The sequence below is a fragment of the Osmerus eperlanus genome, chromosome 7 (assembly GCF_963692335.1).
Source record: "Osmerus eperlanus chromosome 7, fOsmEpe2.1, whole genome shotgun sequence".
NCBI lineage: Eukaryota > Metazoa > Chordata > Actinopteri > Osmeriformes > Osmeridae > Osmerus > Osmerus eperlanus.
The window spans coordinates 20,157,612-20,228,097 of record NC_085024.1 but is presented as its reverse complement, the minus strand read 5'-3'; the positions used below and the strand labels follow the sequence as shown (position 1 = coordinate 20,228,097).

At 48.4% G+C, this 70,486-nt stretch overlaps 4 protein-coding genes across 14 annotated transcripts in view; 3 read left to right on the top strand and 1 right to left on the bottom strand.

Moving 5' to 3' along the window:
* The first annotated feature begins 25,075 nt into the window (after window positions 1-25,075).
* Window positions 25,076-43,360, top strand: atp1a3b (ATPase Na+/K+ transporting subunit alpha 3b). The gene is given in 24 exon segments (XM_062465705.1): window positions 25,076-25,328; window positions 25,457-25,546; window positions 33,766-33,876; window positions 34,366-34,425; window positions 34,813-35,016; window positions 35,199-35,312; window positions 35,462-35,596; window positions 35,704-35,821; window positions 35,988-36,256; window positions 36,496-36,694; window positions 36,936-37,180; window positions 37,422-37,614; window positions 37,757-37,932; window positions 38,061-38,197; window positions 38,329-38,387; window positions 38,390-38,478; window positions 38,684-38,852; window positions 39,627-39,781; window positions 40,139-40,262; window positions 40,848-40,993; window positions 41,074-41,204; window positions 41,316-41,417; window positions 41,500-41,591; window positions 41,765-43,360. Coding segments are annotated over 23 exon segments (3,063 nt in total). The 5' UTR covers window positions 25,076-25,328; window positions 25,457-25,540; the 3' UTR covers window positions 41,794-43,360.
* Window positions 43,361-44,695: 1,335 nt separating this feature from the next.
* rabac1 (Rab acceptor 1 (prenylated)) lies at window positions 44,696-47,687 on the bottom strand. 7 transcript variants are annotated; one of them, XM_062465704.1, is made up of 6 exons: window positions 47,554-47,687; window positions 46,805-46,930; window positions 46,080-46,292; window positions 45,807-45,904; window positions 45,507-45,608; window positions 44,696-45,350 (listed from the first exon to the last, which is right to left on the bottom strand). In XM_062465704.1, exons 2-6 carry the CDS (start codon window positions 46,918-46,920, stop codon window positions 45,262-45,264), a joined length of 618 nt encoding a protein of 205 aa, XP_062321688.1. In that variant the 5' UTR covers window positions 46,921-46,930; window positions 47,554-47,687; the 3' UTR covers window positions 44,696-45,261. The 7 variants fall into 7 exon arrangements, with proteins under 7 accessions (XP_062321688.1, XP_062321687.1, XP_062321682.1 ...); XM_062465703.1 differs by having other exon boundaries at window positions 47,535-47,671; XM_062465698.1 differs by having other exon boundaries at window positions 46,080-46,319; window positions 47,535-47,668.
* dedd1 (death effector domain-containing 1) lies at window positions 47,670-59,413 on the top strand. Of its 5 annotated transcripts, XM_062465693.1 has the most exons (8): window positions 47,673-47,799; window positions 47,927-47,979; window positions 48,272-48,473; window positions 48,633-49,185; window positions 49,347-49,475; window positions 49,798-49,953; window positions 57,182-57,566; window positions 57,883-59,413. In XM_062465693.1, the coding sequence occupies exons 4-8, from the start codon at window positions 48,711-48,713 to the stop codon at window positions 57,887-57,889; spliced, it is 1,152 nt and encodes a 383-aa protein (XP_062321677.1). In that variant the 5' UTR covers window positions 47,673-47,799; window positions 47,927-47,979; window positions 48,272-48,473; window positions 48,633-48,710; the 3' UTR covers window positions 57,890-59,413. The 5 variants fall into 5 exon arrangements, with proteins under 5 accessions (XP_062321679.1, XP_062321677.1, XP_062321678.1 ...); XM_062465695.1 differs by lacking the exon at window positions 48,272-48,473 and having other exon boundaries at window positions 47,670-47,799; window positions 48,647-49,185; XM_062465694.1 differs by lacking the exons at window positions 47,673-47,799; window positions 47,927-47,979 and having other exon boundaries at window positions 47,986-48,473; window positions 48,647-49,185.
* A 4,166-nt stretch (window positions 59,414-63,579) lies between these two features.
* Window positions 63,580-70,486, top strand: part of pou2f2b (POU class 2 homeobox 2b) — a 39,784-nt gene continuing 32,877 nt past the window's right edge. The window contains exon 1 of the mRNA XM_062465690.1: window positions 63,580-63,691. Within this exon, the coding sequence (XP_062321674.1) occupies window positions 63,655-63,691 (37 nt within the window). The 5' untranslated portion in view covers window positions 63,580-63,654. The remainder of the gene's footprint in view (window positions 63,692-70,486) is intronic.

Here is a 70,486-nt window from a genome sequence, read left to right as displayed (position 1 = left end):
GGTGGATAAGCTCCCTTGCCAGAGGTTTGCAAGGCAGGTAAACAAACTGGTGACTGGGTCCCCCTAGGCTAGCCGGACAGCAACGTGGGGACGGGGGGGGGGGATGGGGGGGTTGAGAGCTTGGGGAGTATTAATGGTGAAGAGTGTTTTTGTGTGTGTTGAGGGGGCTATGAGAGGAATCCCTCGAGGAACTTATTTGACCTTTGACCTCTTGAGTTGCTGAGTGACCTCACCGCCCCAACCTCACCGCCCTGACCTCACCGCCCTGACCTCCTGCCCCGACCTCACCGCCCTGACCTCACCGCCCTGACCTCACCGTCCTGACCTCACCGCCCTGACCTCCTGCCCCGACCTCACCGCCCTGACCTCACCACCCTGACCTCCTGCCCCGACCTCACCGCCCTGACCTCCTGCCCTGACCTCACCGCCCTGACCTCCTGCCCCGACCTCACCGCCCTGACCTCCCGCCCTGACCTCACCGCCCTGACCTCACCGCCCTGACCTCCTGCCCTGACCTCAACGCCCTGACCTCACCGCCCTGACCTCACCGCCCTGACCTCACCGCCCTGACCTCACCACCCTGACCTCCTGCCCTGACCTCACCGCCCTGACCTCAACGCCCTGACCTCACCGCCCTGACCTCACCGCCCTGACCTCAACGCCCTGACCTCACCGCCCTGACCTCAACGCCCTGACCTCACCGCCCTGACCTCACCGCCCTGACTTCACCGCCCTGACTTCACCGCCCTGACCTCACCGCCCTGACCTCCTGCCCTGACCTCACCGCCCTGACCTCACCGCCCTGACCTCCTGCCCTGACCTCACCGCCCTGACCTCACCGTCCTGACCTCCTGCCCCGACCTCACCGCCCTGACCTCACCGCCCTGACCTCCTGCCCTGACCTCACCACCCTGACCTCCTGCCCTGACCTCCTGCCCTGACCTCCTGCCCTGACCTCCCGCCCTGACCTCCTGCCCTGACCTCCTGCCCTGACCTCACCGCCCTGACCTCCTGCCCTGACCTCAACGCCCTGACCTCCTGCCCTGGCTGAAACCGACACGCCAAGCTAATGGGAAGGTATTGGAAAATCCACATGTCTCTGACCTGCAGGAAAAGAGCCGTGTGTCTGTGTACACGCTTAAAAAACAACGTTTGGCTAATGCAGCTTTCGTTTGTGTCGGCTGGGTCCAGCCACCTCAGTGCCGGTGTAAAGTGGCTTGTAAATATTGACCGAGAGGCAGTGAGAGGCAAGCTGCGACCTTCAGAGAGGGGAGAGGGAGAGGAGGGAGGAAGTGAGAGAGGAGTAGAGGCAGGGAGGGAAAGGGAGAGGGCGAGAGAGAGCGAATGGGTGAGGGGTGAAGAGAGAGAGAGACCCAGCCCCTCACAGGCAGACTGACTGAGTGTTAATGTAGGATGGCAGGAAGCACACTGTCACCCTGGAGAGGGAAACCATCACACACACAATCACACACACACAATCACACAATACAATATGTCACACACATACAGAAACATAAACTCATACACGGTCGGTCACTGACATGTATTTAATCCCCAGACAGTGTAAACGTATGGGCCAATGCCTGGAAACACAGCCGATTACTACACTCGCACTGCAACGGGGTTCGTGGCAGTAGTTGGACTAGATGTGCAGGACTGAGAGTGTTTAAGTAACAGCTATGGCAGTCACCTGTGCGTGTGGTGTATGGTATTCCTTTTGAAGTTGCAGCTCACGTAAGGAACAGTAGCTAGCACTGTTAGGTCTGTCAGCGGAAGGAAAGCTTTGATCTGTCCATTCTCTTACACTCTGCACTCTACCCCCCCCTCTCTCTCTCTCTCTCTCTCTCTTTCTCTCCCTCTCTCTCTGTCCCTTCCTCTGCCCCACACCTCCACTCTGTGATAATGTATGCAGCTGGTTACCGGGATACCACGTCGCTAGGGAGATGTGGTGTGTGTGTAGCCCACATAGAGTGGATAGGAGGAAATGTAAACCCTGCAGTATGTAACGCTGTTAAGACCAGGATCTGAGGAATGGGATTACCTCCTCCCACTCCTAATCTTCATCCTAGTCTCAATCACCTCAGATCAATCTCCCCATCGCAGATGATCACGTGTGTGTGTTTGTGTGTGCGTGCGATTGTGATGGCGCTTTCAATGCCAACTCTTAAGACTGTAAACGGACATATACAAATAAGGGCACAGATGTATGCTTTTTTTTCATCCGGACAGTAATGGAATTGTTTTGCTTTGTGATCGCTGCCCTTGTTAATCTCGTTGGCCAAGGTTTAGTCATTTAGTCATATAGCAGACGCTCTTATCCAGAGCGACTTACAGTAAGTACAGGGACATTCCCCCGAGGCAAGTAGGGTGAAGTGCCTTGCCCAAGGACACAACGTCAGTTGGCATGACCGGGAATCGAACTGGCAACCTTCGGATTACTAGCCCGATTCCCTCACCGCTCAGCCACCTGACTCCCTGGTTAGCCATGTTTACAGAGTTTTTAAGTTACATTTACATTTAGTCATTTAGCAGATGCTCTTATCCAGAGCGACTTACAGTAAGTACAGGGACATTCCCCCCGAGGCAAGTAGGGTGAAGTGCCTTGCCCAAGGACACAACGTCAGTTGGCATGACCGGGAATCGAACTGGCAACCTTCGGATTACTAGCCCGACTCCCTCACCGCTCAGCCACCTGACTCCGTTAGAGTCCTGGAGCTGTGTACCTGGAGGGTGATGGTCAGAAAAACACAATAAGGATTTGTTTGTTTGTGTATTCCAAGGGGTAGGGATTACTGGATGGACTTGTCTGGAAAAATACCTCTAAAAGAATCAGAATCAGAATTCGGTTTATTCGCCATGTATGTTATACAAACACGGAATTTACTGTGGCAGGGAGGTGCAAAACACTAAACATATACAGATCTTAAATTAAAGATGTGTGTGTGTGTGTGGGGGGGGGGGGGGAGGGGGTGGGGGAGGAGGGGGGGGAGGGAGGGGTCAGGAGGGGTTAATAAAAACAGGCTTATCTGTTTTTGCCGGTTACACAAAGCAGATAAGAGCGACAGAGACACTGGAGATTTGCTCTGCTGTATGACCGGGTCGGACAAGCCAATCCCACATTACAGCAGAGTAAGAAGGGGGGGAGGGGGCGAGGGAGGGAGGGGGGGAGGGAGGGAGGGATGGGAGTGAGATAGGGGAGGGAGAATGGAATATGCGGAAGCCCGGATGAGTGCGGGATGGCGGTCGGACGGGCCGATCAGCGATCAGAGCCCAGATGAGCAGGCTATGGATGGGAGAGCATATTAACCTTAATCCCCTTAGGGAGAGACGGCAATACACAGAGGAGGAGGGGAGAGGTAGAGAGAGAGAGAGAAAGTCAGCGAGAGGCAGAGAAGAGGACAAAGAGAGGGAACCGGAGGAAGACAAAGAGAAAGGAAGTGTGAGGCAAAGAGAGATAGAGTACGTATCTGTTTCCCCCTGTGTGAACTGACAGACTCATCCAGAGGGAGTTCTAATGCTGTCCTGTGAAGACGAGGAGGTGAGCTGTGTGGGGCTCTGATCTGGTCCTGTTCTCTGGTCTGCGAGGGAGGGGGAGGGAAGAGGGGGTGGTGGGGGGTGGGGGGGACGATCTGAACCATCTAAACTGATCCTATCCTCCTCTATTCTCACATTCCAGTCCATTCTTCCTCCTCCATCTTCTCCTGAAGATGAGATTCGACTGTTCTTTAGTATACCTAGAGCACAGAATCTGCCGCCAATAGGGGTGTGTGTGTGTGTGTCTATATGAGTGTTCCGTGGTTCCATGGACTGGGTGACTGACTGGCTGGGTGACTGACTGACTGACTGGCTGACTGGGTGACTGGCTGACTGACTGGCTGGGTGACTGACTGACTAACTGGGTGACTGACTGACTGACTGACTGACTGGGTGACTGACTGGCTGGCTGGGTGACTGGCTGGCTGGCTGGGTGACTGGCTGACTGACTGACTGGGTGACTGGCTGACTGACTGGGTGACTGACTGACTGGCTGGGTGACTGGCTGACTGACTGACTGACTGGCTGACTGGCTGGGTGACTGACTGACTGACTGACTGGCTGGGTGACTGACTGACTGACTGGCTGGGTGACTGACTGACTGACTGACTGACTGACTGACTGGCTGGGTGACTGACTGACTGGGTGACTGACTGACTGACTGACTGGCTGGGTGACTGGCTGACTGACTAGCTGGGTGACTGACTGACTGACTGACTGGCTGGGTGACTGACTGACTGACTGACTGACTGGCTGGGTGACTGGCTCTGTGGTTGGAGTGCAGAGGACAGGGCAGGCTAGGAGAGGAGAGGCCTGTGTATCAGTCATCTAAACTGAATGCTTGTGCACTGATCGTGACGGACCTCTGCTTCAGTCAACCCGTCACAAGGCTGTTTCCTGTCTGTCCAAGGCACAAGTGAATAGATTGTGTCTATTGTACCGTGTGTGTGTGTGTGCTTGTGTGTACAGTGAGGAAATGTGTGTAAATATTTCAGTGTGAGTGACAAGGATAAGCATACAGCTACCATCCTCCCCTGTGTGTGTGTGTGTGTGTGTGTGTGTGTGTGTGTGTGTGTGTGTGTGTGTGTGTGTGTGTGTGTGTGTGTGTGTGTGTGTGTGTGTGTGTGTGTGTGTGTGTGTGTGTGTGTGTGTGTGTGTGTTATTACGGAGCTCGTCCTTGTGTGGCCGGCTGCGGCAGCCAACAGTGACGAGGTGGGACACACACACACACTCACACACACACACACGCACACCGTCTGGGAGATTTCATTAGTACAAGACATGGCTGACGTCCATGGCAACACAGAGGGCAGTCTGTGTCCAGTCACTCACACTGACTTTGACTGGCTGTGTCTTCAATCTCCCCCCCCCCCCCCTCCTCTCCTGTCCTGTCTTTTGTCTTAACTCTTAGTCTTAGTCTGAGGAGATGGAGTGTAAAGAGGAAGTTAGGTGGTGAGGTGACTCTACAAGCTTCCTTAGAGACTCAAGACTTTTCATATATAAAGCTGGAGGGCTTGGAAATGCTAATTTGAAAATGTGTTTTTTTAAATGTATTCTGGGGACAGAGAACGATGAAGGGAGGTTGAGAAATATCAGGTGAAGTACCGACACGTTGGTAGGTGGGGGGAAAAAAGCAATGGAAATGCATAGAAACAGGAGAAAGCAGGCGTTAGAATTGGGAGGTGGTTCCTGGTTGTTGCTGCTGATCGGCATCTGTTGAATGGAGACATAGTGTCATCATGTGGTGGAAGGGTGGTACTGCACCATGGTCTGTTATTTTGTTCTTAACTGTACAACCGGACACGTTCATATGTTTGGCCTGGGTTTCGACGTAAATCATCTGCCTCTATTCCCCAGACCTGTTAAACTCGCACATGAAACGTGACAAGCGCAGAAGGATTATCAACGTAGACTGCAAATGTCAGGGCTAAACGCTCCGAGATCGTTTTACGAGAGGCCTTGAGAAAATGCAGTCAGTATGCCAGTGATTTATTATTGGTCGTTTAAAATTAATAGTACTAATAATCCTGAATCCGGAGATAAAAATGTCCATATCGTTTTTACATGAAGTAAGGCATGAGTCTTTACAAGTTTGTAGTTTTGAAAATTTGCAAGACAAAAGTTATGACGTTCACTTTCCCCAGCATCTTCTTTGGTCATTTGTCAGTTATATTTTCAAAATGTCAGAATAGATTAAGTAGGTTCTTTTCCTTGTCAGTTTTGGAAGAGAAGAAAATAAGGAACGTAGCTGATTATTAGGACTCGGTTGTAATTAGACTAACAACATTCAATCATAGGCCAACCAATTACTTGGACTGGAATTCTCTTCCTCAAATGAGCTCGCTGCGACGTTGCCCTTTACCACCCTCTCATTAGCATAATCCCCTGGGAAACGTAGTTAGAATAATGAGCTGGTCGCACCTCCGGTTAGTCAGTGCGTGTGTGTGTTTGATTATTCTACTGTTCGACTTGGTCATGCTTTATCCATTGCACCACATCCTGACTCTCAACAACCCGTGTGGGGAACACTGATAGAGACCTTCCTGAATAACAACACACATTACACACGTCTCCTCAACTGTCTTTCATTAAGCCAAAGACCCACTCATAGACCCTGGACTATGCACACCCATCATTGGTAATGATTCATCCTTCACGCCTGGTTCAGCTCTTAGTCCCAGGCCCCCTCATTAAATCCCATAGTCTAGCATCGCTACTTTAATCATGAATTATTCCCCTCAATTTTACAGTGTAGATTCCCGTGATATTAAGGCTGCTATTTAAGGATGGTGACAGAACCCTACTACCACAATAGACCACAAATTAAGATCCTCTGTCTGTCTCTCTCTCTCTCTCTCTCTCTCTCTCTCTCAGGTACTCGTCTACCTGAGAAAGGGCCTGCGACAGGCAGCATCATCGGGGCGATCATCGGGGTCATCATCCTCCTGGCCATCATCGGCACTGCCGTGGCCTTCTACCGCAAACGCCGCGAACAAATGCTGAACGGAGAGTACGTCTGCCTGCTTCCTGTCTGTCTGTCTGCTTCCTGTCTGTCTGCTTCCTGTCTGTCTGCCTGCTTCCTGTCTGTCCACAGAGACCAGGCAGTGTCCTATCCAATGACTTGTTCACTGACATGATTACATCTGGCTCTCTCTTTCCCCAGTGGCCCCCCCAAGTACAAACCCCCTCCCCCAAAGAAGACCAACAGCTCTACTGACAGGGTGAGTGTGTGTGAGGGACGTGGCACGATGTGTAGGACTGAGCCGTAGCTCTCCAGAGATCAAGGCTTCCCCTTCAGAACCGGTCTCAGATTAGTGGCCTGAGGATCTGAATACCGGCCCTTAGACAGGAAGGAACTGGAGATGCGTGTGATGAGATGGTATGTGGTTGTGTCCCTGCAGCTGAACACCAGCCGCGATCCGGTCTCAGAGGACAGGCCTCTGCAGAATCTGTACCACACTTCCCAGGATGCCGAGCCAGTCACGGTATGACGTCATCTGCGTGTTGTATGTGTTTAGTACGGGTGCACTGGGATGCTGTAGCTTTTACACTGTATCTTATCACGTTATTGATCGCAAATCAATTCGTAATAATGAAATCTCATGAAATGGTGTGAAACTGTGATGTATATGATTTGGTTGAAGTGTTATTACGCCTGTCCTACTTTCGAGTCATTCTTTAACGCGGTACTGAGTTTGTCATCCTTGTGTCTGTGCCTCTGTTTGTTGCTGCCAGGATCTGGATGCGTACTACGATGATGCCGATGACGAGGGTAATGACAGCGAGCATTACCACGCTGGCGCCCCCTCTGGTTGGGATGACCCCAGCCACAACGAGGTCCCACCCCCCTACGCTCACCTGGCCAATGAGTATCAGGAGCCTCCCGCTAGCGTGAACCGTGGAGACAGTTTTGTGTCGCCTGCCATGTTTGTTTGAGCGTGTGCTCATGTGTGTGTGTGTGTGTGTGAATGAGTGACTGACTGATCATATTGTTGAAGTACAATCATCAACTCGAATCCTTAAAAAAAAAAACAAGATCACATATCTACATGATGATGCTATTGAGAACAATGAGATAGTAACGTTTTTTTTACAGATACAGCTTGGAAAATACCACTATGCTTGACGACAAATCAGCCAAACTAGCTCCCATAACTTAATCTCCCCTGGAATAGCATGACAGAACGTGCGTGCCTGTAGCTCCTGTGTCTGAAGAGTGTTTCGGTTCCTAGAACACACAGTTACGTTACACTGCAACCACAGTGCATGTTGTGGTTAACTGAACACAAGCAACTCTTACCGCCTGTTGCGTGCGTAAAACATGTGTTTGTCTATTCATGCTTGCGTGCACTTGTTAATGTGTGTATGTGTGAGCGTGTGTGTGTGTCTGCCAGACAGCCAGTGTGTTGACAGGAACACGCAGCGTAGTCTTGGCTCCCTGTGGAGACGCCATTATCTGCTGTTGCTGGGCCTGTCTCCGCTAAAAACAACCTGAGCTGAGGCTAGCAGATATCCCCTCCCTCTCAGCTTGGAAGAAGACCACTGATAGACCAGGTCCAGTAACCTCCTTTACGTCCTGTTGACCTTCGACCTGTGACTTGGCCCAGTTCCATGGAGCCAGATCTCCCCTCCTCCCCCCCCCCCCTGGTCCTCACCCTGCAGGTGTGAAACTGATCCTTAAGCCAGTGGGTGTTGTACTCTGGTTCTAGTAAACCCTAGGCCTGGTCATTAGGTCAGTGGGTGTTGTACTCTGGTTCTAGTAAACCCTAGGCCTGGTCATTAGGTCAGTGGGTGTTGTACTCTGGGTTCTAGTAAACCCTAGGCCTGGTCATTAGGTCAGTGGGTGTTGTACTCTGGGTTCTAGTAAACCCTAGGCCTGGTCATTAGGTGAGTTTAGCCTTTCTCCTAGCCATAGTTTATACAGATTTAGAATACAGGGAACATATAGTTGTCTTCAGGTACTGTAGAACTTACTAAAGCCATAGCTGCTGGAAAGAGAGTTTTTCCCCGGACTTGGTGTCAAGCAATGCGTCGATTTTATGTTAAAAAGGGAAAATCTGTTACTATTTAAACGTTAAGACAGTTGGTCCAGTGCTACTTGTGCCTGCTGGTTAAGGTGTGGATCTGATCCCATGTTGTTCTGCTAGAGTGTTCAAATTAGGTTTGTGTGTCCAGATAAGGTCTGTCCAGTTCTTTACCAAACTACTCTTTTGAGTGGATGGAATTCAAATGGAACTGATACCAAACCTGTTACAATATGATTGAGACAATCCATTTTCATGGTCGGCTTTTTTCATACACACATCAGGGTTATTTTAGGCAAATCATTCCATTGTTACTGAGCCTTTGAAAAATAATGTCCTGACATGGTATGAGTTTCTGCTTTAGAAATTATGAATCAAAATAATGGTTTAAATTGAATGTTTTTTTTTATTTTTATGAATCCTGTCTCTATTTTTCTTTTGTCTACTGTGATGTTTGGGTGCGTGTTATTTTCATAATCATGAAGTTACATACTGTGATTCAATAAACTGAAACATTTGAATTGGTCGAGTCATTCAAGGTGATAATTGTATCGGGAGGGTAAATGTATTGGTCTTGCAGTACCACTAGGTTGCCAGCAAGGATTGTTACAGCAATGCCTCCCCCTCTGCAGACAGACAGAATGTTCTTGAACATTATTGAACCCATAGAAATAAAATAAAAATGTGTACATTCTCAGAAATGATCATTGAGCATAGCATAACACTTTTTAGATTATTATAATCCTTTGTTAACCGTCAAGATTATATATAGTTGGTTACTCAAATAAATAGTAATATCATGCTGCAGTCTTTTGTGGACTGCACCAGACAGTTCCCTCAAGGGCCACTAGAGGGCGCTGGAAACTGCATTCTGAGAGGATTCAGCTGTACGAAGACTCAGGCCTCACAATGCAGTAGTAGGCCTCTCTTCAGTTTTAAATCATCTTGTCTTTCGCAACACACATTGTACTCTTTCAAAACACACGCACACACACTTTGCCATCCTTGAAACGCAGACCCTACACCCCATCCTCGACCCACGTGACAGGAAAACTTTCTGCGGCTCATCCAGGCCCCCCGACCCACACGCCCGACAGGATGTGTTGGTTGAGATGAAACGCTCCCTGAGTTACAGGTAATCCCGTGACACACCGAGACGACCCGAAGCCGCAGCCTGCCTGTGGGGGAGACGCACAGCATCGTTGTGGTTTCAGCCTCTCCCTCGTGTCCTGCGGGGTCTGAGACGGCGCCACGGAGGAGGAGCCTCTTGGCGTGGGGCGCCGCGTCCCTGAGCAGAGGCGTACACAGGAGCTCCCAGCCCCAGCATGACTCTGAAATCTCTCCTGGCCGCTGAGGAGCTGCAGATCTCCTCGAACAGCATTCTGCTCGTTCACACACACAGAAGGACACAGCGGGGGGCGGGGGGGGGGGCGGAGAAGGAGGGGGGGGGGGGGGCGGAGAAGGAGGGAGGAGGGGGGAGGGGGGAGGGGGGGGCGGCAGCACCTGAGGAGTCCGCTCAATGATATTACTGATCCACCGTTCCCCAACGCCAGAGAACCTGTGTCCCTGTTCTAAGCCCAGGGAGAGGTTAGACAGTCGCTCTGGATAAGAGCGTCTGCTAAATGACTAAATGTAGACAGAACCTGTGTCCCTGTTCTACGCCCAGGGACAGGTTAGACACAACCTGTGTCCCTGTTCTAAGCAGAGGGACAGGTTAGACACAACCTGTGTCCCTGTTCTAAGCAGAGGGACAGGTTAGACACAACCTGTGTCCCTGTTCTAAGCAGAGGGACAGGTTAGACACAACCTGTGTCCCTGTTCTAAGCACAGGGAGAGGTTAGACAGAACCTGTGTCTCTGTTCTAAGCACAGGGAGAGGTTAGACAGAACCTGTGTCCCTGTTCTAAGAACAGGGAGAAGTTAGAGGGAAGCTGTGGCGTTAGGCGATTGAGCAGGTCAGGCTGAACAAAGGCTGGATTCCATGAGAACATTTACGGTTGTGGAAGAAATCAGGAACGAGCCCACAACTGGTTACTGTTTTTACCGGGTTGTTACACTGTGGTTACGTCAAAGACCCGAACGCTTCCATGTGTGTCACGCTGGTTTGATCAGTCCCGGATGGCCCCTGCAGCATTCAAACACAGCGGGAATCAAAGCCTAACATGTAGTAGACTGGTAGATTACATTTTACATTTACGTTTAGTCATTTAGCAGACGCTCTTATCCAGAGCGACTTACAGTAAGTACAGGGACATTCCCCCGAGGCAAGTAGGGTGAAGTGCCTTGCCCAAGGACACAACGTCAGTTGGCATGACCTGGGAATCGAACTGGCAACCTTCGGATTACTAGCCCGACTCCCTCACCGCTCAGCCAACTGACTCCCCCAACTCCCCCAGATTACCAACATGAAGCATACCATCATTAAAGGGATTCGTAGTATACTTCAAGCCTTTCCTTGCACTGAAGTAGTTAATGCCTGCTAAATAAAACACAAGAATAATATTTATGACCTGGGAGAACATGAAGAATATTGTAAAGTTTGATCTGTATTGATTGGCAGAGAGCACAGAGTACCAGCCAGCGGACTGAGTTCATGATTCTTGTGTTTGATGTGCAGTGATACAAGAGGGAGAACCTAAGAAAGCACGATCAATGAATCGAAGCCACTGCATTTCCTGTTTCCTGTCTCTGCATCATGCTCTTTACCATCTCACGTTTCCCAACTCTGCAAGGAGTAATACAAGACTTCAAATAGTTTTATTTCTTTTATAGCTACTAATGCAGTGTTTACTTATTGAATAATCAGACTAATAGTAGCAAGCACATGTCAGCAGCGTGAAATTATATCCGTTTGCTAAAAGTAGAGTTACGAATTTGATTGCTCATTGACAACCAGCAGAGGTTCAGCTACTAACAAGCACCGCTTAGTATAGTAGGAGACTAGCCCTTAGCCTCTCTCACTACGGATAAGCTGTTTAAAAATAGATAAGCAAAAGAGGGCTATTGGACGGAGAGGAGATGACGATGTCGAGAGACAGGAAGAGTAGGGGGCTGGAGAGACTCATGGTGCAGAGATAAGGAGGGATTTGTCTTCGCCTCTCCAGGTGCCCTTGGCTGCCAATCACGGAAAAGGCCACAATAATAGCACACACACACACACACAGTGAGTGAGTGAACACAAACCCACTGGGAGTCGCCTGCTGCTTGATGGACAACACACACTTTTTCAAACCTCATCATGTGTCTAACTATGATGAGCATGTTTGCCTGTGTGGTTCTTACTTGGTTGGTGAGTATGCGCACGCACACATACACACACCAGCAGGCCTAGTAGTTTGGTCAGAACAACCTTCTTTTATCACATAATGTAACATGTGGTTGATGAACTGGTTAAACGACTATAAAAACCTCACATTTCTAGAGTTGAGTAAGAGTACGACAGTACAGGAACGTGACATAGATGCCACAGAGAAGAATGTTCAGTCAAGCCAAGCTTATCGTCTCTTGTTACATTAGTATGTGCCTGAAGAGAGAGGGGGACAGGTTTGGCCTGGGACTTAATCAGCACCACTCCACCTTATGGGCCCCTTAAGAGGATGAAGTTAACACAAGACTGGCCCCCCTGTAGTGTGTGTGTGTGTGTGTGTGTGTGTGTCTGTGTGTGTGTATGCATGTACGTGTACATAATTGTAAAGAACAGTGACTGAGATTAGGGAAATTGAATCAGAAGATTAATATGTGTCCAGTGCAGGAAAGTGGCCTTATCTTGATACCAGCCTTTTCTAAAGACAAACAGGTGACCCGCAGCACTGTGGGGCCTCTAAACCCAAACCCTTATTTCGGTATCTCTCTCTCTTCCATCCCTTCCCCTCATCTCCCCTTTTGGGTGTCCGGCGACCCCAGACTGGACGGACGCGCTGTGTGAGAGGAGAGCCGGGGGCCGAGGGGGAGTCCGAGGGGGAGGCCGGTCCAGACAGCATGGTGAGTGACCCCTGCTCCAGACCATGGAGATAAGATAGGCATGAGCCTCGTCTCTGACAGCGCCATAGAGACACCGAGAGAGAGGGGGAGAGGGGGAGGAGAGAGAGAGAGAGAGAGAGAGAGAGAGAGAGAGAGAGAGAGGGAAATATCTGTCTGAGTATTGGCAAGGTTTCATACAAAGAGAGAGAGAGAGAGAGAGAGAGAGAGAGAGAGAGAGAGAGAGAGGGAAATATCTGTCTGAGTATTGGCAAGGTTTCATACAAAGAGAGAGAGAGAGAGAGAGTGAGTGAGAGAGAGATAGAGAAAGAGAGAGACACCAAGAGAGAGAGGAAAGAGAGCGGGGTTGGGGGATAAATTGGCTTTGGGGATTAAGACCGAGCCTGTAGGTCATACAAGGCCGGTGGACAGCTGGAGCCACACACCACGTCGCATTAGCCAGGCCCTCACTACGGCTCCACCAACGAGCCCGATTGGTAGTGCTTGAAATAGAATGTAGCGCATCACTATGCCAAACCTTGCCGTTAGGCTTGGTTAGACAATAAGGACATTCACACTTCAAACTATTCATGAGAAAAATATATTTCTTCACGTCGGCCGCTGGGGCTTGGAATAGCGGAATGTCACTTAGGAGACATTCCAGAACCACGCACCAGAGGGATGCCACGCCCGGCAAAGCAATGTCGCCCGATCACACGCGCTTTGTTCTGGCCAGGAGCTTTGGAGACACTTGATAAGGCAACACGTGGCTGCTGAGAAGGGTGGGATGGTTTCTGTCAAAACACAACCTGACTTCAGCACCAGCAAACAACCCCACACAAAACGCTGAATGCATTGGTATGTTATAGATGGATATTTATTTGTTTATATTGTTTTAAATATATAGAAAATTGTCCAATTATAATAATTGCATATTGTATCACACTGCAGGTTTAGGGGTGCTATTAATATTCAACAGATGTTAGATAACTATCAACAGTAACTCTGTTGGTTGCAAGTAGTTAAGAAAGACTCAGGATTAGTGGGTAGGTAGGGTTAGTGGAATATTAATGGATGATTAGATGAGCGTCTACAGACCATCTATGAAGGCCCCTTCGAATGACACCGTCACTACATATTATAATACAAATGAATGGATGCAAACATGAATGAATGACGGCGTGACATCAAGTGCCAACCCAACAAACCCCACCTTCACAGGCCAGACGAGCCTTTGAAGAAAAACTCGAACAGCCCAGGGAAATGTAGCAAACCGCCAGGGCCGATACGAGCACGGCAGCTAACAGATTGATCCGAGCGGTGCCTGCTGTAGTAGGGTCGATGTGTCAGAGTGGGGGGATGATTCGTCGCTCGGGCGGGCCGTGACCTAAAACACCAACTACCAGTCGACGAGGAGCAATGATCCGGCGGATCCCGATACTGATTCAGGACCAGACGCATTGACCTTCGCTATGATCTATGACCATTTTGGGGCAGTGTGAGCTGATGGTGAATCTGTGTGGAGCAGCCTGGCACGATCGGTTGTTTACAGTCGATGTGTCTGACTGCGGACAGAGATGGGAATGTTTGTGTCTCTGACTGGGAGCTACGGGGAGAGAACAAGCACATGGAGGCTGATGGGAATGTTGCCTGTTTACAAGATGGAGTGGCGTCAGCTGTGCTGTGTGTACGGACTGCTCTTCTCTTGACTGTCCCAGCTGAACACTGAGGAAGTCCTTCTGAAACATTGCCAGTTGGGCAGAAACATTCCTGGAATACTCTGCAGGCATTCCCATTCCCTGTTTCTCGGCAGGAAGTCATTAAGTATCAATCCTTCCCCCCTCCCCCTGTGAAACAATAGCTGCTCCCTCCAACAATCCCCCCACAACGAATTGAGTCCCAGCTCTTATCCGGTCGCGTCAGGTCATGAATACAGAGTGTCTCCCTTCACTGCAGCCGCGGGGGGAGTGGACCCGCAGACACGGTAGCGCTCCCCACCTTGTTAGTCAGGTAAACACTGCTTCATCTGCTCCTCCCCTACTGAGGGATGAACAGGGAGAGAGAGAGAGAGAGGCAGAGAGAACAGGAGAGAAAGAGAGAGGGGGGGGCAAGAAGCACAAAGAGAGTTACGCATCATCTTCTCACTCTACATTCATCTCATCGTTTCTCTTTAGCTTAAGTACTCTATTAGAGATCAGGCATAAGCGCTGAAAGAAACCAGACTAATTTTGACGTTGGCCATATAACGATGAGCTCAGTGATTACATCATCATCTGTATATGACAGGGCCGGCGAAAGGTGATGGTGATTTCATTAGTCACATGATGCAACGTGACTGGACAGGCATGTCTGCTGTTTAAACCCACCAAGTCAAACCGTCTTCTGTTTTCAAATGAGGTCATCTACAGGGGAGGGGAGGAGGGGAGGGGAGGAGGGGAGGGGAGGTGGGGAGGAGGGGAGGAGGGGAGGAGGGGAGGGGAGGAGGGGAGGAGGGGAGGAGGGGAGGAGGGGAGGGGAGGAGGGGAGGAGGGGAGGAGGGGAGGGGAGGAGGGGAGGAGGGGAGGAGGGGAGGGGAGGAGGGGAAGGGCCGGCTTGGCTCGTTCTCGGTTCAAATGTGTTGAAATTCCTTCTGGCCGCTGTTCAGCCTCCGAGACGTGGCTGAGGTCGGTTGTTGTTCAAGTGTGAATGTGATCCTGCTAGAAAAACCGTCCGTGGCACTCCATCCAACCCAGAGCAGAGGGAATCCTTGACCCTCGCTTCCCTTCCCCTCTCCCTGCTCCTCTCCTCTCCTCATTCCCCTCCCCCATTCCCCTCCCAATGGCTCCTCTAGCTGAGAGTCTTAATGAGTCCAGCCAATCCGATCCAGTGTATCATCCTACCACGAAGCCAGATGTTTCACTCTCGATGATTACTGAACGCTCGAGTGCCGACCAAATATCCCTCTTTTGTGAACACCCTACACATGCATACGTAAACACACAGACTCTATAGCGAATAGTGGTTAGGGAATCGGGCTAGTAATCTGAAGGTTGCCAGTTTGATTCCCGGCCGTGCTAAATGACGTTGTGTCCTTGGGCAAGGCACTTCACCCTACTTGCCTCGGGGGGAATGTCCCTGTACTTACTGTAAGTCGCTCTGGATAAGAGCGTCTGCTAAATGACTAAATGTCTTTTAAATGTCTAAATGTCTTCTACTTCAGTGCTGCACCTTTGTGACAGCCTGTGGGGAACTACAGCCCTCAGATATGTGTGCGTGTGTAGATCTTGTGCCTTAAACCGCACTACATCACATTGACGTCAGACGAAGCCCCTCCCCCATGCACTATCCGCATGGCTGCCCGCAATCTCCAGAACCATCCGTGATAACTCTAGTCAGTCCGAAGACGACATACCCAGTGTGGTGATTCATGGAGATTAAAGCATGATTCCATTTCATTACTGCACAGACCGACCTTCGAGAGGCATGAGGATTTTTCAGGCCACATGCAAGATATCAACTGCAGTGTCACATCGGGCCTCTGCTGTGACGTCACCTGTGACCTTTGACCCTGCCTTACAGAGAGAGGCAGCGCGGGGTTGCGACCATACGTCATGACAGGGTTAGCATTAGCCCGGATAGATGCCTGCTAATATCAGTCACTTGCACCACGACAAGCTCGCCACTGCAACCGTCCAATTGGGAGAGGACAGTCCAGAATACAAGCACCTTGATTGGCTGAGGAGCTGTGCTTTTCTAGGCTGGCATCTATAAGAAGCAGAGAGAAAAGAGTCGCACTGACAACGTCAGCAGGCGAAGGTTTACGTGCGTGTGAGTTTGCGACCATGTGAGGGTGGCATCACTGAGCATTTTCAACACACTCCAATAAATACTGTCATGCTCCAATACTACATGACAGCAGTATGTCCTGAACCATATGAGGGCATCGTCACGCAAACGACACCTGGTGTGTATGTGTGTGTCTCAAAGCACACACTCTCCAGCTCTCCCCGAAAAGGCCCCTGGTCTTCCTTGATGTCCTCTGAGACCGCCTCCTCGTAGGCACCATGGATGTGAACATACCAAGCGATTTACACATCACACACACACACACACACACGTGCGGTATAACACACTTCCATAACGGATTCAAGAAGCATGTGAAAAGCCCTGGACATTCCCAAAGGCAAGACTGTTACCATGACGTGTTGACGCGTGTGTGGGTGAGAGTTAGGGAATGACTGGAAGGACAGGGAAATCAGCCAATCAGCCGATAGGGTCACCCCCACCCCCCATCAGATGACCCTCGTCAACTGGATGAGGTTGCCCTGACAACAAACGCCTCCTTCTTTCATCTGTCCCCTCAATACATGTATCCCCTGTTTACACACACACATACACACACACACACACATACATAAGAGGAAATGTGGGGAGAAAAATGTGTGTATACGACATAAATAGCTGAGTCGATAAAAGATGAGCGCAACTGACGCGCAACGTCTAAAAATAGACTCACCGTGAGTCCACACACATGAGAGAGAGAGGGAAAGAGGTAGAGAGCAAGGCAAGGAGAGAAGGGGGATGGAGTGAAGGATGTGAGGGGGGCAGCAGGGAGGGGTCTGTAGAGGACACGAGAGGTGGGCGTCATACACGGGCGAGGGGGGGTGGAGATTTAAGTACTGCAAAGTTGCAACATTGGCTTTTTCCCGCCCCCTCTACAGATCCAGCTCGCGTGTCGTTACTGCTAAGTCAACGTTTCTTCTCCTCACAGCAGGTGTTCGAATACATTTTTAATACGGAGCGCATAGATGCTACTTGGGCTGGATGCTAAAGTATACATATTGTGAATCTGCTCATCCGGCGGGCTCTGGCATCGAAAGGTTCCTGTTTGTCAGTGCGGCTACGTCGGTTGGTGCTGATGAGAGCTCTGTTTGCGGTCGGAGCCGCCGCAAAGCATCACCAAACCTGGCAGACTCCCACTCGGAGAGCGCTAACGAGCACCAGCCTCTTTCTGTCACAGCGGACCTGGAACAAAGCACAGCGCGCATGAGCGCACATACACACAGGCATGCACAGACACAGGCGCGAGTACTGTACACACACACACACACAGGTGTGGTGTAGCTGGGGCTCAGTATCTGGGAGGAGAGTGGTGCAGTCGAGGACTGGGTGTGGTGGCCAGGGTGACTGGGTGTGGTGGCCAGGGTGACTGGGTGTGGTGGCCAGGGTGACTGGGTGTGGTGGCCAGGGTGACTGGGTGCAGCGATAATGATGATGTAGCAGAGACACGGGGGGAGGAGGGGGTGGTTCGGTAAAGAGAGAGGAGGACAGGAAGTGTGTACCAATGTGTCATGGATACGCGTCGCAGCGTACTGCGCCAGGTCGGCCCTCTGTCAGACTGAGTCATTGGGCCTAGCGCTCCCCTCATCCTCACCCCCACATCCCCCGAGCCCCAATCACAGTGGTCCCACAGCTGGGCGGAACACACGCTCAATCTGTCACCGAGTAACAGAATGGGGCCAGTCGGCCCGGCAACGCCTTCTCTGATTGGGCCAGCCGGCAGTGCTGCAGACATTGAAGCTACAGGACACTTGTATAGGAGACAAGAACTTGAACGTGGCTCTCGTTCACTGCAATGGTCGCTACGGTGACCAGGTAGTTGGGTGGGGAGAGAGAGGAGTCCTAGATACTGTACTCAGTTCCCTAGCTCCCTGCGGCAGGCTGCTGTTTGGAGCTATACAAAGGAGAGCAGGAGAGACAGTGGAGGTTTCTGACTTGAGGGACACATTTGGGAGGGATGCTCCCATAGAACGACACAGGTGCCACAGTACGGTGGTGACTAAAATGACCTGCCCTCTGGGTTCAGTGGGAGAGGAAAACCCTCTGAGATCACACACAATCCCTCTTCAGTGCCCTTCTCTTTCAAAGCTGTCCTCAAAACAAACCATTATTAACTTTGATATGTGACTTCTGCCCCTCCCCCCCCCCTCCCTCCCTCTTATCCCTATTCCATTCTCATCCCCCAACTCCAGCTTTTTTGTCAGATGAATACTTATGCAATGTAATAGTGTGGTGTGTTGTCAGTTTAATCTGGTTGGGATGACGTCTGTGTCTGTCAGCCAGAGGCCGAGAGATGGAATGAGAAGAGAGAGTGGGGGGGGGGGGGGGAGGGGGAGGGGGAGAGAAAGAGAGAGAGGAAGAGAGGCATAGACAGAGAGAGAGAGAGAGAAAGAGAGAACCACAGTAGCTGAACTTTCAATCCTCTTAGTGTCGCTCCCATTCATCTCTCTACCACATAAACAGCACATCCACCTTCCTCTGCCATTCTCTATCCCGCTATTTCCAGCTATGAGCAGGAAGTATATCAGCGTTACATTTGAGTCACGATGAACAGGAGTACTGTCTATCCATCACCAGGTCCCTTCCTTTGGAATAATGACCTCTGTGGTACTTATAGCTAAGCATATTGAGGAAATTCTCTCTCCTCTGTATCTCTCTCTCCCCCTCTCTCTCTCTCTCATCTGCCCTTCCCTCTCCATCCCTCCCCTTCGTGAGTTCTTCACCCTCTCCATGTATCGCCCCCCTGCAAGGTCGTTGGCAAGGACGGCATGCTGCAAGCATTCCCCTCTGATTGGTCGGTGGGTCTTAAAGGGCCGGCGCCCCGCTGAGCACATGGGCCATTTTGAGATCTCCTACAGCAACTGTCATTTCCATCACCCCTGAAGCTGCTTACTGTACACAATACACAACACACACACATACACACGCATCTTCCAATCGAACCAGGTTTAAGGCAGCTCTTTCTGTCATCCATGACACAACATCAGCCTTGACATAAAACACCTGTCAGCAGTTGGACTCATGACACACAGAACACGACACAAGTCAGTCACGCAACACAACACACCGAGCAAATAACTGCAACAATAACTAAGAATGACAGATTACAAAGTCAGCAGACCAGAACATGGCCAAAACAAACCCCACCAAAATGTGTAGCAGACACACAATGGCCAATAACAACAATCAGAGAGAGATTCTACTATTTACAAATGTAATGGAGGGGAAAAAATATGGAGAGTATGGCTGGGAATAAAACAAATGGTCTCAAGTAAAAAGTAATTATCATCCAAAACGTTGAGTTGATGCCAGCAGGTTTTAGAGTGAATTCCCCTTAAACAGAGTTCAAACGTTCCTCTACTAATCTGTTAGTCACTCTCCCTCAAAAGACATTTCATTTATGTCAAATCAAAATCAAATCAAATGTATTTGTATAGCCCTTTTTACACGCAAGCATGTCACAGAGGGCTTCACATATACCCATAGAACTGCCCCTCAACCAACCTAAACCCTCAGGGAAGACAAGGAAAAACTCCCAAAAAACTCTCAACAGGAGAAAAAAAATGGAAGAAACCTTGGGAAGAAACCTTTTCATTTATGTGTTTTTTTTTAGCCATTCTGACATTTAAATAGTAGGTTCTTGTGTTGGTCTCAACTTCTTAGACATAAGCCTTTATGGTAGTTAAGAGTGGTTTTGTGAGACAGTCCTAATTAACTTTACATAGAAACAATTTAATTTCTGTTAGTTGCAGTTGGCCTTTTGTTCAAACCGCTGACTCAGATTTGACCTCTTTCAAGGTGTAAATCAATGCTGGCACAATATAATTGATAAGAATACATTTATTTTCATGTATTTGTAAAAAATACTAAGAAAACAAGAATAACCAATAAAATTAACAGCTTGGCCTACCTACTATACAGCATTTGGCGAAAGACAATATTTTTCATGGGTGGAAAGGAACTGTTGCGACCAAATCCATTGATTCACCTGTGCATTCGATCATTAGAAGGCAAAGGAAAAGTATCAAGTTAAATTCAAAATCGTTCCACAATTAACCTATTTATTATCTTTAGTCCGTAGATGTAAAGTAAACAAAACGTATTCTAAATGACCTGTCAGGCTAGTTGTAGTAGATCAGCCACTAACTTGTTCTTTCTTTTACACTATGCGCTAACTGCTCTTGCATAACCTGCCATCCACACTGGAGTCCTAACGTTACAGTAACAGCCTACATAAAACCACAATCGACATTCTCAAACCGTTACGATATCATCCACTGCAAGGCAATTTTATTTGCAGACCTTGCAATTTCTCTATGCAAGAGGCGTCAGCCATCATTACGTGTCAGTAACAACGGGTCATGTGACCGGATATCCGCGCTATGAGTAGGAAAATGGGAAAAACCCGCTTAGCCCCATCCTGTGTTATCAACTCCAATCGTTCAGAAATTGAATGGCATCGATTGCCCTACAGGACTTATAATCACCTGGAGAATCTGGCTGTGCTCCGTTTTGCTCGTGGCTTCAGACCTGACAACCGACTGGTACAGTAAGTAACTTGTTGTCTACAGCTGAGCTAGCTACTCGTTCTGTGTGGGGTTGCAAGCTAACCAGTACGAATTACGAAAAGACAGGGTGTTGATATCACACTCAGAGCTTGGAAACATAACTAGCTACTGTACATAACATGTTAGCACCCTGGCCTGTGCCTGTGGCGTTTCTTCTGCAGTCGTTTTGTAGTTTTAGCTAGCGTTAGTCTAGCTAGCAATCTCTCTCAGAAGCTAACGAGCTGTTGAACTGATGTTCTACTGTAGCTAAGTAACCGCTCGCAGGTTTGTGACGTGGGACTGTGACTAGCTAGTTAGTTACTGTTAGCTTCACTTTTGGACACAAAAACGTAAATTATGTCTAAAACAGTGCAACGGAACCTTCCAGCCGATACAAGCAACGCAATCATTATCAAGACGAACATGTTGACACACTTATGTGGTCCAATCCCCTTTCTATAAATAAACTATATGTCAAATCGTATGATTTACACGTAATTATGAGAAAAATGTAGGGAGTAAAACAGGGTGGGGAGAGAGGGAGTAACGGGAGAGAGAGTAGCAGGGGAGAGGGAGAGTAGCGGGGGAGAGAGAGATAAGAAAAGATGGGGGAGGTAAAAAGAGTAGAGTTTTGCTGCAGTGGTGGTTCTGAAAGGACAGCTACAGGGGGGGGGGGGGGGGGGCTGTTACTGAACAAGATGTACAGTTTTAGCTGCAGGTGCTGTAGGGAACGAAGGGTATCTGAAAGTACAACTAGAGAGGTTACATGTTGTTATTATGTGATTAGTTAGTAAGGTTATGTATAACAGGCTTCAGTGAAAACGGCGAACGAACGAAAAGACTGAAGTGTTTGTGTGGGTTTATGAGTGTGTCTGTCCACAGTAGACTTGGCTGTACCCAGAGTACACTTTGCTCCCTAGCTTTGCTTCATTAATCGGATTGGAACTTAAGATGTCTACCCTTGACTCCCTCTGAACTTCTCTTTCCACTCCTCCCTCCTCCCCTGGCTCTCTCCAGCCAGACATCATTCATGTGTTGTCCATCTCTCCTGTTCCTTACTCATACCTCCCTTCCCCTCCTCCTTAGTCTTTCTGTGAATCCTTCTGTACCAAGCAGCACCCCTCACCTGTTCATCAGTAATATCCTTCACCCCCTCCCCAGCCCTCCTTATCTCCCTCACCCTCCTTCCTCTCTACCCCCTCTCCTCTACCCCCTCCTCTACCCCTCCTCTCATATTTTTAGTCTCTCGTGTTCTACAGAGCCCGTTCTCCCAAAGCAGAAGTTCCACAGTGTCATGCCGTTCTTTCCAGACGTAATCCCTGTGGTGATGTCGTCGAACACTCTATTCCTGTACCACCACCCCCCCCCCCCTCTTTCTCTCTCTACATTCCTACACCCCTGTCATTCTACTTCACTCCCTTGTTCTTCCCATCATCTGACTCAGTTTTGATTGTGGTATCACCTCCCTTCCCCTCCCTTCCTCCCCCCCTGTCCTGGACACTGAGGGGAACGCAGATTATGTCAGACATTTTTAAAAGCGGATTAGCTGGGATCACCTTGACAACCACACACACACACGCTCTTCTTTTCAGTGTCACACATATTGGGACGCATCGGCCATATTGTTTTAGTCATCGTGATCTTCACCCCCCAAAAAAAGACATTCACGCATATAAAAAATAAATAAATATGGAAACATTAACAGTTCCTCTGAGCCTCTCTCTCTGTTGGCACCAGATGCATGTACTGTGTGTGTGTATGTGGATGAGTCTCAGGAGGCTGAAACGGGCAGGATGACACAGCGCTGTGTCCATCAAAGGCTAGCACATATCTAGCATCAATGAGATTGAAATACTAGTGGATTCTATATCATGGCATTCTGTCTTTCTCCTTTTTTTTGTCTCTCGATCATCCCCCATCCCTTCATTTTTCTGACTCAGCAGTATGACTTGGAGACAAGGTCACCTGACTGCTGTTGCTGTGGAGACCGAGAATTGTGGGATCTCTCCCTCCCCCTTCTGCCTTTGCAGGGGATAGAGAGAGAGAGGTGGGGTGGGAGGGAGGGGGAGATGGAGGGAGGGAGGGGGGAGAGAGAGTTAGAGAAATAGAGGGACAGAGGAAGAAAGAGAGGTGTAGGTGGAGCGAGAGAGAGGAGGGAAGGCAGAGGTTAAAGAAGGATACAGCTGTCCGCCATCTTGATTCAAAGCATATGTATGTACACACCAGATGCATGTATGAACGGTCAGAATCTAGTTGTGTGACGGTTCCTCTCCATATCTTACCCACCATTGATGGCTTACAAAAGCCAGATCCATCATGCTATAACGATAATTACCCTACTCTGATGTTAATAGCATATTATAGCTCCTTCGCGAATAATTTTCCACTAAACTAAAGGGATCCTTTTCCTGCTCTATACACAAAGGCACTATAGTCTTAACAACCCACTCTAGCAACACAATCACTAAAGTAGCTAGTAGCTAGCTACTATAATCAGCCTCTATTTTTAGTCCTATTCACCAAGCGTAATTATAGTGCCAGAGAAACAGTCAGGCCCCGGATCTTAGCTGCAGCTTAGCTGGTACTGTAGCCAGGCTGGCTCGGTGGGCCTGGCCCTGCAGTGATCCTCTGGACCTGGGGGATAGCATTATCAGCAGTAGCATGGCAGAGCATTCCTCTCAACCACTGGAGGTCAACCATGACTCTGTACTTTGCTTCACCAATCGAGCTGGGAGGTTGTGTGAGAGAGTGTCTGTGTGCGTGTGTGTGTGTGAGAGATGGGAAAAGAGAAGAGAGAGGTAGAGGTAGAGAAAGAGATGGGGGAGAAAAAGAGGGGGTGGGGAAGAAAGAGAGAGGGAAAGAGTCAGTGAGAGGAAAAGAGAGAGGTGTATAGGGAAAAGGAATAGAGGAAGTGTTGCATCCTCCACTGAATACATTTCTTTAGTTGAAATGCCGGGGGAAGCGTGACAAAGTCCTGCAGTGGCAACAAACTTCTGCATGTAGGCCAGCTGCCTCCGACTGCCTCAGACTGCCTCCGACTGCCTCAGACTGCCTCAGACTGCCTCAGACTGCCTCTATCTTCGCATGTGGTTTTCTCTGTCTCCTCCTGTCTGTCCGTAGCCTCTTTCTCTCTAGTCCCTCTCTCAACCTTTCTTTTTCGAACTTTTCCTTCTTAGACAGTACTTTTAAATTTTGTCTCTCTTTGACCATCTTTGTCTTTTCCTCTACCCTTCCATTTCTCTTTCATGTGTTCATCTTGCCTTCTTGGATACCCTTCCATGTTCTCTCTCGTTGATCTTGTGTTTCTTTCAACTTCACTTGTGCCTGCAGGGCCAATCAATGACCTGTTATCAGGTGACTAGGAATCATTTTCTGGATGCAAACAGAGTGTGTGTTTGACGATCGACCACCCGGCATGCTAAGTATGACATATGCATGAAGATGTGCCACACCCAAGCTGCTCAATCTGGACACCGGTCAAAGGTAACATGTTAGGCGATACACATTTAAAATCGACATCAGTAAGGATGAAGATATGGTCTGACTATAAGGTAGCGCTATGCCAAGATAAGTGGGTTTGGTGGTATGGTATTCTGTGAGTGTTGAGTAAGGCTCCCAAATGTTTACCAGACAAACTACGGTGCAGGGTTGGGATTGGGGCATTTGATACACAAGCCTTTTCTATCAAATGTGAATGTACATTTGGTAAGGAGAAATCTGACCGTGTCATCTCTAGATCTCTAGGCTCATTCTGTGTTTACGTGAGCGTCAGTTCGACATCACGCTATAGACCTGGGAGCTATGAGGTGCACATGATAGAGAGGAAAAGACCATCACGACAAGTGAAACGGGGGTGGTTATCATGCAATGATGCACACATGAGCACTATTGTATACCACATTAACTAATAACATAAATAACACAACCACGACAATAGTATCTAACCTTGTGCGTCCATACACGGCCTACAGGCTCGCGATGTTGCTCGCGGACAGCCTTGGAATTCTGCAGTAAAGAAGGAGGAGCAGAATTAGCTTCCTATTGGCCGGATTTGTTGATTCGAAGGATGTCATTGGCTAGATAGCACGTCACCGATGGAATGCTAAGATTTTTGATTGGCCATTAAATGAGTATGGGGCGGGTGTTACAGCCCTTGCTTTATCAGCCCGACTTGAATGGGGCGGTGCAATCACTCACATCCACCGGCGCTTCTTCCATAGGCGGAGTGGTGTGTACAGACGAAGGGAGTACTGCGGCAGTCGACTGAGTCGCGGAAGGACATCTTATCCTGAAAAAGGAAGCAGTGCGGCTTCAGTTTAGCCGGTCTTTTACCGCAAGTATCAGAGAGCAAGGAAGGACCCGCATCCTCGCGTGATGCTCCGCTTGAGACTGCAACATTTCATTTGAAAGACATTTCAGTTGGGGGAAAAGTGTGTTACCTTTTGGAGGTTAGAGACAATCATTTTGTTCCTCCACATACATTTAGACTGTAGCGTTGTATTCAATACATTTGCCTGACTGACGTCATTCTCGTTTACTTGAATAACTGAACAAATCTTTCTTACGTTTTCAAAAGGCTTTACATTTTGATATAATTCAACCGGAGAGGCTGACACCTCTCAAGCTTTGCATCACCTGAGAGAAGACAGACTGCGCCACCATGGGGGTAAGAACGGCGTCTCCAACTTTCCAACTGCGTTGATAGTCCAGGTTACCTGAAGTGCATGACTCGTAAAGTGAGAAGTAGCCTCATAAAACCGTTTGAGAATCCGCTTCTGGGCGGTGAAAAAAAAGATCTGTGTGCATGTTTTAACCTTCTGAAATCCCGAGTGTTGGAATGACATTGACTGATGCGGATTTAGTTTTACCTCGGCCTCATGTACTGCGTCAAATTGATGTGACGAGTGGATGTGCGGCAGACAATACGAACTCATGACAAAGAACTGCTTCAGTTACTCATAATGACAGAATAAGGCAGTAGCTTTATACATTTGTCTCGGATTAGCGCAACATTTTAAGTTAGCCTTCTAGCCTGTATGTCCTCTGTGGTTCACGGGGGTATGGCCTATTTCACTAGGCTGAATGATCATTTTAAAAAGAGAGTTTGAGGAGTCCAATGATGCATGCCTTTTATGAGTAAATGAGTATCCCTATATCGTGTCACAATTTAGCCGATAACCTTGCCTGGTAATCGGTTTATTCTTACTGCACGTTCTCGCGCCTGTGTGTATGTGTATGTGAGATAAAGAGAGGGGGGAGGGGGGGGGGGGGCGACAAGAGGGCGAAAGAGAGGCTACACTTTTCAAAGCAAGGTGCGCCGACTTGCCGTAACATTTTATTAGTCAGTAAGATATTAGTATTGAGTCATTTCTAGTAGCATAGCTATTTAAGTTGCTTTCAGAATTATTCAAATGACCCAACCACACCGTTATTCACACACTGCCGTCTTTTCCTGATACCGACGATGCTGCCCCAGCAGTGTCTATGTGTAGATTGGCACAGGAAAAGTACCGGTGCCGGTGGAATTTTTAACATACTGCGTGTGAGAGCATGCCGCCTGTGGAAAACGATGCGGTGTCTCAACGCGGCAGCCTCCTTGACCCATGCGTCATAATGCGGTTACCAGGAATAAGCGCTTCACCCGCTTATTTCCCTCTTTAATTTGTGACATAACAGAGGATCAGTAATTGTTTTCAGTGAACACACAGACACAACAGATAAAACAAATATATATATATGTATGCTACCGTAGATGTTAAACGATGATGTCGTGATGCATTTTGTCTAAATATTTACGGCGAAATGTATCCCCTCTGCAGCTGCGTCAGAGTTGAGCGCAACCGTTACAGGCCCGAGACCTTGAAGCTAAATCACATATAAAGATCTATTTTTGGAACAAATCAAAGAGCATACGTCTATCGCTTTACTTTATTGAGTTAGTTAGGCAGCCAGTTGTGCCTCTGTGGAGTTATGCACTATCGGAAAATTCCGAGGGGATGATGCTACGATTGTCATTGGGCTATTGCGCAATTTCAGCCTCATCATCACCCTGCGCAGTTGTCGCCTACTTCAATCTTCAACTCCGCTATGGGGTGAATTTATGTAAAGACGTCAAATCTTTTGGCTTTTCAGATTCAGTTTTATTTACCAGGTTTCATTGTTGGGCTACGGCTCCAACAATAACACCACAATTTGTACTCAAATACGCCTGTCTACATCGCGTTGTGGTAAAGTGATGTCAAGGAAGGAATTAATCAGTCCAGCATTTGTCCCTCCCAATTTTATTAACAGTTGACGCGTGAAATGGAATGAAGGGCAAAATCGTTGTCACGGTAAGGTTAAATCCAACTCGGCCGAGATGGATCGTGGAGAGAGATCATTAAAATATGCACATTTTTTTTCTTCTTCTATTGGCTCGTTCTGCGAAGTCGCACTTCGGCTTGACTTGCAGTATGGCAGTGCCAAGCTACTGGCAAGCTGTCCATCCCCGTGCCGCAAGGGGCATTGCGTGCGACGCAACTGCTGCGTCCATAGGGGGCGGTGCCCATTGAAGTGGAAACTCCCTTTACAGCGCTGTAATAGGCTGGCGAAAGAAACCACGTAGATAGGAGGTACACGAAGCAGAGATATTCTGGCGAGATTCAATGAAATATTATAACGCAGCCACCTTCGTTTGTCCATAACGGAGAGCCAAGCATACGGAGCCAAACATACAATGTGTTTTTTTTTTCTGAATAGAGAAGATGAATCTGGAAGAGAGAGAAACACAGGACAATCGTTTCATCTTCATACGTGTGAGGGAGGCAGTTGGGGGATGCGGTTGGGGGAGGGGAGGCGGTTGGGGGAAGAGAGGCGGTTGGGGGAAGAGAGGCGGTTGGGGGAACAGAGGCGGTTGGGGGAGGGGAGGTGGTTGTTGACTGGTTTGCAGGTAGAGTGATCGAGAAAGGGATAGACGGATTGGAAGCTGGGGGGGGGGGGGGAGGAGGAGAGGCTGAGGGCCATATCCTGTTACAGGATAATGACATGAGCTCACATTACCATGGCTCCTCTTTCCCTCGCACGGGGGGAGGGGTGGTGGTTACCATGGAGACGGGGAGCCCAGATGGGACGTATTGGGAGGGGGGGGGCACGGGGGGGGGATGGGATGCGACCAGTGTGACAGGTAAAGGAAGTGACAGGGCGGGGGGGCACAGCAGGTGGAGAGAGAAAGCCGAGCAGGACAGCGAGTGAGTGAAGGTCATGATGGGATGATGACGGAAGGGCGTGGTGGAGGTGGGATATCATCATCCAGCCGGTGAATCCACTCAGGTGGCGCCTCTCACCGTGTCCTGGGCCATCAGGAGGGGGGGGGGGGGGTAGGGGGGGGCACAGGGGGTGTTTGGGTGGGTGGAAGGTGTGGGGTGTCAGAATGGAAGCAGAGCCCAGCCCAGTGTTTGGTGCAGTGTGTTCCACTGCTTCCTGCACCTGCTCGGGGGGGGGCGGGGGGGGGGTTTGCGCAGTGCAGAGCCGGAACATGACCGTGCCTTCCGGGTCACGCCGACAGGACATCCTGCTCGTGCGCTCCTGAGTGCAGGGACTGATGGAATGCTCGGTCACGGGGGAAATCTCAGGGGTCACGAAAGGTCACAGTGATGATCCCACAGGGGGATAAATCCTTTGTCTGTCATGTTCGATAATCGATACGAGTTCTCTGTGTTGGCGAAGGCCGTCCTCTGCGCTCGGTTCTGAAGGACACACTTTGGACGTTTGTTTCATGCTTCTTCTAGCGTTTGTAGTCTGTATTTTACTTCCTAGCCTGGGTCTAATATCTTATTCTAAGTTTTGTGGCTTGTGAAGACCTTAGTTACATTTGGGTTCTGATTTGTGAAGACGTAGTGTAGCAGGTCCCATAGGATAGGCACCTTCATCAGTTTCATAAGGATCCACGAGTTGAGTCAGACTCGGTCTATTGCACAGACTGAGTTGAGTCAGTCTGTGCAGCCCACACCTGTCCTTCAGTCATCATTCTTACATCCTTGATTGTTATGTAATATGTTAGCTTTAGCATTTGTTCATTTGATTTTCTTACAGTTCATAGTTTGTCATCTGCGTTTGCATTTTCCCTTTAATTTAAATGATACACAAAGGAATCATAGTTCAGAATCGGATTCATTTGCATTGTGAAGTGTATGTCACATGTTTTTTGTTTGATCACCTCACGTTTAAGGAAGGAAGAAACTGATTGAACAGTTGGTCGTTGTTACAGTCTTCTTAAAAACGTACAGTCCTTAGGGAACCCCACATACGACACAGGCTGGTTCTCTGCAGGGGCGACCAAACACAGTGATTTATGAGGCCAATCTAGATGAGGCACACACACACACACAACCTTTACACACTGGCACAGCTGCAGGAGAGGATGAACAGATCAGAGCGATGGACAGATGGGCAGGGGGAGGGGGGAGGATAGGGGGAGGAGGGGGGGAGGATAGAGGGAGGGGGGGACGGTAATGCCATAAGATGGGATTTCAGATTTGGGTTTTGTTGTCTTTCATCGAGTAGGAGAGAGGGGGGCAGGGAGCACAAAATATCTGTAAGATAAATGATGAAACGGGTTTGATTATTTCCAGAAAGAAAGAGAGAGACAGAAAGAGGGTGTGTCCTATGCGACAGTAGTTCTCGTATAGGGCCTTACCTTCATGCACTGCATCTCAGTTTTTGCATGTGTGTCGTAGTAGCCTATTCACACTAAACAAATATTTCACCACACCTCAGTTGCTGATGACGAGTCATAGCAAAGTCAGAACCCAGACTTCATGTATCCATATTGTCTTGCTTTGTCACTATGTTGTCACTTTAGCTGTCACACAGACAGACAGCCACTGCCCCAGTGCTACTGGTTTTACACTGAGCTACCCGCTTCAGACTTTAGAATCAGTTAGCCGAGTTAGCATGGTTGTGGGCTAATCCAGGCTGCACTAATCAGACTAGCTAATCCCTGTTAGCATAGCGTAGCACCCGGCCCCTTGTCCTGTCATGGACCTAGCCTAGGCAGATGGTTCAACACCACCAAGGTCTTACACTTGTACTTCACAGGGAACACACACACATACGTATTAACAAGTGTTTCCTTCTGTGGCCTAATCCTCTTCATAGAGGAACTGAAAGTAGGATTGGGTCTTTTGTGTATGTGTGTGCAAGTTCCCCCATCTGTGGGTGATTGCTACAGAGGTGGCTATTGTGTCAAAGGGAGAGAGGCCTGCTCTTTCCATGTCCCACGCCCATGCAGGGACAACATCAGTGGGTGTGCCTGAACATGAATCTGGCTCAGCCGAGGGGGTGGGCTTGGAGGTATAGTGTAGGTATTGTACAACTGGATGTCCTTAATTAAACATGGATCAACATGTCAGACACAATATAGTAACAACGTCACATGTCTCTGAGTGGAACGTCTTTCCTCTTTCTTCCAACCTCTCTCTCTCTCTCTCTCTCTCTTGTTCTCTCTGTATTTCGATCTCTCTCATTTCATATTCCTGGTTCAGTTCTCTTTGACTCATCCGAGTCCCATGCTTTTCTTTTCCACCTCTCTCTCTCTCTCTCTCTCTCTCTCTCTCTCTCTCTCTCTCTCCTCTCTCTCTGCCCCTGTCTCTCTCTCCCCCTCTGTCTCCCTCTCTCCTTCTCCCTCTCTGTCTGCCGCAGTGCGTGTAGGCTGCGCAGACGGACCGTAGTCAATGCAATGACTCACCTCTGCCAAACTGAGTATGGCTTGCAGGTCCCGAAAATGAGGAACTCTAACAAACAACCCCCACACACACACACACACGCAGAGACACAAACACAGCCTCCAGTTAAAGGGACATCCATTATTCCTTACAACCAGATCAGATCAGGGTACTAGGCCACAGCAAAGTATCGGTGTCGCCATGCTGATCTCCGTGCTGACAGGCCTGTCCTTTTGGCTTTCCGTTTTACTCTGTTCTTCCTTAAACTGGGACAAACCAGAACTCGCCTCTTTAGTGTTCTAGTGGGACTGGGTCAGAAAATAGCATCAGAAGTTTTACAGGGCTATAGATGAACTTTTTCAAGGACAGTCAGTGAATATAGTACAGAATCTAGGATTTGTTTTGTCAGTTATCGCTAAGACTCCCTTCCTCTTAGCTTTCGCTAAGAGGAAGGGAGTGTGTGTCTGTTCTGTCTGTCATCTGTCAGTCAGTAAGTCATTCGGCCAGCGCGTGGGAGTTCAGGCGACTGTAATTCCAGCCCTGCCTCTCTGATTCCTGGCAGAGGGGAGATGTTCTGTTTCATTACATGACAGCCATCCAGGAAACAACCCAAGTTACCTCCATTTGGAAAGGAGGCACACAGGTGTGCGCACAGGTGTGACAAGATATCCACATGACACTATTGTAACCATGGAGATTTAGAGAGAGAGAGAGAGAGAGAGAGAGAGAGAGACATGACAGGCCAGGTTTCTCAAGCCTTGTTGAGCCTGGTAACCAAGGGAACAGTGAGTTTGTCCTGTAACTGCAATGAGGACACACTGTCACGCAAGACCGCAAGGGGTTGTGGGTAAAAAGAGAGGTTCTGGTGCCTTGTGCGATGCCATATGTGTCATGAATGATTGAATGTGGCATCCATACAGACACACTCCAAACAGACTAGCTGTAGCAGTATAGGAAATAAGGGTAGATTTATCTTTCAGAACTTTTGGGATATACATCTGCACACACACACACACACACACACTTGCATGCAAAAAATATTGTATAGTCACAAACTCACTGTCGGGTCAACAGACAGGCAGATAATTAGAGTGGATAGGCTATTAGTGTACACACACACACACACACACACACACACAGTACCTGACACTGTCTCTGTGTGTTTAATCTAATAGAGTGGGGTCACGCACCGCATCACACACTGACACACAGCCACCAGGAAAGTGTGGGGGTGGTGGTCAATATCTAATTAGTAGTAATGAGAGGAAGGTGTGACAGCTCATCTCTCTCTCTCTCTCTCTCTCTCTCTCTCTCTCTCTCACCTCCCACTGCCGTCTCTCTTTCCATCTGCCCCATCTTTCTCACTCTCTCTCTTTTCATCTCACTCTCTCCTGTTCCCTCCTGTTCATCTCCTGCTTTCACCATGGATCTCATTGTGCTTTAATGGCTGTTCCCCCCCGTCTCCACCCTTCCTGTGTGTGTGTGTGTGTGTGTGTCTGTGTGTGTGTTTGAGCAGGTGTGCCGTCAAGCCAACAATGTGCAGTGAAATCTATACAGGGGGTGGCCAGCGCTGCCCTAGCATGGGACCAGAACACACAGCTTCTCTAAGAAATGGATAAAAAAGGGTTTATTTTGTTCCCGATTAGAGTAGAAGTATGAGATATACAGCAAGCACAGACGCTCGCACACACACACACACACACCCAGAAGGTGTCAGGGTCGTCAGCAGGTGTCATGTTGGTCTCCGAGGGGTTAAGCTGCAGTAGTTTTCTGCTACAACCGTCATTATTTCAGGCCTGTCTGGTCTTGCTGCAGTGAAAGCTCAACCACCCATTTATCTGTGTGTGCGCGTTTTTGTGTGTGGGTGTGTTCCTCGAGTGTGTTTGTCCAGGTAACCTTCTATTGTCTTAATATCTGTGTGTATAGGTTCAATGTTGGGAAATCGTCCAACAGTCAGTTAGTGACTTAGTTCTCAGACTTGTTGTTCAGATGCTTCGATGCACAACCCAAACGAGATCTGTCGTGGCAAGTTGATCTCAAAGAACATTTCTCAGGCCTTTGGATGTGTGTTTTTGTGCGTAGCGGATGTGTGTCTTTGTGCGTGTGTGTGTGTGTTCTCGGGGAGTGTTCAGGACCGGTAGTTGGAAGTGTGTGTTCAGCGAAGCTTTTTTTAGAGTCGTGTTTTCTTAGTCAAATTCGACCACAATGTGTTTTTGATGTCATTTTCTTATGCTCTTTACCAGTTGGGGCCTGGGTTTAGGTCAGCTACGTACTAGGGTGCAGGTGTAGTAGCCTGTTTACACCAGTAGAGGGGGTGTCTAAATGCTGAACAAAGCTCACTATCAGCATACAGCCCTACTAACAAATAAACCTACCCTTTCAAATCTCACATGTGATTCAATCCTTTTACCCACAATATTAACCCCTTCCTACACAACCCTTACCTAATAAAAAAAAAAAATGAATACCACATTTAATGATCCCTTGTCCACAAGTTACAGACGGCCTTGTTGAATTTGGACTTTTAAAAAGTCCCTCTAATGCTATTCTGGATCTCCATTTCTCCCTGCCAACCTCTGAACTAAGTGAACTATTTATATGTGTATGTATTGACTGGGACCCAAGGTCAGGTCTTTTAATGGACTGGTTCTGTCAAGGAAGGGCTCCGCGACCTGAGGTATCTCCAGGGGCAACACTCCCTCTCCATGTCACCTCTGACCTCTGTTTGGGGACTTTGGTATCGATTCTGCCCCAGCGGTCAGGATCAGCTGTTTCCTGCTGGACGGATAGGCTTACGTTCGTACAATTAGGAGAGAAAGACAGAGGGAGAGTGTGTGTGTGTGTGTGTGATCTTTCAGATCAAAGAATAACAGCGGTAACCCTTCTGTTAAAATTTGAATGAATGAAATTGAATCAAATGGAATTAGACGGGGCTTTGATGGCTTAGGCTCTGAACCTCTCTCTCCCCCTCGCTATCAGGGCCTCTGTGCCACCAACTACAAACAATCCTTTACTGGTCAGAGACGGCAGTTTGTCACCCTAGTTTCATAGAAAAGTCAGATCAACATGAGGGTATGCAAGTGATCGGAAGTTATACTATATTAAAGTATCTCTCTGTCTCTCTCTCCCCTTCTCTCCCTCCTCTCTCTCTGTCTCTCTCTCCCTCCTCTCTCTCCATCTCCAGTATGGCCGGTCAGACAGTTACCGCGTGGCAACCACGCAGGATAAAGACAAGGGGTCCCCCAAGAAGAAGAAGGGGAAGGACCTTGATGAGCTGAAGAAGGAAGTACCACTGGTGAGGGGGTCTGGGGGATGTGGGGGTCTGGGGGATGTGGGGGTCTGGGGGACCTGGGGGTGTGGGGATGTGGGGGTCTGGGGGACCTGGGGGATGTGGGGGTCTGGGGGATGTGGGGGTCTGGGGGACCTGGGGGTCTGGGGGATGTGGGGGTCTGGGGGACCTGGGGGTGTGGGGGTCTGGGGGATGTGGGGGTCTGGGGGACCTGGGGGTCTGGGGGATCTGGGGGTCTGGGGGATGTGGGGGTCTGGGGGATGTGGGAGTCTGGGGGACGTGGGGGTCTGGGGGACGTGGGGGTCTGGGGGATGTGGGGGTCTGGGGGACCTGGGGGTGTGGGGGACCTGGGGGTGTGGGGGTCTGGGGGACCTGGGGGTGTGGGGGTCTGGGACCATCTAGAGAAAAGAAACAAGTCTTTACAGTGCTCAAAGAGAGATCAAACTGCACATATTGATACAACCCCCCCCCCTATTCCCCCCCCCCTCCCCCCAGACGGAACACAAGATGTCCATAGAGGAGGTATGCAGGAAGTACCAGACTGACATTGTCCAGGTAAGTCCCTCCTCAAAGAGCAAAGAGGTCACATTTCATGCTCACTGCTTACAACAATAGGTATTTAAGCAGACCTGCAGTAGCTACTTAATAACAAGGATTTAAGGCTTGCTGAGTTAAAGCTTGCTGAGTTAAAGCTTGCTGAGTTGAGGTTTGCGGATCAGGACATGGTGTTGGCCTCTCAGCTGCAGTTACCCCTCCTGACCACTGGGAGGGGGTGTTGCACCTGTAGTTGAAGACCCAATTCCATCCTCATACAATGCCCAGCTCTCATGATAATCAGGCCACAGTCACAGAGATTCCTGCATTTATATTTAGATGAACAAACTCTTTCTTCACTTTTTCTCTCTCCCCCTCCCCCCCCCCCCCTCTCTCTCTCCCTCTCAGGGTCTGACCAATGCCAAGGCGGCAGAGTATTTGATCCGGGACGGCCCTAACACCCTCACCCCTCCCCCCACCACCCCCGAGTGGGTCAAGTTCTGTCGCCAGCTGTTCGGCGGCTTCTCCATCCTGCTGTGGACTGGCGCCATCCTGTGTTTCCTGGCGTACGCCATCCAGGCTGCCACGGAGGACGAGCCTGCGGGAGACAACGTGAGTCCCGCCCACGCCACGCAGGAGAGACACAACTTTATTAATCCCGGAAAGGAAATTCTTCGAAGGCTGTGGCCGACCCGTACGCCGATATAGACTTAGCTGCACACGCATTGGAACGCATGCAAGTTCCAGAATGTTCTAATTGATCTCTCTCCCTTCCCTCTCTGTCCCTCCTCCAGTTGTACCTGGGCATCGTGCTGTCAGCCGTGGTCATCATCACCGGCTGCTTCTCCTACTTTCAGGAGGCCAAGAGCTCCAAAATCATGGAGTCCTTCAAGAACATGGTGCCACAGGTGTGTGTGTGCGAGAGTGTGTTTGGAACATCTCTGAGGAAGACACCATACCCTATCAAACCAGTGTGAAGTTGGGGGATTGAAACAAAGCATTTGAAGTGTGTGTGTGTGTGGTTTCTCACCACCCTGCCTCCTGTGTGTGGTGGCAGCAAGCCCTTGTGATCCGCGAGGGGGAGAAGATGCAGATCAACGCTGAGGAGGTTGTGGGCGGAGATCTGATCGAGGTGAAGGGAGGAGACCGAATCCCTGCTGACATCAGGGTCGTCTCCGCGCACGGCTGCAAGGTACGCCTGCTTACAGGCTCACACACACACACACCTGCAGGCACACGCACACACATGCACACTTACAGCAACAAAACTGAACTGAAGATGTGATATTTTCCAAATAGGTTGACAACTCCTCTCTGACTGGCGAATCAGAGCCTCAGAGCAGGTCACCTGACTGTACCCATGACAACCCCCTGGAAACCCGCAACGTTGCTTTCTTCTCCACCAACTGCGTGGAAGGTATCCATAACAACGACAATCCACATAACCGACCTACTTTGTAAAATCCCCCCCGGAAATACATAATAAAAGGCAGGAACGCCACCAAGAAAACATCTCTTAACATAAAGAACCCTCCTCCCCTCCCCCTCCTCCCCTCCTCCTCTTCCTCCTCCCCTCTCCCCAGGCACGGCTCGTGGAATTGTGGTGGGCACCGGAGATCGTACCGTCATGGGCCGCATCGCCACCCTCACCTCCGGCCTTGAGTCGGGCAAGACACCCATCGCCAAGGAGATCGAGCACTTCATCCACCTGATCACGGGCGTGGCCGTGTTCCTGGGCCTCACCTTCTTCGTGCTGGCCGTCATCCTGGGCTACAGCTGGCTGGAGGCCGTCATCTTCCTCATCGGCATCATCGTGGCCAACGTGCCCGAGGGGCTGCTGGCTACCGTCACTGTGAGTGGGAGTGTGTGTGTGTGTGTGTGTGTGTGTGTGTGTGTGTGTGGGAGGGAGGGACTGTGGGAGGGAGTGTGTGTGTGTGTGAGGCAGTGCGTTTGTGTGGGAAGGTGTGTGTGTGTGCCTTTCCTCGATCCCCGGCCCCCTATTGGTTTACGTCCCATCCTGTGGTCACAAGTTCTCTGATTATCTGTGGGTTGCCTCCCCTCCTCCCCTCCTCCCCTCCTCCCCTCCCCCAGGTGTGTTTGACCCTGACCGCCAAGCGCATGGCCAAGAAGAACTGCCTGGTGAAGAACCTGGAAGCTGTGGAGACCCTGGGCTCCACCTCCACCATCTGCTCCGACAAGACAGGCACCCTGACCCAGAACAGGATGACCGTGGCCCACATGTGGTTCGACAACCAGATCCACGAGGCCGACACCACAGAGGACCAGTCTGGTGAGGGGTCAGGGGTCAGGGGGTTTCACATGCTGCTGTTCCAGGCTCGCACTCGGTCTGAGTTTGTAAACCTGCTCACTGTCGGATCTAGCAACACCTAACGGTTCTTTTCCTTCCCTGTCCCCTCCCCCCCTCCCTCCCCCCCTCCCTCCCCCCCCTCCCCCCCCCCCCCCCCCCTCCCCCCCTCCCCCCCCCCCCCCCCTCCCCCCTCCCTCCCCCCTCCCTCTCGTGCCTTCCACAGGTGCCTCCTTCGACAAGAGCTCCGTGACCTGGGTGTCCCTGGCCCGCGTGGCCGCCCTGTGCAACCGCGCCCAGTTCAAAGCCGGCCAGGACCAGCTGCCCATCCTGAAGAGGGACGTGGCGGGCGACGCCTCCGAGTCGGCCCTGCTCAAGTGCATCGAGCTGTCCTGCGGCTCCGTCAGGACCATGAGGGACAAGAACAAGAAGGTGGCCGAGATCCCCTTCAACTCCACCAACAAGTACCAGGTGGGTGAAGCAGGCGTCGCTCCGCCCTCGTGCGCTCCGCCCTCGTGCGCTCCACTATGCCCCCCCAACACACCCCAATACAAACAAACAGCCGAGACTCTCTTCGCCGCACCGATACTCACACGCATACACACACACCGACTGAAGGACATCAGTTCGCCATACCGTAGGGGCATATACAGTAGGGCATCCCAATAGGTCAGATGTCCAAATCTCACTCTGACCCCCCCCCCTCCCCCAGCTCTCTGTGCACGAGACCGAGGACCTCAATGACAACCGCTACCTGCTGGTGATGAAGGGCGCCCCGGAGAGGATCCTGGACCGCTGCTCCACCATCATGCTGCAGGGCAAGGAGCAGCCCATGGACGAGGAGCTGAAGGAGGCCTTCCAGAACGCCTACATGGAGCTGGGAGGACTGGGAGAGCGAGTGCTGGGTAAGAGAGAGGAGGAGAGAGAGAGAGACAGAGAGAGGAAGAGACACAGAGAGAGTGTGAGAGAGAGAGAGCTGGATGAATGGTTCAAAGGAGGCGAGGGGAAAAGCCAGTTGTAAATCTCCCCCCCCCCGTCCTCGTGCAGGCTTCTGCCACCTGCTCATGCCAGAGGACCAGTACCCCAAGGGCTTCGCCTACGACTGTGACGACGTCAACTTCCAGACGGACAACCTGTGCTTCGTGGGTCTCATGTCCATGATCGACCCTCCCCGTGCCGCAGTGCCTGACGCCGTGGGAAAATGTCGCTCGGCTGGCATCAAGGTACCCGCTGCCCTTCTAGAAAATGCTGAAATACGGTAGATATACCACGGTCTCCAATCACGTCTGTGTGACAATAGCCCCGTGTGTATGGCGGGAAAGGTTACTTATCAACCTTGTTTTGGTCCAAGGTCATCATGGTCACCGGGGATCACCCAATCACAGCCAAGGCCATCGCCAAGGGAGTGGGCATCATCTCCGAGGGCAACGAGACGGTCGAGGACATCGCTGCTCGTCTGAACATTCCTGTCAGCCAGGTCAACCCCAGGTGAGGTGGTGTTCTCACACACACTCAGACACACACTCACACAAACAAACACACACACACACAGACACACACAAACTCAGACACTGTTCTATTTACCTGTGACTTCTAAAATGTGTGTGTGTGTGCTCCAGGGATGCCAAGGCGTGTGTGATCCACGGTACGGACCTGAAGGACCTGAGCCAGGACCAGATGACGACATCCTGAGGAACCACACTGAGATCGTGTTCGCCAGGACCTCCCCCCAGCAGAAACTCATCATCGTAGAGGGCTGTCAGAGACAGGTGACACACACACCCTGCACGCACGCACACACACACCACTGCACACACACACACACCCCTGCACGCACACCTGTGTGCGCACGGTTCATCCACCACCACAAAGGGTATCTCTGTACCAAGAGATATCTCTGCTTCTTCCCCACCAGTGTAACCTCCTTGTCTCCTCTCCTCTCGTCCTCCTCCTCCTCTCCTCTCCTCCTCGCAGGGCGCCATTGTGGCTGTGACAGGCGACGGCGTCAATGACTCTCCCGCTCTAAAGAAGGCCGACATCGGCGTCGCCATGGGGATCTCGGGCTCCGACGTATCCAAGCAGGCGGCCGACATGATCCTGCTGGACGACAACTTTGCCTCCATCGTCACTGGCGTGGAAGAGGGTGAGGAGGGAGGAGGGGAGAGGAGGGAGGGAGGAGGGGAGATTGGGAGGGGGGAGGGAGGAGGGAAGATTGGGAGGGAGAGGAGGAGGAGGGGAGAGGAGGGAGGGAGGAGGGGAGATTGGGAGGGGGGAGGGAGGAGGGGAGATTGGGAGGGAGAGGGGAGAGGAGGGAGGAGGGGAGATTGGGAGGGGGGAGGGAGGAGGGGAGATTGGGAGGGAGAGGAGGGAGGAGGGGAGAGGAGGGAGGAGGGGAGATTGGGAGGGGGGAGGGAGGAGGGGAGATTGGGAGGGAGAGGAGGGAGGAGGGGAGAGGAGGGAGGGAGGGGGAGATTGGGAGGGAGGAGGGGAGATTGGGAGGGGGAGGGAGGAGGGGGAGATTGGGAGGGAGAGGAGGGAGGAGGGGAGAGGAGATAGGGAGGAGGGGAGATTGGGAGGGGGAGGGGGAGGAGGGGAGATTGGGAGGGAGAGGAGAGAGGAGGGAGGGAGGAGGGGAGATTGGGAGGGGGGAGGGAGGAGGGGAGATTGGGAGGGAGGAGGGGAGAGGAGGGAGGGAGGAGGGGAGATTGGGAGGGGGGAGGGAGGAGGGGAGATTGGGAGGGAGAGGAGGGAGGGGGGGAGAGGAGGGAGGGAGGAGGGGAGATTGGGAGGGGGGAGGGAGGAGGGGAGATTGGGAGGGAAATAAAGTGAGTTGACAAAAGAGAATGTGGAGGATTAGAAAGTCCCAACATCCGGTCTATGGATCAAGCCCTGTAACTGTGTTTGTGTGCTTCACCAGGTCGTCTGATCTTCGACAACCTGAAGAAGTCCATCGCCTACACCCTGACCAGCAACATCCCTGAGATCACCCCCTTCCTGTTCTTCATCATCGTCAACATCCCCCTGCCCCTGGGCACCATCACCATCCTCTGCATCGACCTGGGAACCGACATGGTGAGGCACACACACACACACACACTCACACACACACACACACACACACACACACACACATACTCACACACACTCACACACACACATACTCACACACACACACACACACACACACACACATACTCACACACACACACACACACACACATACTCACACACACACACACACTCACACACACACATACTCACACACACACACACACACACACACACACACACACACACACATACTCACACACAAACTCACATACTCCTAGACAGGACAAAAGGCTTCCCTCGTACCATGCACACACACACACACACACACCAGCTCTGTCCCATTCTCTGATTTCCCCTGTTCCCCCCCCCTCCCCCCAGGTGCCAGCCATCTCCCTGGCGTACGAGTCAGCCGAGAGTGACATCATGAAGCGCCAGCCCAGAAACCCTGCCAGGGACAAGCTGGTGAACGAGAGGCTCATCAGCATCGCCTACGGACAGATCGGTGGGTCCTTGGAGGATGTTTGTCTGACATAGCACGAGGGCAGATGTGTAGTTGGATTGAGAGCTACAGATCACGGTTATTGCAGATATTGCATTAGGATTTAAGGGCAGGAACAGAACGGTGACTTGGGAATTCATACAAATTAATCTTTTTCTTTCTGTTTCTTTGGCGCTCTCCCTCCCTCTCTCTCTCTCTCTCTCTCTCTCTCTCTCTCTCTCTCTCTCGCTCGCTCGCTCGCTCGCTCGCTCGCTCGCTCGCTCGCTCGCTCTCTCCCTCCCACCCCCTCCCTCTCTCTCTCTCTCTCTCTCGCTCCCTCTCTCTCTCGCTCCCTCTCTCTCTCCCACCCCCTCCCTCTCTCTCCCTCTCTCTCTCTCTCTCTCTCTCTCTCTCTCTCTCTCTCTCTCTCTCTCTCTCTCTCTCTCTCGCTCCCTCTCTCCCTCCCACCCCCTCCCTCTCTCCCTCTCTCTCTCGCTCCCTCTCTCTCTCGCTCCCTCTCTCTCTCCCACCCCCTCCCTCTCTCTCCCTCTCTCTCTCTCTCTCTCTCGCTCCCTCTCTCTCTCTCTTTCTCTCTCTCTCTCTCTCCAGGTATGATCCAGGCTCTGGGAGGGTTCTTCTCCTACTTTGTGATCCTGGCTGAGAACGGCTTCCTGCCTTCTATCCTGGTGGGCATCAGGCTCAACTGGGACGACCGCGCCTGCAACGACCTGGAGGACAGCTACGGACAACAATGGGTAAGTGCCCTCAAATCTCCCTGTCAGTGGGGCAGAGTGTGTGTGTGCGCCTCCCGTCCTAACTCTCCTCTCCTCTGCAGACATACGAACAGAGAAAGATCGTGGAGTTCACCTGCCACACAGCCTTCTTCGTCAGCATCGTGGTGGTGCAGTGGGCCGATGTCATTGTCTGCAAGACCAGGCGTAACTCTGTCTTCCAGCAGGGCATGAGGTGAGTCTGCCCCCCCTCAGCCCCCTCACCCCCCTCACCCCCTATCCACAGCAACGTTTAGAGGGACGGTTTCAACGGCTTCCTGACCCTGTGTTGTGTGTCTCTCCTCAGGAATAAGATCTTGATCTTTGGCCTGTTTGAGGAGACGGCACTGGCTGCTTTCCTGTCCTACTGCCCCGGCATGGACGTGGCACTCAGAATGTACCCACTAAAGTGAGTGGCAGTGCACACACACACACACACACACCTTTCTGTGTTCTCTCTCTGATGGCTCCTCCTCTCTCTCTCTGTGCAGGCCTAGCTGGTGGTTCTGTGCGTTCCCCTACAGTTTCCTCATCTTTGTGTATGACGAGGTCCGAAAACTGCTCCTCCGCCGGAATCCAGGAGGTGACTTTCTGTTCCACACAAACACACACATCCCTTTCTCATTTGACTGGAAAACATATATATATATATATATATATATGTTTTTTTTTTTTTTTATGTTTATCTTGACTACAGTGCAAGCTACATTGAAACCTCTCTCTCTCTCTCTCTCTCTCTCTCTCTCTCTCATGCAGGTTGGGTGGAAAAGGAGACATACTATTGATCGATGGAAAGCTTCTTTACTCAAACCCCTACATCATCCATTTATTTCTCCCCTGCCCACTCCCCCCCCCACCCACCCCTTCACTCCATCCTGGCAGAACGTACCTTCAGATGCCCCCTGCGCCCTCTTAAAAGACGACAACCGCTTCCAAGCAATTTTCATCTCGACTGCCCCAAAGATTAAAAGCAGCAAAAACCCCTTTCCCACTTTCTACCATGAACCACCTCCCCCCCACCCTCCCCCACCGCCCTCCCCCCACACCCTCCCCATCCCTTATGATACTCTTTGCATGTGTTCTCTCACTGCTGTGTACATAAACCAATATATCTACCAAAACGGCAGCTGCATATTGTGTATGTAGATTTGAATGGGCTAAGATGCAACGGGAGTGTCTACGCTCTGCAACCAAGGGCCATCCTGCTCCCTCTCCTTCCACACACCCCGCCACCCCCCTCCTACCTCCGTTCCTCCCCCCCCTCCCCGTGCCCCGTCGCTTGTCCTTCAACCACACACAGTTATAAAGATCATGAGCGAGATTCCTTTGCCCCCCCCCCCATCCCCCCCCCTCCCCTCAGTCGAACCTGAGCGCCACCTCGCCACTTCGCCACCTCGCTGTCTGCAGGGGAAGAGCAGAACGGCTCTCTCTCCGTCTCTCGTTCTCTCTGTCTCTCTCTCACTCCGTCCATCTCCGTTCTCTCTTCATTTCTTCACAGTGTTGTTTTTTAATATGTGGGATTGGGAGGGTCGATTTTTGGTTTTACTCGTTTTTTTATTTCTGTAACAGGAGGGGGAGTTTGTGTGAGAGCTGCTTCCTTCATTTAGGGTCAAACGAAGCACATCCCATAGTGTCCCAGTGCTCCTCCCCTCCCCAAACCAGTCTCTCTCACTTTCTCACACTCCTCCCCTTCCCTCTGCCCTGTTTGTCTCTGTTTGTGTGCACTGTGTGAACCATTGTCCTTGTTACCTACTACAGTACACTTCCCAGTTGGAAAAATACAGTCTTAACAATCTTTCTGTGTGTTCTAGAAGAAAAAAAAAATACAATATTATTCTATACAGATTTAAAGAAATAAAAATAAACACATGTTGGAAATAAACAGCTCTAAAAGAGGCATTGGTGAAAAAGAGCTTCCACATTGCCGTGACTGAAGACGAGGGGGGTTCTCTCTCCCTCTCTCTTTCCTTTCTCTTTTTCATTTGGTTTTGATTCCGTTTTTTTTTTGGCTCGGGTTTCCAGTAAGTCGACATAACTACAAAATCAAAAGCAAACGGGAGTTTGGTTGTGTTTTTATTAAGAAGCGTGAGACCGAAACCACAACGCTCCTTGTTCATAGTCCCTACTGTTGATGTTGCCAGGGTGACGCGGCGCGGCATGGGTTGGGGTGTGATGTTGCTCAATCCCATCTTCCCAGGGTCTGGGTCCAGGTTCCTGGTCCCGGCCCGAGGTCTCGCGTTCTGTGTGAATGTTTGTGTTGGAGACCAGCTGAGGGACGGAAGGGCGGCCTCAGGTGGGGGACGACTCTGTGGGCTGTGGGGGTAGAGACTAAAGAAAAACGAGAAAACAAAACAACAACTAGTAGAACATGTGTGTGTGAAAGAAATGAAACCAACACCAATAAAAACATCTAGAACATTTAATACAACCTACCTCTGTCTGGGTGTCTTAATCTCTTGTCTAATTTTCAACGGCATCCATCCCTTTGAAAAACACACCGCCTTCCTCTCCACCCCCACTTACCCCCCCGAACGACGCTGTCTTGTTAGAATGAAACAAGGTAAATGTTGCAGTGTTAGGAAGGCCAGGTGAGAGGAGGCTGCCCCCTTGTGGGTAGGATAAGTATGAGCTCACTGCGGAACACAGGACATGTTAAACTGACTCGGTGAAGTTGGCAAGACCCCAGGGTGATGCACCAAGCGACACAAGAGAACAAGCACAAGTCAAGGAGCACGGGAGAAGTTCCAGGACACGGCACGGCTTAGAGGAGGACTTTCAGGAACCAGGACATGACAAATACACTGCAGAACACACGTTTCTCATAAATACCAGTTTCATGTGGAAGAGCACATATCACATTTTACATTCGAAGACCATTCAAATCCTGATGACCCAAAACTGATTATTATGTTGACATTCTGGGGGTGTGAACCACCCATGCTGTTCCCAGGACCCTGACAGGACCCAGACTGAAAGCATGATGTGGTTTTCTCTGTCGGGTAAATCATGTGGGAAGCAGACAGATCAAAGACAGCCGCTGCCTGACGATGATATGAGGGGACGAGCGAGGGTCACGCTGAACTAGAAGGGAGAGAACGTGAGTCCTTGATATGACCTGTGAGAAAACTTGAGAGAAACAGCAATGCCCACGGGAGAGCTATACTGCACCTACATTCTCTGCAGGCATCTCCTGCTTCTAACACACACACACCTATACTCTCTTTAATTTCCCTTGTGTGTCTGCGGTGAGCACACTGCAGTGAGCTCACTGCAGTGCGCTTGCCCCCAGCCCCCCCCCCCCCCCTCACACAGTCCACCACCACAGTCCTAACACCCTCTGTATAATGGAATATCGATCGCTTGCCTTTGCCACAGTGTGTATGTTAGTGTCTGAGTGTGTGTGTGCGTGTAAGGAGGGCCACCAAGGTCATCTCCATGGTAACCTGAGCTTGGGATCCTCTTGCTATGCTGTCACAGAGCAGGGGTCACGGTGGTGGGGGGGGGGGGGTGTACAGGGGGGTAGAAGGGTTACAAAATCTGGGATTAAAGTACTGTTTCCAATTAGGTAAAGAGAGAGGTGTTCTCTAATAGGAAAGGTGGGTAATAACAGCAAATGGGAATTACGATCTTGAAGCTAGATGATCAGATGAATACAAACTAAGCATGACACACCCACGTAAACACAAATAGACTTCACCAAGAGTTTATTGCACAAAGTCATCAAAATACAAAACAATAGGCAAAAAACAAGATTCCTTTTAAATATGACACATAATTCCGCTACTAGTTGTGGATCTAACAAATCCACAACTCTGACAAGTACCTGGGATCATCTTGGTGCTGAGGATTAATTATACTTTATCAGACTTCAGATTCCTAAACTCATATTTATGCTTGATTAGTATTGACTAGCTGTAATACCCAATACAACCCTTTTCCCAAAACAGACCATGCCATTCCTTTATGGTCATGCAGAAACATTGTAAAAGTTAATTCATTCGCGAAAAATGTAAAGCTTTTTAAATTGCACTTTTTTTTCTTTGTGAATGAGAACACATTGATAAAAAAATAATAAAAAGAGCCGACTTAGAGATTGGTATTTACAATGGGTCGGAAGGCTACAAAAAAGCCATTTTGTCAGTAACGATGATTCAAGGCGGGGTGCATTCCAGGGATATCACATGACAGACAACATGAGACCACGTGTAATATATATCATATTATGAGGTTAGGAGGAAGAACCTGTCCCACGTTCACACAGACTCCATGAGAAGCTCCTCCATGTCTGTTCCCTCCAGCTCCCTGAACGCAGCGTGTGAGCCAATCACAAACAACGTTGCGCCTGAATAATGGAAGCACCGGCCAATCAGATAGGAGAAAAACAAAACAGACTGGTTAGGGTGGATGGTTAGACTGTAAGTACCATGTTTTTTAAATACGTCAATCTGACAGTGCAAACTGGAAAACACTGTAAACAGGAAGCTGAGATCCAACATACCCAGAACCCAGAACACTGCTGCTCCAGCACCAGCCAACCAGAACACAGGAAGTGACATCGCTCCTGCCACACCCATCTGATGGGGTACGGTCAGCTCTTTACCTGAACGTGAACAGACATACATGTAATTTTTTTACTTTCTTATGTTGTGTCCATGATCTGTTACGCAAGAGAGCTAATTCTTGGAATGTCATCCATCATATTGCACACACTCAACACCTGTTTTCACCTCAGAGGAGAACAGAGGAAGGATACGAGTCGGGAGATGACGTCAAAAAGGTGAAGGATAGCTGTTCTCACCTAAGACAACCAGCTTGGACTCCAGGGACTTTAGGTGGATGATGTAGAAGGCACCGGCGAACACAGCCAAGGCAATCAGCAGCATAGGGGAGCTGATTCTGAGGCAGGGATGAAGAACAAGACGTATATAAATCACATCACACGGGCCTGTTTATTAACCTGGTACGGAACACCTTCTCACACTGAGCTATTCTGATTATCGTGACGACTCGCCAGCTGTTCTGCTCTTTGCAGGTTACCACAGCGATGGTCGTCGTTGGCGAGGCCCCTTACATGCAGTACAGGATGAGACCCAGGAAGATGAAGGTGTAGTTGCTGTTGTAGGTGTCCACGTTCTTCACAACCCTTTGGCACATCTCTCCGAAGTTGCGGGGCTTCGAGAACTTACGCTGGTCCACGAAGCTCGACCACGGACGGATGGACACCCGCCGCTTATCGAACCACTCCTTTGCCATGGAGACGGAGAGGCCTTTGGGAAGGCCGAACCTGGGAGGTAAGGCAGAGAGCCAATAACTACATAAAAAGTTGTGGGGAAATTGAAAAACATTGGTCAAAAAATCAAATAAAGGTTTGGAAAAAAAAGAGGTTTGTACCATTACTTAATAATAAATAAATGCATTAACAAAGCATATAAACAATAGAAATACATTTAAAAACTGCACAGATTAGAATCAATGAAAATGCTTGTCCTGGAGGTCCTTCGACACCTAAGCAGCGTAAAAACTAAGATGCTTTCAGTGGAGAATTGTATGACTTCCAGAACTAGTCTGGGAGAGACTGCCAGGGAATGGCAAAACGGCAGTAGGCCTAGCTATATTAAAAAACTAATCCAAAGAAAAGAAAAAAAGTTACCAGATATAAGTAAAAGCATAACACAAACTTAACAAGATCTTCGTAAGTATGTAACTACCGCTTCTGTAAAGCCAACATGCCTCAGAAAGGAAAAACTACCGACAGAAACTAAAATGTTGGAGCCGAGATTTAACAGATAGACTTACTTCCCCATGACTCCCGATGCTTTTGCCGCCTCAGGTTCCATGTCGCTTAAGAAATCTCCTGCCTTGCTGTCCATGTCCACGAGACAGTTCTCCCCCTTTTGGCCTCCAGATGTCATCGCTCACTACCTGCCTCCGAGAAATGAAGAAAATACCAGTAAAACAGGGTCTGCTGCTGACAGACATCCTACAATAAAAGATTAGCCATGACTACAGAGAACGGTTTAGCTATACATAAGATAGCCTTTTGCTAGTTAATCCTGACAGTAAATCATTTAGTGTCACGTTTTATCTAGGCTACTGTTAGTGTGGTGTTACACCGTAGCGTGAACACTGAACATACCATTAGCTATAATGTTATATAGTGGAAAATGTGTGTCATGTAAGGGCTTGGCCACTGCCACATCACTATAGTGAAACATCCACAAACTAGCGTTTATGAAAATTCTGGAACAGTAGCCTACTGAATCAACAATAGTTTAATCACACAGGTATCCTAGTAAGTATAGTAGGCTATATTCATGTTTTATCAACATATTGCCTAAACATAACTAGACTTCGGTTGTAGAAACAATAAAGAATACTTTCATTCTTGCTCTCACTTAAAAGGTTTGTGCTAGTGAGGTAGCTAGCCGAAGAACAGCCTATCCCTTACTCCTGGAACCCGTAAACCTATGATATAACCTATATATTACTGCCAGACTGCATACACATTTTGAAGGAACATACTTACGGAAATTTGCGGTACTTACACTTATCCACTAGCTGGCAGCTGTTTTTGGTTGGAGGCGGAAGTGATGTGGAAGGATTTGTTATTGTGTAGCAGTGTGAAACTCGACTTTGTTACCGCCACCTACCGGGCAAACATACAGTAACACAATTTCCATCAAAGCTGATTTGTACACAACATAATACTGCACCTTTGACGCACAAGGGATCAACTGGAGCCAACGATCTTTGAAAGTGGTCACATGCGGCAAAGTGCTATATTATTACAGGTAGATTTATTCTCCTGGGGCATGCAGTAAAGGCTATGAAATAATTATTAAAAGTAACCAATCAAAGCGTTGCGATTTTAAGACACTGTGCTGCGATTGGTTGCTTTATGTTGTTTTTCCTTGCCAGCTCTGCGTGCTTCTCGTCTGACAGATCGTCGAACATTGCGTCGAACAAGGAAGGTGAGCGAATGAAATACGACAATCTGTAACGATTGTTTGCTACTTTCTATAGCGCTTTCAAAGACTAATATAATTTTGTTCGACAAATCTGCTAATGCATCGACCTGTCGTACGTTCTGGTGAGATCAAGCCATGTATTTGACTACGGCAGATTCCAGCTAGATGCTAGTCAAACATCCATTATCCTATATGCTCCGTGAGTTATTAAAAAAACCATCGCTGGAAGTTTAAAAAGTTGAACAGTGCATTTACAGCCACAGTGACATTTTAAAAATTGTTATAACGTTGACAGATGTCATCGATGGAAATCTAATCAAGAGACTGTTGTTGTTTTTTGTCGAACGTGACACATTACGTAAACTGCACGCGTAATTTCCTGCACTATCAACACAGCTGGGACCAAGGTATCGCTGCGTGCAAAAACACCAGGAACAATCATCTTTCAAACCGTTTCAAACTCCTCAGAATAACGTCGTGCTGACAACTTGAACAATGTATGTTGTTGACAAGTTTCTATTTTAACGTCAAGTAAAAAATAAATAAATCACAAAACACCATAATGTTGTAAAAAATGTTGAGCCTATCTGGCATATTTGTGTATTGATTGTAATTGGCCACATTTGTATGTACTAACATAGCTGTGATATAAACAGTTATTTCTTTGCAGAGACTGCTGGTGCTAGTGCATTGAAAAAGGAAAACACCCTGTTTGTCAACCTTGGGAGGTAACCATGGCACCCATCCGTCGCCCAGGGTATCCTCTCCGAGGATCTATTATCTGGGACGAGACAGAATGTCTAGCGTTTTACGGGATGCTATCTATCCACGAGCTCTTCGAAGTGGTCGGTTCACAACTGACCGAGACGGACATAGAAGTCCTGTCCTTCCTCCTGGATGAAACCTACCCGGCAGAGCACCCCCTCCAGCCAGCGAGCTGGACTGTAGCGCCGTGCGACGGGGACCCAGACAACCACGGTGTGCCGCCCAGTCCGGAGTTGCTGAATTCCTGGAGGAGGTTCCGGCCCCGGGCGCCTCTATGCCCCTCCGCCGCCCGCCACAAGCCCAAGAGCGGTCTGGAGCTTCTGCTGGAGCTGGAGAGGCGGGACTACCTCAGCGAGAGGAACCTAGAGCCCCTGTTGCAGCTGCTGCGAATCCTTACCCGACACGACCTCTTACCGTTTGTGTCGAGCAAGAAACGGAGGACAGGTAACTGGGTTTGATATTATCCCTTAGGGCTGTGTCGTTGCTAGCCTACACCAATATGACTCTCCTGTTTAGACAGTGTTGCCGTGAGTTCTGTGAGGCGTACTGTTCCGTTGCGTGTCTGGGTGGTTAGTCTCTGACCTGGTCTTGTCTCTCCCCTCCAGTGTCTCCTGAGCGTCTGAGCCTGGACTACGGGTCAGTGGACGAAGCGCAGGTGTGTCCTCCTGGACTGACGGACACCCGTGAGCAGACAGAATTACCTCAGGAACATTCCTCGCTACAGTGGAGGAGAGGTAAGCTTGCCTTCCTATGATGGGCTGGGGGAAGGGGGTAGTTGATAAGAGAAGTCGATGTCGGGTTGGTACAGGTGTTTTTGTTTTTGAGTACCAGTACTTCAGGTGGTCAGCGGTTAGGGAATCGGGCTAGTAATCAGAAGGTTGCCAGTTCGATTCTCGGCTGTGCCAAATGACGTTGAGTCCTTGGGCAAGGCACTTCACCCTACTTGCCTCAGGGGAAATGTCCCTGTACTTACTGTAAGTCGCTCTGGATAAGAGCGTCTGCTAAATGACTAAATGTAAATGTACTTATCGGCTTGTTGCTTTGCGTGTTCGCCAGGTTTGTGCCCTGCAAGGCCGGCGCTAACCTCCAGACAGAAGAAAAGGAAGACGAGAGGCCACGGTTGGTCCGGCCGCCCGGCCACCCAGAGGAGAACGGGCCTTCTCCCTCAGCTTCAGACCCCTCCCCCACCAGCACCCGAGAAAGTCACCTGTGGTGAGAGCAGCTTTCTCTCTCTCTCTCTCTCTCTCTCTCTCTCTCTCTCTCTCTGTCTCTCTCTCTCTCTCTCTCTCTCTCTCTCTCTCTCTCTCTCTCTCTCTCTCTCCCTCCCCTCTAAATGTACATATCTGTTTATCGAACTCACTCTTTTAGATTTATCTTTTCTTCCTCTGGTCACGTCCTCAGTCTTCTTCTCTTTCTTGCTCTCCATACCTCTCCCCTCGGGTTCGTCTTGCTCATTTACCCTGCTTGCTTTCTAAGGCCATTTGTCACGGTATCTGCCTAACACTATTAGCGCTTTCATTCCGTTTACTACCCCCCATCGCTACCTCTCCAGTGACCCAGGAACTGTAATAATTATGCACTAGTCAGTAGTCCACTGTTCTGCTTTGCCTGGTTTGTGAATATTACATGGGTTGTTCAGTTATTCGTGCTAAGACCACAGTTTTAACGCAAGTGTTTTAACGGTGATGCCAAGGAAACGGCATGAAACGCTTTGCGAGATATTACATGTGAGGCCTTAAGTGAAACACAGGTTAGGATTCTTAACCCTTCATAACCAGCTAGACATCCTGACAGCTTAAGACCTTTCCTCGTGAACTGTTGAGTCAGGAAACTTTATTGTGGGGCTGAACATAAACTGTGTACATTGATATGTTCTTACCATCTTTCCAGCATCCCCGGCGCTATGCTTTGTTCGGTACACGTTCCTTAGGCCAGCGACAGCCAGCCTTCTCCACACTTAGACATGTATAACATGCAAACGAGTTCAAATAATGACCCTGAGAGGCCTGTGTCCCTCCCCCAGTCTCCTGCACTAATGACAGAGAAGCAACCCTGCTCCCCCGGCCTGTTCTCCAGAACAGTGTTCCTTCAGCTCTTCCAGACAGCATTAGAGACGTAATAACTGAACCATTTGGTACATTTCTGGCCTGCAAACCCCTTTAGTCAGCCAGCACTACCAAAGAGAAGCTTTTCTCCTCAAAGACCCTCTCTCTGCCCTGGTGCGAAGGCCAATGGGAACCAAAGAACTCAGTGGAATGGTGTGGTCTTAAATGAGCGATATGAAAGAGAACTTTCTCTCCTTCAGATGAAGCCGAGACCAGACCTAGCTTGTGTTGGCTTTCTCTTAACCTTTTCTATTTGAGAAATGAATAGCTTAATTCCAGTTGAATGTATTTGCCTGGTGCAGGACATAGAATTCATTTTTTGATGTTTCCTGATATTTCGGAGGCGTACATGGACAAAGCCTTGTGTAATGTGGGGAAAGAGAAGGGGAGGTGATAGTTGAACGTGCCCCCAAATCAAATTTATTTCATGCCATGCATTCACCAGCTTCTCTGTCCATCTGCAAAACACTGCTGCTCACGCTGTCCATCAGAGAGAACCCATCCGCTTTCCATCTCCACCCAATCATTTCATTCTATCCATCTCTCTCTCTTTTTGTCCTCCTCTGTCCTTCTCTCTCTCGATCTCTCTCTCTCTCTCTTTCTTGCTGACCTGATTTTTTCAGCTCCTATGCTTTAGAAAACCTGTCTCGGTAGGTTGTCTCTCTTTCTAACTTTGCTGTGAAGTGCCCTGCCCAGCCTTTTCTACACCCAGGTCTTGATGCTCCAAGTCCCATGATGCTTTGAGTTTCCATATGTCACCATGAATTTAAGAACTCCACAAATGCCTTCCAAAAAAACACTCAAATCAGTTTGACAGGGCCTGTCCATATAGCCATACCCACCGGTTCAGGTTCTGTCTGAGGTGTGGCTGTACACACCAGTACACTCCTCTAAAACAAGCTGTCTCTCACTGCTGATCCATGCTGCTTCTCACCACTATTCGATTGACTCACAGTAACACATTTCAAGAAGGTACCTAGTTTCTGGATAATTCATGCCATTAATTGCTTGTTGATCAAAGCCAGTTAACTTGCCGACACTGAGGCCCTCTGATCCAAGACGTAACACCAGACCCCGCCAAGGCTGTCCTCCTAGCTGTTGCATCAATCTGCAGTGTTGTGACTGTGACTCATGTTGCTGCTGTCTTGACTCCACATTTGATCCCCCACCAGGTTGACTCAGGATTGTGACTCGAGTAACCTAGGAAACAAGAGAGCGGAGAAAGAAAGAGATGCTGGGAGCAAAACAAAAAAACGAGCACAAAATAAGAAAAAGAGAGTCTGTTGCTCCTCTGTTTCCGTACGATCAGCAGTGTGTGGTCAGCTCAATCGCTCGCTGTCTCACAAGTCTGGTCCCATGCCTAAGGTAAAGAGGCCCCCCCCCTTTCAACCGGGGGGGCGGCCAACGACTATGCTCTGTGTTCAATGCCTGTGTATCATGATAGCTATCCTCCACCTTGACTCCCTTCAGACAACCACTATTCTCTCTGCAAACTGTTCTGGAATGTTCCTCAGTTTATGTTCCCCTTTTAAATAAGTATACTCTCTCCATTCGGTTCTTTCTCTCACTCCAAAGTGGGTTGTTGGCCTCAGAGTCTCACAGAACTGAGCACTTTCTCCTCAGAAGTATGTTTAGAATTAACCGGAAATGCAGTTTTTCCAAAACTCGAACCTGACCCGTTTTAAAGGCCTCATTGCCCCCCCCCCCCCAAAAAAAAATACCAAAATAAAATGTTATGTTTCTGAGAACTTGATATTACATGGTTAGTCTGCCTCAAAGTCTGAAGCGGTGGTCTTTTTGTTTATTTATCACTTTGGGGTGAACTAAAGCTTTAAAGCAGCCATCCAAATCTACCAGTTAAGTATTGAGTTAAATGGTTCTTGTGGCATTAGTGTCAGCATCAGTGTCAGAATCCTGATTAGATACCGATTCTGGTTGATCGGAACGAATCAATCGGACTCAAATCCACTCTGGATTCTCAAATTCTAAGCGTTCAATTGTGCGGCTGCCAGTTCATAAGTAAGATCTGAGCCTCATTTGCTATGAAAGAGCACAAAATGGCCGCCAACCGTCAAATATCGCTTCTCTGAAAACCTTTACTCGAGCAGTTCTGAGGAAAATGACACAACAGTGTTGAGCCAAAGGCCGTGATAGCCCCTGCTGTATCCCATCTCTGTTCCCAATGTGAGCCCTGGTGGTGTGTGGAAGGAGGAGGGGGGGGGCAGAGATGGATGGAGCAGTCTCAGCATTCAGACCTTGCAAAAAAATCCTTTATTTTATTTTATATTTTTTACTCTCATCACTCATTTTCAGTTTAATGTCTTTTGCTGCCTATTGCAGGCTACCGATGTTCCAGTTACCCCTAAGGTTCTGTGATGTCCGTTCTGTAACAGTGTGAAACGGTAGCATCAGTTTTACACAGATGAGTGTTATAGAAGTGGCACAGCGAGCTGATAGCGTAAAGTCTTTCTACAATAACCCAAGCTCAGCTCACTTTAACCAATCGAGTGCCTCTGAATTGTTTTGTCTTGCCTGCTTAACAACAACAACAAAAACAGATCTCCGTGGACAGATATCCAACCAAACTGTGCTTGTCTCTCTCTTTCTCTCCTCTCTTTATGTCCGCAGTTCAAAACAGACCGACTCGCGTGTCAGGAACACACTGTCCTCACACACAATGAGGGGGAGAGAGGCCAATGCTAAACACTCAAAACTACAGACCTCCCCCCCCCCCCCCCACACACACACAAGAGTGTTTTGCTGTAGGGGGGATAGAGGGAGGTCTACCTGTCTCTCTCTCCCCCCTCCCCTCCTCTCCACCCTCTTGGTCAGTCGTACAGCAGAAACACGGATCGATAAAGAGTTGAAGCTCTCCGCACCAAGTGACTCCTCGTAAATGGGTACTTAAACTTTTTTGGGGGGGGCGGGTGAGGGTGTGGAGGTGAAATGGAGAAAGCCTAAGTCGGGCCTTCTTGCTTAGAGGGAGAAAATGAAAGCTGTGCCTCCTAATGTGTCCTGTCTAAGTGGATCTATCTGTCTGTAATGAAGCGTGAAGTGCTCTGTAACCCTAACAGAATGACCATCACTGTGTTCCTGTGGCTTTAAATGGCCCTCTACTCTGTCTAGCCATCGCCAACCCTATCCTTTCTCTACCGAGAAACGAGGCAGCGCGGAGGCCATTTAAAAGTACAGTACGGTGTGGGGGTGGGAGGGCAGGTCGGGAAGTACCTAGGAGGGGCGATTATCGCAGGCCATATACACAGTCAATGACACGAAATGTCTCTAGAAGTACAAAAGTGCAAATTGTTCCCTGTTTTACTCTCCTCTGCTCCGTGTGTACCCATGTTGAAAATGTTATCCCACTGTTGTCAAGTAGCCATTACATGTAAGAGGGCCGAGGCTCTTTGACTTCCGCTGCCAGAGTGGTTTTCTCCCAGAGCAGAGGAATGCCTAGTCAGCACACCCTGCTATGTGATACCTTGGCTGATACTGTATCTTCCTGGGAGTAGAACCACCACCTTTCCCACCCCCCACAGTCTCATACAGTCTAAGGTTGTCTGCATTTCAGAGATGACCCATAGTTGTATACACCACTGTTTAACCAAGAGAATAGCCACAAAGACGTTGCTAAGAAACGTGGTTGTGTTGAAGAATTTTTTTATTGATGAAAACCCCTCTCTTGTTTTTCAAATCTTAGACTGTATTGAACTACTTGTGTACCAGTGGTGAAATGTAAACAACAAATGTTTCATGTGCCTGTACTATAATTTTGCCTTGCTGAAAAAAAGAGAAAAACGCCCTTCCAAACACCTTCTGTATTCAGTTCATTTGTTTGCAAACTTACCGAGTCAACTCTTACCATCATTAATAGCAATCGTTCATGTATACGTAGAAATCCAAATACTTAACTTCCTCAATATTGTTTTCTCAGACATGTTGACTGTTACATCAGAACCCTTTAGACAACTTTTAATAATCCTCTTTCAGGACCAGTGACCCAGTTACAATCTCTCTGTTTCTCTTCATTATACAGTAGCTGTTTGATGCCCAGAAAGCAAGAACCAGTTTTTGGTTTTTACCCAGTCTCAAATGTTCTCAAAGAAAGCGCATCATAAATTCTTGAATTCAAACACCGGATTTAAACGGTTCAGTTCTATCCTTCGCTCAACTGAAAAATTAGGGGACGAAGGGATAAAACCCTGGTTCTTGGTGCTTAGACGAGGGTTCATGTACTCTGTATGCACGCACAGCTGGGTCTCTGTCTCAAATAGATGCAGTTACCCTGCTGTTCATTTGTGTCAAATCATTACATGGGTACTTTCAGAATCAAATTTTTCTTTTCACTAATTTGTTCTTGTCCAGTCAATTTTATTTTCAAACTTTTTTTTTGTTTTTTTGTTTTTCACTGAAGGGGGACATTGTTGTTTGGTCAGGTTGGCCATGCATGTCTACAGAACTGTCACCTTGAGCTCCGTTCTGATAAAAGTCAAATGCATGGGGTTAGTCAAACTATGTCTGTCTACAGGTGAGCAGACGCAGGGGAAGGGTGTCTTTGTTTGTGGGGATGGGGTAAGGGTAGGGGCGGGTAGCCAAACTGTCTATCTGTAGGTGAGGAGGGTGGCAGGGGCAGGGGCAAGGTTTTTGCTTTCAGCCGCCGTCATGCCACTGGTTCAGCTGGAAGCTGTGGCGCTGTGGAGGATAGCAGCGGTACACAAGCTCTGTACAGTATGTATCTTCTGAACCTTCTCACTGTGCTGTTGCATGACCACCATACCCTTGTCGGTGTGGAACTAGGACTTCTCCCAATGAACTTCACACTCCCCCCATGCAGAACTTACTAGAATGTTCTATGTAGGTTCTAGCCCTGGAACCAGTCTCGTTTCCCTGGCCTGCATTCGGGCTCGCATCGCTTTTTTCTTTGCCATTCAGTTCCATCCCACGAAGGCTTTCAAAAACTACCCTCTTGACTGGCTGAAGTCATATGTGCTCATGTTCAATATGAGTTTAGCCTGTTCAGTTGCTAGGCACTAAAACCAGTCCCTGTTTTTCGCAAGAGAGACTAATGACCAGGTTATGTCTATTGCACAATGGTGGAGTGGTTTTGTGTTGGAATTCCCGAGTAAAAATTATTTTCAAACCACAGCTGTTCAACCAGAGCCCAACACATTCAAACACTGGTGCTGATGACTGTAACCTGCCCAACAGTAACCTTCCTGTAAGCACAGTACTGGTGGGTGTCATTCCCCACATCTCAGCTGTATCCCAAAGACTTTTACATCCTTCAGTCCTTTCTCGTCTTTGTTTAGCTGCTTCCTGTAAACAGGTCTCAGCTTTAGTCTGGCAATTCAAACGAAGCCCCAAATGGAAACCTTTTTGGTTATTAAATACAGTTAGTGCTGCTGTAGTTGCCTGTACCAGTACTTTTTCAACATAGATTTTTTGTTTTTTAGTTTTGCCACAGTTTATGAACCACTCCTTTCAGTCTAGTCTGCTTGGTGTAATTTAACCCTCCTATTGTCTTAAGATATACTAACGCCTATTACCTTTGGGTCACTATAACTCTTGAGTTCAGTTTATCTCATAGCTCAACTAAACGTCTGTGCTAAATTTCACGTTCATATGCAACGTTACAGCTGTAAGTGTAGAATACCAAATAGCAAAACCAAATAGTTATAAACGACATTGGCTGCCCAAAGGCTGCCATTTAGATATGTTTTGAGTTACTGTTCTTTTCAACATCTATAATATATATCGACCCTAAGATAAAAGGCGTTACTTATTTTTGTGGCAGCCCCCAAAAAAACGACTTTATTTTTTAATTTTTTGTCATTTTAGAAAGCTACATTAGACCATGTATTTAGATTCATGTTTTATTTAATTTTCTTAGGTTTGAATAGGATTTGGGCTATAACCACAGGACAATAGAAGGGTTAAGTAGATAATTCAAAACTGCAAACCTCGAATCATCAACTTAACTTTATTATTGTTCGTCTTTTTTGTCCCCTCTCTGAATCAATGCCCCCCCACTTTCCTCTTGATGTCCACTGTCTCCCTGAACTATGTGCCCCTTTCTGCCTCTTCTACCCGTCCTTTCCTTTAACCCGTTTAAATCCACCTATACTACCCACTTGCTCATCCTCCCTCTCTCTCACCCTCTCCTCCTTTCTCATCTCCCTCTCTTTTCCTACGATTCACTTCCCCCCCTTGACCCTTCATTCTTTCACCACTATTTTACTCACCTCTTTCTTATCCTACCCCTTCACCCCCTTCTCATTCCTCCCGTCTTCCCCCTCCAACCCTCCCCCTCCGTCCACCCCTCCACCCCCCCCCCCCAGAAGTACGACTGCGGGTGCGGGCCGAGTACCTGGAGCACGAGGCGGCCCTGCGTAGTGGCGTCTCCTCCAACAAGCAGCAGCCGCTGGAGAGGCAGTTTGAGCTCTTCAGCCGGGCCAGCTCCCTGCTGCGCACCCGCGACCTGGGCTCCATCGTCTGCGACATCAAGTTCACCGACCTGGAGAACCTGGAGGCCTTCTGGAGAGACTACCTGAGCGGGGCTCTCCTGGAGGCTCTCAAGGGAGTCTTCATCACCGACTCCATGAGGATGGCGGCCGGGCAGGAGGGCGTGCGCCTGCTGATAAGCGTGGACCAGGATGACTACGAGGAGGGCCGCAAGGTGCTGCTCCAGGGGCAGAACGGCGCCTCCTGGTGGGGAGGGGAGAGGTGAGGCATTCCTGAGGGGGCCGACTCGCGTCTTTACGCTGGCAGGACCACAGGGTCTGTCGGTTATGTCACGGAGGTTGATGATGTAGGGAACCCCTAGGTTTTTTTTTTTTTTAGATTATGCTTTTGATTATGGGCAACTGTTATTTGAGAGATTTGCCATTCTCCTACGCACCTGATTCAACATTGTGGAATTGCAGCTAACAGCCACTAGGTGGCAGACCTTGCACACTTTTATAAACACAACAGGAAACGCAGAGAGCTGTATCTGGATATTTGTTCATCAACAGACATTCTAACAATGCTTGCTCCACAGGTCATGATCACGAAGACCGGGAGGGGAAGAAACTGAAATGGAATGATTTCTCCCCCTTCCTGAGTCTCAGAGGTTACGCCCTCTCCTGCGCCTACTCTATCTGGGGAAACCCTCTAGAAGACGTCAAATTAGACAGAAAAAGAGAAGACCAACTTGACTAGGACAGTTGATGTCGGTGTTCACAGGGCACACTGTTGAGGAAAAAGAGACTGCCGTTACACGCACTCAAAACGAATACCTGCCTATAAGTCACTGAAGCCTGGAGACCGTTGAAACAGTCTGGCGGACTGTGTGAATGACAACGGGGCCCTGTGTCTTGCTTTTTTTTGTTTTATGTATGTGAGCTGCCTTGAAAAGTGATATTGATCTGTAAGAACTTAGTTTTCATTGCGATGCATGATTTACAAGGTTAGAGCTTGTGGATGCTAGTAGGGAGAAGGAGAAGGCAGAGACCAAGAGCTTGTGGATGCTAGTAGGGAAACGGAGACGGCAGAGACCAAGAGCTTGTGGATGCTAGTAGGGAGAAGGAGACGGCAGAGACCAAGAGCTTGTGGATGCTAGTAGGGAGAAGGAGACGGCAGAGACCAAGAGCTTGTGGATGCTAGTAGGGAGAAGGAGACGGCAGAGACCAAGAGCTTGTGGATGCTAGTAGGGAGAAGGAGACGGCAGAGACCAAGAACTTGTTCTTAGGTTTTGACCTCCGTGGGTCCAAGGAGAATGGAAACCAGATGGTGAGATAGTGAACCCTATGGATGCCCTGTGTGTAGCCTTGGCCGGTCCACACACACACACACACATACACTGATCTCAAACACTGGTGGTCCCATCACTGTGGTGGCATGATAAACTCCACCTCTGATCGCTGTGGTCAGTGGACATGGCAGGTGCCACAAGATGATAGCAGTGATTACCTCTGGGCCTTAGCCAACCATTTCAGATTCATCAGGGACAAGCTGTTTTACCAGCAACAGGGATAACACAACCCCTTCCTGCTAGGCCTCGGCCGGGAGTCCTCCTCCAAAGTAAGCAAAGCACAGGACAGTGTGTCGTTCAATAGAGGCGATTTTGAGGGAGATCAAAATCAAAAGAGCACATCCCAGGTCCACTCAGCCTTGTCCTGTAGACCCACTACGATGGCTCAAGGGCGGCTGTCTACTCACCCTGCTGGAACTAATGCCTGGACTTCACTCATAGACCACGATCAATAAGGCCTCCGTGCTCAAAGTCCCCTCATGCAAGCGGGACTTACGGAAACCGACGACCACTGTGGGGGCTCTCCGGTCCAGAGTTAAAGACCTACAGAGGGGAACTTGGGACATGATTTTTTGTGTTTGGTTTCTATTTTTCTTCTATTTTTTGGGGTATATAAATTCCTGAGTAAAGCTTTGTAATGCAATGTAGGCTGCGTATGAAAAAAATAACAAAAAAAAATCTATGGGGGAAACCTTTGTTTAGTACTTAGTTGGAGATTTTGTGTTGGCATGGCAAGAAAGGATTTTTCTTTTTGTGTGTAATCTTAATTTAATAAATTTGAAGAAAATAATTTCTATTTCTGCTGAAAATAAAATCTGTGTCGAAAAAGGTGATGTGTGTGTCTATGTGTGTGGTGCAAACTTTGTAGGCCTGTATGGCATAAATGTTAAGCGTACTTGTTCGATGAAGAGAGTTAGACAAGGCATGTAGCCTAAACTACTACTTTAAGTAGACTAACGGTGAGTTCTGACTACAGAATAATTCGGATGAAAGGGGAAGTGTCTGGTCTTAACATTAACTTGACTAATATAAAACATGGGATTGTATGAATTTCTTAATTGGCAGGCATTTGCTTAAGTTGATTTATTGATATGGAAGCCACTCACGGCCGTGCTATGGTGCCTAGGTCTATCATGCCACTGAGCAAACAGCTAGCCTAACATTGATAGTGTGCACCATAGCGATAAGTGGTGAAGGGGTAAAGTAAAGTTTCGTTAAACATAAAAAATGAAACGTGGTAATGAATATAAACCACAAACATTCCGGTGCCAAAAAACGACTTCCGTTCGCGCAACCTCATAGGCTAGGTTAGCTACATAACCTTATGGATAGCTCTAGGCCTATTTAAAAATAAATGATCTATTTTGCAATTATTATTTTTAGCTATAATTATCCTCTTTAATCACCCACCTGCTATGTGCCATACAGTAGATTATAGCTAGGCTACTATAACCATCTGTTTTCCAGTTTATAGCTAGTGCTATACCTTATAGCCTACTGTAGCTCTAATTTTCTATACAGTATCCGCCAACTGAACTACATTTTTGGAAAAGTCACTTTTTTGACACGATAGACTAGGCTACTACAGTATCGTAGTAGGCTACAGTACCTACGTCTTTAAATACATGTCTTTGTTTTACGTAGATTACAAATGTAGCCTGTAGGCCTTTGTTTTGAGTAGCTTGATGAAAACATCATTTCGTCACGTATTTCTGTTACCATAACTACCGTTTATTCCGAAACCATGTTATTGTCCGAATAATTGCCGAATAAATTGTCCTGTGTAAGCCGTGGCATATTACAACCTTCACAATTCAGCGGACATGGAGAAATGTAAGGGGGACCAACCCCCTGAGAAAAACCTGATCGGCCCATCGCTGCCGTTATCCGAGTCACTGTTCCTGGATGGGCAGCCAGACTGCCCCAGGCCTGCCATGGGGAGTTCAGAGATGTTTGGATCTCTAGTCTTCTCAGAACCATACCAGGAATCAGGTTCAGGGACAACCACAGGCAGGCTCAGACGCACAAACACGGACCCCTGCAGGGATTTAGAGGCCCAACTCAAAGGCTGCTTTGAGGGTCCAGTCCTTCACACTGACTTTCTCTTTGAGGAGCCAGTCTCCGTCAATGACTCACAGGTCAAAAAGGTTGAGGCTCAGAGCCAGAAGAGCTACGAGGAATCAGTTTCACACCTGCCAATTGTGAAGGAGCCCAACCACCTGCCCACTGCTTCTCTGGAGACTGCTCATCTTAGCTCTACAAGCCCTCTGCATGCAGCCTCTCTTGGGGGTCCGGTTGCCCCCTCTCTTCAGGGCCATGGCCACGATGAGAAGCTGGCTGAAGTGGCTCACTGCAGTGGAGACATCCAAACCAGTGAGCAGATTCCCTCCTGTCTTCAGGTGTCTGATGTGCTTGTGATGAAGAGCTCTCCTCGCCCAGACATGGACCTGAGCAAGGATGACTCCTCAGCTCTCTCCAGAGCAAGCTGCCACGGAGGAGACGATCGACTGTCGCCCCCCTCCAGCAGATATCCGCCCCCTGTCTCCTACCAGGACCGCCTGTCCATCCCTGACCTGTTTGACCTCAGCCTGGACACAGAGACAGACTCGGTCCTACCTCCCATGAGCTCTTCACCACCCCAGCAGCATGTCCTGGATGAGGGAGAGCAGGAAGCACAGTGGTCGAAGCCCTCCCGTGTCTCCATCTTCGAGCCGGGATTCTGCCCTGAACATCTGGCCCATTGCCAGACCCCCGCCTGGACCGCCACTGTTGTCGCCCAGGCCCCCGACGACACCGCCACCCCTTGCTCCGCCCAGCCCGACAGGCCCCGGCCAATCACCGTCAGGGACGTCGACCAGATCCGAGTCCAGGTCAACGTCGCTGCCGCCGGGGTCAAGGAGACCGTTGTCATAGCGACGGAGGTGGAGGAGGACTGCGACAGCCGCATTGACTCGGAGCCCCTGGAGTCGTGCTGTCTGCTGGTGACGGATCAGCCGGGAGAGAGGGCTGGGGAGAGGGAGGGAGAGGAGGAGTGCCAGGAAAAGAACAGCGCAGGATGCTGTTTCTTCTCTTGCTTTTCTACCAAGTCGAGCAAAGAATAAAAACGGTATTTGTTTTTTGAAGTAGCCCGTTTTTTTGTGATTACGTCTCGCCAAGTGTGATTTTGAGAGTACAATGTTCAGTGAAAATGTTCAATTATGTGCATACTGTATTTCATGTGTCTGTCGGTGGTGAAATGATATTGTCAATAAGTAGATTTATTTGGGAGTCTTTAGAAGCCCCCAGAAACCTATACCTTATAAGATCATCTGTTGTTATAGAGGAAATTGCCTAGTATTGTAGGACAAGGAGCCAATGTGTTGGCTTGTATGACAGAGCATTGTACATCCCTCCTGTGAACCTTATAGGGAACCACTTCCCCGGTCCGCAGGTGTTCCTTGCACCTCTTTGATTGGATGGAGACTCGACTGATATTGTATCCCCAGCTGAAATCAGTGTGCTATCGAAACGTATCATCTAAAGCTGATAGACACTGTAACCCACTTGGGGTTGGATTCATCTTATGCTGTATATACTGTATGCCCAGACATCACATTAGCCAGTTATCTTGAAGTAAATTACAAGTGTTTTCCCTGTGGGTTTGAATTGAAATTAGTTCAATATAATGGCATTTAAATGAGTCTTCCCCTGGGATTTAATCAATCCTGCAGTGTTCAAAGTGGTACTTGATGTATTTGCTAAAAATGGTACGTTATTTATGATTGTTGTTTTGAAAACAAGAAGCGTCTGCATGCATGCCTTGCGAACTCGGCATAGTTACTTTTATACATAATGAGAATGCAAATCGAATACACATTTACGTACAATGGAAACGTGACCTGTAGCGTTCATCTATCTGTGGTAGCAAGCCCTTCAGTCTGCTTCACGGACACCGTCATATCTGGTCCTGGCCTGTAGATGGCAGCATGTGCAGATGAATAGGCAATTTGAGGAGGTCCGTTATTCAAAAGAGTGCATGCGGCCTGCTGCATATCCAAGGATTTTAAAGAAACTTCCCTTGGCTGTGAATGATGCAGCATTTTGGTGTAGTTCCACAAACATTTTCAAGAGCTGGTTCTTAACCCTCGTGCTGCCTTCGGGTCACATGACCCAAAGGTTCATAACGAACCATCGTTGTGTTTACCCACTTTTACCCAATACAAAAACAAATAAAAATAATTTTCTTTTAACCTTCGCAATGTGGGGGGTCTGAGACAGCCCAACGGTTAAAAGAAAATGCTTCACTTTGTTTTTGTATGCGGTAAAGTTGTCGCAATACGACGGTGGGTCACAATGACTGATGGGTCAGAACGACCCGAAGATAACACAAGGGTTAAACCATAAATGTTAAAATTGGAGTAATAATTATTCGGTGGAAGATGCTGTGGAAATGCTTGTCGTAGATAGATGACGTTTAAAATACAGTGTTTCATTTCAAATGGTTGCCTCATTTTTAAATGGATGAAATGCCACAATGTAATCTTGCGGATTTTTTAAAGGGGTTTGCACGTTGAATTTGAACTTGTTTTAATTTACATTTGGAAATTGCTGTTCTTCCTAATGACCCGTCCCTCGGTCTCTCTCCCCTTCCTTGTGCACGCGCCTCTTTCTCTTCAGCAGCACCACAGCCACTATGTCGCCATGGAAACCACTGAGAGACACACGTCGAGAGTGAGAGATTGGAGAGAGAGGGAAGACAATGAGGGACCGTGAGGGAGACATGAAAGGTTAGGGTGTTACCATACGGGGCAAGCGCGCGTGCCTCAGACCCCCCTCCCCCCCCAAACTCCAGACGACCCCCCTTCACTTCTGACCTCCCCTAGTTTCTAATTCTGAGCCCCCACCCCATACCATTTCCCCCCTTCTGTCCGTCCTCCCCTTTTCACTGGCCCCCTACACACACCTCTGTCTCCCCATACCTCTCCCTCCTCTCCCCCATCTTTGCTCTCCATCCCTCTCGTGTCCAGACAGGCAGCTCGCATGGCGGGGATAGAGACATTCACCGATGGAAGCACTGGTAAATTTTCCACATCAAAAAAACATTTTAGGGGTTCAGCTGTGATAACTTCTCTTTGCATAATGCTTCGTCCTGTTTCGCCTGTCTCCTTTCAACCCTCCCTGTCTTTATTCCCGCGACACTTTACTTCTCAATAAGTATATTTTTCATTTCTATATGAATTCTAATCATGAAGATTCCGGTCCCGTGTCGGTGTGTGTGTAGCCTACAAACTTCAGGCAGTGTACTAAGAGAGTGGGAGAGAGGGGGAAAGAGATGAACAGAAGAATATCGACCTTAATGATTTCTTGCGCGGGGCAGGGCTTTTCTTTCTTTTATTGATTTGATAGAAATTAATTCATAGGGGCAACCCTTCTCTCTTTCTCATCTACCCGCCCCTTGCCCTCTCGCGATCAGTGGGCGAATGGCGTTGTGACTGGCTTGTTCTGCATGCTGAATTACCGGTAGTCATTCGCGGGAATATTCGATTTGGAATATGGGGTCGTTGTGCATTATGCATGCACGCCGCACGTGCTTCTAAGTGCATGTTTTCGCCACAGTGCCAAACAGATGTTATCCACGTGTTCAAATGTATATTTTATCATTTCTAAGATTTGTGTTTTGTATGCGTTTTGCCATTATGCTATTAAGATTTGAATATGGAACTGCAACCTGGGAGGGGGGGTGGGGGGGGGGGTCTCTGACACCAGAGTTGGTTATGATCATGGTTATTCGGATCCGTTTTTATTATCAGATCCTTAAAGCAGCTTGATTTATTTTTGAATGCCTATTGTCGATAAGGTCCTTTGTTGTTGTAGTACCTTAATTGTGGTTTCCAACCTAGCCTCACCTTTATGCAGAGGCTACATGCCGGCTATGCTACCTTCATTTGTCCCTGAATGTAGCCGTATAAAGCTTCGTCAAATTTAGTTGTGTAGACAAGTATTTATAATCAATGTGGTCGATTTTCTCGTGGATCCCCGATCCCTGCAGATAATAGCACAATAACACGGCCCCTACACGGGTAGCAGTTAGCGTGGAACCGTTTATACCCTATCCTGGCGAAAGGAAATCGATGGACAGACTGAGTTAATTATGAGAAAATCAATTAAGAGGAGGGGATTTCGGCTTTATAAGTCCAAGCTCTGAGCAGGCACCGGCAGAACAGCAGTGGAAACGGGACATGGACGCTCCTAAACCGGCTGGTTTTGTCATTGTGCCGGTGCGGCTACGCTCTCCTTTTCGAACGGAGCTTTCCACGATGCACAACAGAGGAGCTTTGGCTAATTACCAAAGCAAAGCAAAATCTAAGAACGGGAGACATACTGAAAAGACAACTGACTAATTCACGACTGTTGACTGATGTTTTATTTCGTGGTTGAGCGTTAAGACTATAGCTATCACTGATTTGATTTGAGGCCATGGCAAGCTGAAATTAGATTTTGCGTTTAGGCCTGTCACCTACACTACTTTCTTTTTAAGTGTGTGTGTGTGTGTGTGATAGAGAGTTTTAGCTGTGCACAAGCAAATTGCAATTATTGTGATTGATCAAAAGTCAGCACGTGATATGGCCTGTGTTTAATTACAGGGACAAACAGACATAAAGGGAAATACGAAGAGGGAAAACAGACCCATGAAGGCGAAAAAGCTACACATAAGAAATTGTGGCTTAAACGTTAATGAAGAGAGTAAATGGACGAGAGTGGTCAGCAGGCCAATCAAATCTATTGGATGCAGGGAAAGTGTAGTTGAGCTGTTGGCTATAAGCTATGTGTCTGGTTGAGCAGTTTGCCAGGCTAGCTATCTGCATTTTCATCACTTTAAAATGATGCTGTTCCACCTGTCGTGACTTTACACTAAACTTCAAATATGGTTTTGTGTAGCCTACTAGCATATTCGAGTATTCTAACTTTGTTCAGGAGATCACAACGGGGTGAAACAATTGTAGCCACTTATACTGTTGCCTATAATCATTCAGTTAGGGTAGACATTTAACTTTTCCAAGTTTGATCTTTGTGAAAGACCTAGGTCTGTATGGCTTTTAAGTGTACTGTAAACCTGTCTATTAGTGATTGTTTAGGGCGAGAAAATTAAATACAATTTTACATCCTGTTTTTTTTATTTGGGACACCTTGTCAACGTGTGTGTGTGTGTGTGTGTGTGTGTGTGTGTGTGTGTGTGTGTGTGTGTGTGTGTGTGTGTGTGTGTGTGTGTGTGTGTGTGTGTGTGTGTGAGAGAGAGAGAGAGAGAGAGAGAGAGAGAGAGAGAGAATGTGTGTGTGCCCAATTTGTTCACATTTCACTGTTATTGCAAATGTAATTTTGCTTACAATTGCCATCCACATTCATATGAGCATTTTGTCTATTAATGAACTTAAACACCTGTGTAGACGTTGCAAATCGTTTTTTGTACAACTCATCATGCATTGTTTATGTTTAACTGAGAATGCCTTAATTAAACATTAACATTTCAAAATAATTTATAATAATAACGAACATAAGTAATTTTCCAAGTAACAGCGTTAATCAAATGTTTTCCAACGCTGACAAGCTTACACTTAAGCTATTCATAAACACTTGCATACTCAACAACCTACATAAAAATAAGTCTGGCGTTTCTTCAACTACATTCAGCCTGTTTTAGCCTCTTTAAAAATATGTTATTTTCACTAAAGTAAATTTACACAAAGGAGAAATCATATGCGGACAACATAAGGTTTGGCTGATCTCTTTTGCACATCGGGTAAAAATCCAGTAGCCCACACGTAGCCTACTACATGTTTTTCTAGGACACCAGAAAAACGATTGGACATTATTTTCTTAGCCTATTTCCCATCATTTGAAAATGTTGCTAACATCTCGAAAACAACAACCGATGTATTATTAGGCGCTTCCTAAATAAAACCATTTGAAAGGACATGACAGTAATGTCGGATTGTAATAATATAAAATTACATATTAAATGTATGACGAGTGAAAAGCACGACGACGATGCAAGAATTGAATCAGCCCAAGGGAGCATTCGAGAAAAGTAAAATATGGCCGCATAAAAATAGAATGGTTAATAGTCTAACTTTTAGACATAGGCTAATGAACATGATTTAATTCGTTTCAAAAGATCATTTGAACATTGCCTATTTAGCCTAAGTGTTAAAATGTAGAGTATCATTGTGAACGTCGAAAAGTGGAGGTGGAAAGTAGGCTTTAAGTTATGTGAAACACACTATTTACACTGAAAAAAACTAGGAAACCTTAGAGCACGATTTGCACTGTTAGACATTTTTAATTGACAGACCGTTAAATTAGCTAATAGGTTGTCTTTAAAAACGATTGAACTCCAAATCATATAGGCTATTTTGGATGTCAACATACTCTATTGTGGGTTTACTGGTTTACTGGATGTTCAGCTTTAGTATCTCTCCAATAATTTCTGTAGCCATTTTTATTTTATTGTATACTGATTCATTCATTATTTTAGGTTACTGAGACGGTACGTTTTCCTACGGTCCTCCTAAACAACCTGGTGTATGTGATACATATCACTCTAAATTTGAAACAAAAAGCACTTGGTGTTTTGATTATTTGAATCAGTTTGTGTTCAACTTATCAGCAAAACCCAGGCCAAGGTTGTCTACTGTTAGGCTACAGTATAGACTCAACTGCATGCGGTGTTAAAGATTATTCGTCCATGAAGAATCCTTTCAATACATTTCCTCATATTGCTGTTGTATTTCCAATCAGTATCAGCACCACAGGCCATACAGACATTAATCCATTTTCTGCGCACGATTCCTTTCCCAAATGGTCTGCCAGTTCTCTGTGGCCCCGTGCACAATGCAGTAACGACCCCCAGGGTCAAAGGGCGCTTGGCCAGTTCCTCAATTAAGGCGGAAAGATTGCAATTGCACGTCGCACCATTTTTATGACAACGCTTACCGGTTAGACCATGCACCACATTTGAACGTTTTTCCACGCAGGCTATTCAATATTGTGATATTTCTTTCACGAATTAGGTTACATTCGTGAAAGTTTCACTTGGACACTTTTTTTGACTGGATAATGTATGTTCCTTTAATGAAAAAATATATAAAATACTGATTAATGATTCATGTAAATTTGAATGTAGGCCAACTTATATTTTAACTTGTAACAAATAGTGTACATTTAGGGATTTTCTTTCTTTCATTCCTTTTTTTATTATTATTTTTTTACATTGTTTGATAGATTTTTGTGCAGTAGTAGAAGGATAATCATCACACCCATTGTGGTTTCTATTTTTATTTTAAATGTGGTCTTTGGTCATTCCGTTTAAAATGGTCACATATTTGGGCATTTCTTTGGATCATTGCTATTTTAACTGTGTGAGTAGTTGTGAATACCTTTTCCACTCACATTTGAATTATATTCATTTTAAACAGAGAAATAGCAAAGGGATGTATCATTTCCCCTCACTTCTGACACAGACGTCCCGCATCACTTAACCACTCTTGGTTACTGGACAGTGTACCCAAAGTGATTCACAATCATCGCTTTATCGATTACCTGATAAATGGTAGTAATCAGTTGAAAACACAGCATCGGCAATCTGCGTCTCGTCTATCCCTCGGACGCTGTCACGTGGCCAGGAGGCGTTATCTACGGAAAGAGGGCTTCAGCTGGTGACAAGGAAGAAGTGATAAATTGATCAAAAATGACCACAATGAAACTGGGCCTCTTGTGCTTGCTGACACTCACGTCCCTCCTGTGATGGTGTCTGTGGTCTCGGGGTGGTTAGAATACGATCAAGCTCAGGGGTCAGGGGTCGGTTTCATCCCAGACAGATGACCCCGGGAGACGCGGTGACCTCTGTGGTCAAACAGTGGCGGGGGGGTGGTTGCCGTGGGGACAGGGGGGAGGGGAAAGGTGGTGGAGTAAGAATGAGGGATGGGGAAAAGGAGAGAAAGAGTGAGAGGCAAGGAATGATGATTGTCGTTTAATTTATCTTTGAGGTTTGGTCGTTGTTTTACTTATGGTCTCCACAGACTTTGGTCTCTCGTTCAGCCTGAAGGAGTAAATTAACACCCGACCCTTAAAGTATGACCCCCTCCCACCTCTACCACGGCCCACATTAGATTAACAAACGTGGTATGTTACCAGGACACACACACACATATTCTGACATTCAAACAAAACACACCGATTTATTTTCCTCCCTTCCTTCCTTCCTTCCTTCCTTCCTTCCTTTCTCTCTTTTGTGGTCACCTCTGTCTCTCTCCCTTTCTCTCTCTCTCTCTCTCTCTCTCTCTCTCTCTCTCTCTCTCTCTCTCTCTCTCTCTCTCTCTCTCTCTCTCTCTCTCTCTCTCTCTCTCTCTCTCTCTCTCTCTTACTCTTACTCTCTTTCACACTGTCTCTCTCTCTCACACACACACGTAACATACACGGGACAGTGTAGAAAGTACGCTGAACACACACAATCTTCTGTTGCCGCTCACACCTCTTCCACCATCGCCCTGTATAATGCTTCAGGTTGTGACACTGCGTACGGTCGTCATGGTTTCTCTGTTATGGGATCTTCCACAACGACCATCACAAAGCTAAGGGCCACCGTAGACCACCACTCAGAACCAGACCCAGAACCAGACCCAGAAGCTCCTTACCTACAGATTTATCTCCAGCTCCATGTGGAGACCACTAGCCCCCATGGCCCCACCTTCCCATTGCCAGATGATAGATAAGGGTAGAGCAGTCAGCAAGGGCTGTAGTACCTCACCTCGACCTGTGAGTGGGAGTAGAGAGCAGGCTGTCTGGCTCGATTAGCTTTCCTACCTGTCTTGTAGTCGGCAGAGGAAGAAGAGAGTGGAGAGGAGGAAGGGAGTGGAGAGGAGGAGAGCTAGGGGGAAGTTGCCCTGGAGGAGAGGGAGGACAACGGAGGAAAAATATATATTTTCATCCCAGAGATCTTTCCATCAAAGCCCAAGTCTGGGTCTTTTCACACCTTTGCAGTTCCACATGTGAACATTACCAGGAGTGTTTTGTCTTCCTGGCCATCCTCACATCCAACTCACACCAATTTAGACACTGCAGCGATTCTGTTGGAGGTGGACAATTCTTGGCCACTCTTTGACAGTAATTGATTTCCAGTTTCGGAGCTGGGTAATTTTTTTTCTCTGTTGTGTTCATGTTAGAGTCTTCTCTGTTTTGTCGTTTAATGCTACTAACAATATTAACAATTATAACAATATTATTTATTGGGTTAGACGCTGACACTTGCCTTCCATGAAAGAATCCCTGTGTAAAAATGTACAGAATTTTGTTTTGCTTTTCCATGTCCCTGGCCAGGGCATGGCTGGGCACTTGGACCTGGCCAGGGCATGGCTGGGCACTTGGACCTGGCCCCTGGGTGCTGCTGTGATGGCTGTAGTGTCCCTAAGAGGACGGACAGCAGGGTGAGTTAAAGGCAGAGACGAAATTCTCCTGTGGACGCCGTGGCACACGCATTCGTTCCTCCGCTCCCTGAACGCGTGTGTGTGTGTGTTTGTGTGTGTGATTGTGTGTTCACCATCGTGAGATTAATGAAGGTTTCTTCTCCTTCTTCTTAGTTACTTCAGAGTCACGGTTTATTTCGAGCAGAGTTTGAGTTTTGTTGTGTCTGTTATTTCAGGACTATGTCAGTACACTACCTTTGTGAGCTAGCCTGGTTTTTTGTGTGTCACATACGACTCAGGACCTTTTTGCAAATTTCAACTTGTTCAGATAAAGTACATAATATGTATGTGCTTCACATGGCCCTCTCAGCACTGGTCGACTGTCAGAGATAAGAGCAGCAAGTCTATCACGC

Bases quoted from the DNA above. Each gene is read 5' to 3' on its own strand.
- rabac1 (XM_062465698.1), bottom strand. From the start codon at position 46,920: ATGACATCTGGAGGCCAAAAGGGGGAGAACTGTCTCGTGGACATGGAC. The intron at 46,320-46,804 runs GTAAGTCTATCT...CTTTTTATGTAG, and splicing joins GCATCGGGAGTCATGGGGAA to TTATTGGCTCTCTGCCTTAC. The intron at 45,609-45,806 runs GTGAGAACAGCT...GTTCACGTTCAG, and splicing joins GTCCAAGCTGGTTGTCTTAG to GTAAAGAGCTGACCGTACCC.
- dedd1 (XM_062465695.1), top strand. From the start codon at position 48,711: ATGGCACCCATCCGTCGCCCAGGGTATCCTCTCCGAGGATCTATTATC. The intron at 49,476-49,797 runs GTAAGCTTGCCT...CGTGTTCGCCAG, and splicing joins CTCGCTACAGTGGAGGAGAG to GTTTGTGCCCTGCAAGGCCG. The intron at 49,954-57,181 runs GTGAGAGCAGCT...CCCCCCCCCCAG, and splicing joins ACCCGAGAAAGTCACCTGTG to AAGTACGACTGCGGGTGCGG.